This window comes from Amborella trichopoda, chromosome 11 (genome assembly GCF_054954075.1).
Source record: "Amborella trichopoda isolate Santa Cruz 75 chromosome 11, AtrichopodaSantaCruz75HAP2 v2.0, whole genome shotgun sequence".
Lineage (NCBI taxonomy): Eukaryota > Viridiplantae > Streptophyta > Magnoliopsida > Amborellales > Amborellaceae > Amborella > Amborella trichopoda.
The window spans coordinates 3,826,298-3,898,386 of record NC_142346.1 but is presented as its reverse complement, the minus strand read 5'-3'; the positions used below and the strand labels follow the sequence as shown (position 1 = coordinate 3,898,386).

The following is a 72,089-nucleotide window of genomic DNA, read 5'->3' as shown; positions in this document are numbered from 1 at the left end:
AGTAAGTGGGGTAGCTGTTGTGGGAGTCCAGTTAAGAATGTAACATGCCGTTAATACAACTTCTCCCCAATACTCCAATGAGAGATTTGCATGCCCCATCATAATCCTTACCATTTCCACTAAGATCATATTCGTTCTCTCAGTTATACCATTTTGTTCAGGAGTATAAGGCATGGTGTACTGATGGATGATCCCATTTTTAATGCACAATTCTTTAAAAAAGTTAGATGAATAAGCCCCCCCTTTTATTGATTCTAATGACTTTAATTTTCAAGTTGGTTTGATTCTCTACTTGGGCCTTATATTCTTTGAATTTTTCTAGGGCTTTTGATTTTGCATGAATAAGGTACACGTGGCCATATCGCGAGTGATCATCTATAAAAGAGATAAAATATCTTTTTTCACTTTTAGTGGTCACATTCATAGGTCCACATATGTCACTGTGAATGATTTCCAATATGCTAGTAGCTTTTTGTGCCCTGGTGGTATTTTTTCTTATTAGTTTTCCTTGTATACAAGACTCGCACACTTTCGATAAATCTCCCTTATAATTATGAAGAATCCCTTTCCTTTTTAATCTTTTTATTCATTTGATATTAATGTGTCTTAACCTCATATGCCATTGGATAGCATCTAATTCATTAGGGGACGAGACATAAGCAATGTTCTCTTTTATTTCAATAATAAATAGCCCGTCTACAAGTCATCCAGTCATGATCACATCTTTCCCCTTCTTGACCACCACTTTCTCCCCAATGAAAGTAATTATGAATCCAGCCATAAATATCTTAGGAACCGAAACCAAGCACTGCTTCATATCAAGAGCATGTTTTATGATCAAGGTGCTCCCACCCTTTAGTTTCGGCTCAAAATCTTCGACTCCAAATATATTAGTCTTCTGATTTCCTCCCATATAAATATGTTGCTATCTTGGCCCCATGGGAGTGAAAGAACGGTAACTTTCCTTGGTGTATGTGACATGGGTCGTAGTCCTCGAGTCAAGACACCAAGAAGCTTCCTTGGCGTCTGCTAACATGGACTCGAACACCATACATGTCAATTCCTTGTTAGTTCCACCAGATTTGTTGAACCGGCAACTATTGGCTACGTGGCCCACCTTCTTGCAAATAAAACAAGTTCGAGTTTCTCTCTTTGCTCCCTTATTTCCAAAATCTCTTCTTTTGAAATATCTTTTTTTCTCAAAAGTATTTCTTCTTTTTCCTTTCTTAAATTTAAAAGATGGTTGAGATTTTACCATGTGCACAATATCCCTTAGGGTTTGCCTTGAACTTCTCCTTTCTTCTTCAGATTTGATGGTTGTGATGAGTTCCTCCAATTTTGGTACTTTTATTCTAGCAGAGATGAAAGATATGAAAGTCTTACATGAATTAAGAAGATAATTCATTAAATGGATCACTTACATAGATTCATTGGGCTTCATGCTTGTATCTTTCAAATCTTTGACTAGCGCACGAAACACGTGCACATGATCTGTAAACTTGGTACCTTCTACCATTTTAAAATCATTCTACCTTCTCATAGATAAAGTTTGCTTCATGAGAGAGGGTTCAACATACTCTCTTTCAAGTTTATCAAACATCTCAAGTGCAGTATAGATTGACTCGTACTCAGAAGTATACGAGTCAGTCATGGCACATAAAAGAATGTGCTTGCATCTCAAGTTCCTCCTCTTCCAGTTGACGTGTTCATCTTTGATTATTTGAGATGAGTCGTCAATTGGACGATGAGGTCGGTCCTCAAAGAGTATCTCATACAAGTTTTCTTCATAGAGTACAAATTTGATTTTTCTTTTTCATGAAGCAAAGTTGGTCCCATCAAACCTTTCGGTTTTATGGATCTCAGATATGAAGGTACGAGCAGCATTATATTTCTATTCTTAAGCAAAAATAAGAAAAGACTCCTAATGGTAATCAAGTAAAACTAGCTCTGATGCCAATGAAAGAAAGACTTATGTAGTCTTTTGTCGAAGAAATACAATTCTTTTTTTTTTATAATAGTCACCCCTTGTAATTTTGGCAACATGATCACTCACAGATCGTCTTATTACAAACAATAGAAATTCCAAAAAATAAATAACACATCAATAAAATAAATCTCAACTAGTTGATGCCATTCATACAACATAATACTGTGCTTGAGAATATAAAATAAAAGAACAATCAATTAAAAGAAAAATATGCCAGAGATTACCTTAACCGGGCTTTTTACACCCCACACCTAACCACCACATCCAATGGCGTGGGATCAGCGGTCTAGCTTCAATCTCGAGCCGAGAAAGCTAATTTCAGCTAAATTAGGTAACCACTCTTAAATCTCTACAAAACCCTAACTACAAAATAATTAAGCTCAAACTCTAATTTTCCCAACCCTTAGATTAGATCATGAGAGAGAAAGAGTCTCTATGTTGGGGCGTTGCCCTAGGATCTTTTTAAGAGTGAGAGAGAAAAAATCAGAGAGTAGAGATAGAGGGGTATGGCCCCTAGGGAAGAGAGGTTTTTTTTTTTTTGAGAGAGAGATGTGTAGGTATAGGGGGGGGGGGGGGGGGGTGCGGGGGGGGGGGGATTTAGGTTTGTAGTTTCTTTAGGGTTTCTCATAGTTTGCCTCTTTTTGGAGATTTAATATGGACCGTTGATCAATGTGACTTATGGGGTGAGAGATCTGAGCCATCCATTCCATAGTTGGGCCATCAACATTATGGAAGGTGCATGAACCATTATCTCCCTTTCTTTAAACTATTTTCCCATCAATATATTTAAATAAATTAAATCCAATAAAGATATTGTGCATACCATAAATTGCATATTCCATCTCATATTTTTCATAAGAATATTTCAATAATATCAAGTCATGATATTCCTTCAATAATCAAGATAAGATACGATCAATATTTCCTGATCAATATTTGATCATATGCTACAAGATACAGTTTCCATATGTAATAAACTTGAAGACAAAGCAACAAGAGAAGGTATCTAAGGGTGGGGCGTGCCACCCATGTATGGTATGTGGGGCCCCACCTAATACCCACATGGTGGGCCCATGTGAACTATGGGCCCCTATGTATTTTTTTTAATAAATATTTTGAAATTAAACAAAATGAATTTTAAAATATTATAACTTTGTAAATTAATAACTTCATATTTATTAGTCAAAAAATAAAAAATAAAATATCAAATGACTTTTAAAAATTAAAATAATAAATATAAAATAATTTAATAATAAAATGAACACAATTAAATTAATATGATGGGAAGTGGATCCATATGATTCAAGAATTTACGATCGCAGGGTACTCCACTTTTTACTGTGGATTACAGACCACACTTGCTTTATCAAATCGTCCCAGTGTTTCTCATGACCCACAGTCCAAGCAAGGGCTCATTAGCGGGTCACCAAAGTCTGGTCGATAAGCCAATGAGTCGCAATTCCAGTCTATAGATTACAGGTCCTCCCCTAAAGACAAGTCAATATCATCACGACCTGATGCGACCACAGCTCTATGGAGCATAGAGGTATCTCTCGCATATGCATATGCTTCACCCAAAGATGGATATCTAACTTTTTCGAACGATCTATCTATATGCATGCCGTGTGATGGAACATAGATGAGGTTTTGGCCCCCGTCTCTGTACGCCAATCATCACACACAAGGGTCACACAGTCCCTCGGCTCACTCATCTAGGCATAAGCTCCGACCTCATCAAGAGCTAACCCAAAAACCCTTCTCGGTTTATTTTTTATGCCCAAGTACCTTGGGTTTTCCAACCGACTGACCTAGATCATCAATCAAAGTCTTGTATCCGCAAATATCATTTACTTAGTATGGTCTTCGAGGGACCACACTCCTACTGAGTTTATGTTCCACTATAATAAATGTTTTTCATTACACACTTATAAGACCTTTAAAGGCCACATAAATCCAATAATATGGTGTATGGGAAATGGTGGTCCTAGGGTGTATGGAAATAGTATGGTCCCTAGTTTAGTTTAGGTCAAACGATGGGTTCTCGACGGAACAAATTTCAAGGTTTTGGTTAGGGGTTCGTGTAGGAAAAATTTAGGCTTATACTCCAAGTTTTTCGAGGTCTTGGCTTCCTGAAACTCCTTTAGCAGAGAATGGGGTATCTACAACAAGATTTTGAATCCCAAAAATATTGCATCATGTATACATTATCTAAACCATCTATTTGTAAAAATTTTAATTGTTTATAGATCTAGTCGATCTAAATTATTTTTAGACCTTTAAATTTGACAATTACATGTGAGAATAGATTTTTAGGTTACCGTATGGGTTTCCAATACCATAAATGCATCTTGTAATAAGATTTGGATGTGTGCCTTAATTTTATTGTTTAAAATTAACACTTTATACAAATTGCAACCTTTTTTAAACCCCATTACCTACATTATCCGATAGCTATTCAAGTGAAGGCCCTAACGGGCATCCAAATGGGGCCCAAAACGGTACCCGAGGCCCTGGAGGAACCAAATGAGATTCCTCTTTTTTACATACAAGTATGCATCACCAGTTTCTTTTCTTCTTTTTAATTTTTATTTTTTGGGTGAGTAAGTGGGAAGAGGGTCCTACCCCAGGTAGGAATTGAGCCTAAGAAGCAATCGTCAAGTACTAACAAATTAAGCCCGGATTCTTTTCACAAGTATAAACAACAGCCATACATGAGTTCATAGGCAAAAGTTGGGGTGTTTGTTTTGGATCTCGTCTTAATCAACAACAGAGAGAGAGAGAGAGAGAGGCTTATGGCGATAAGGGTGGAAACATGCAGGACCTAGGCTGGGCCAAAAAATAAATGAAGACAGTAAAAGAAAAAACAGAGAAAAAGAGTCTCAGGCCAAACGAGCTGGCACTAATCCTAGCTCGGCCCTCTGCCCACAAATTGTGACCCAAGCCCTACTTTTTGAGTGCCGGCCTTACCGACACTTGGCCCATTGCCAGAGCTGTATAGCGATCATACGTCACCCTCGCTTGAATCGAGATTCACTTAGCAAGAGACAGTGGTGGATAGGTGAAAAGAGACGTTGAATCGTTTCACAGTTTGATTTTGCAAACCTCTTTTCTGATTGGCTCTTCCATGCCCCAACCCATCTCAATATCAGGAATCCAACACCATCAACGTCTTAAACACTTTATAATTGAAAGTTTTCGGGTGATATTTAGAAGCCAAGCTAACAAAACAAATGATTATGTGCACCTGCGGGTGCATAATATGCATTCACTCCCTCCAGTAAAATCCCAGTATTTTTAGGGCCCTAACTTTTGGTGATCTACCCTTCTCGACATATCCATCAATCTAAAAAAAAGACAAAAATAAAAACTAAATTTAAGCACTCTATGTGCCCGAAAAAAATCAAATTAAATGGAGGAAATTTTGGACAACCAGACATTAGAAACCCATATCAATTTTTTTTCTTAGAAATACTTATTTGGTGACTATGAAGTAGATCCCAAAATTTTTGGTAAAAAAATGCTCTTAAATACGATTTTTGACCAAGTGTAACAGTGCAATGTGATCAAATGAGCTATGGTTAATTGAATTTCTCATGGAACAGAGTAGCGGGATCCTCGAAGGAGATTCAAACTTTCACAAAAAGACAAATGTGTGGGAGAGTGAGGGAGATTTGCCTATATTAAGACAAACCCATTCCCGAGGCCCTGCTTAGGTGGAATCAGCACTGGTTACGGCCTTCTTATTATTATTATTTTTAAAGACAAACCCATCTTATTTAAGGCTTTCATATTTCTTCTGTGGAAAACGGACAGGGGACGATATCCACAGTTACACTTCAATTATGTTTCATACTTGTAATCTTTTGCCTCATACTAATCGTAGACCTTGATTTCTTCGAAAATAAATTCATCAAAAACAAGAGAGAATATACACCCCTCTTCGCTGCAGACAAACACTGAATCCATTATTTAAAAGACTTTACTGAACAAATTCTCTCTCTCTCTAAGAACTATGCAATTCCGGCGGACCCAGCTGCCAGTGAAACGAACCGAATAAATATGCACTGAGGTTCGGTGTACACTTTGAGATTCCAATGATCATTTTTTATACGTGACATGCAATTGTTAGTCATGACCAAATCTGTGTGAACTTTGAAGTTTGCTTCGTTTGAAGTTTGTTTGGTTGAGCTCTGACGAGATGGAGGATGGAGAAGGTTACGACGCGATTGTGGTGGGCTCGGGCTATGGGGGTTCGGTGGCTGCATGTAGGCTTGCGCAGGCGGGCATTAGGGTTTGTTTGATGGAGAAAGGAAGGAGATGGGAAGCTCAAAACTTTCCAACCAACACTTTCCAGGTGCTATCTGAATCAAGGTTGGAAGCAAAGGATTATTTTTGTTTTGGCAAGAAGGATGCACTTTTTCAGGTACTTGGTTCTCCTTGTGTAAGGGTGGCAATGGGCTAGGGCTAGCCTTGTTCCTGGCCCGGCCTTTGTCTAGTTAGCGCCGAACCAAAAACAAATGAAAAATAAATAAAAGAAGAAAACTAGAGCAAGGCTGGGCCGAACCGGGACGGTGCTGGCCTTGGCCCTCACACCATAGTTTGGGCCCAGGCCCTACTTTTTTTTGGGCCAGGCTAGCCGGGTGGGCCCATCGCTAGCCCTGCTTGTCTGTTATGGAAATGACATTGGCAAGTTGTAAATTAGTGAAAGCTCATCATAAGTACTAACGAGTATAGACCAAAGACCATGGGAAAAGGCAAGGATATATGAATATATTGGCAATTTGGTCTTCAAAAATCAATTTTACAAGTACTAAAAATCTTGCATTGGAGTGATCAACAGTATCTATACTTACAAATATTAGTCATGTTGAAGCATGCGAAAATTTATCTCCCTTACTACTTGATGGCTCCATTAACTAGCTTTTATACTTTTAACCAGCGTTTTAAAAATCGCCGAGTCGAACCGGACTCGCCCGGTTCGACTCGGAATTCACGAAAAAGGGACCGGATCGGTTCAAAAACCGGGAATCGTCCGGTTCTAGAGAGAACCGGACGATTCCGCACAGTGACTCGCCGATTCACTGTGCGGAATCGGCGAGTCCGTGAAGAACACGGGTTGCACAGTGTTCTTCACGGATTTTTTTCAAATTTGTCATTTTTTGATCACTTTTTTTGTTTTTTTCGGCACGTGATCTGTTTTTCAGGCTGTAAACAGCTTTATTCAGCTTTTTTAACGATTTAATGGTGGAAAAATTGGTTGTTTTTGGATCAAGAAAAATTCGGGGTTTAGGGTTTCCGCCATTTTTGAAATTTCATGCCAAATAGGGCATGAATCTTTCAAAATTTGTTGGCATATTGATCTTAAAGCTGTGAATCAAAAGATTTTGTTACTAATTTGTGAAAATCGTTGAGAAAAACAGACTTTTTTGGAGATTGAAGGCTTCGGTTCACAAAAACAGGTAAGAACTTTGGGTTTTTTTGTTTTTCCGCCATTTGATTTATTTCATGGCATATTTTGAACAAAATGAGTTCAATAATTAGGGTTTTTAATCTTTATTGTGTCTAGTATGATTTAAAATTTTTAATTTTACGTAATCTGGTCAATTACAGCAAGAAATTTGATATGAACAGTGAGATGTCAGGGGAAAAAAATTCCGCTGTTTTTTTTTTTTTTTTTCCGCCTTTTGATTTTGTTTTCATGATATATTAGAAATAATGTGTTAAAAATTTAGGTTTTTGATTCCTTATATTGTTGTTTATCAGAAAATATAGTCAATTGGATGTAATTTATTCACTTGGAGGTGAATTTTTGAGTTAAAATCGCTTATGTAAAACGACTCTGTGAAGAACAAATTTTTTTTTTTTTTTTTTTTTTTTTTTTTTTTGTAGCCCATGATAGAATTTTTTGTAATCTATGATCGAATTTTTTGTAATCCATGATCAAAATGTTTGTTTTTTTTTCTTGTAATCCATGATCGAATTTTATTTTTTATTTTTTATTTTTGTAACCCATGATAGAATTTTTTGTAATCCATGATCGAATGTTTTGTAATCCATGATCGAAATGTTTGTTTTTTTTTGTAATCCATGATCGAATTTTTTGTTTTTTGTTTTTTATGTAACCCATGATAGAGTTTTTTGTAATCTATGATTGAATTTTTTGTTATCCATGATGTAATTGTTTTTTTCTTTTTTAGTAATCCACGATCGAATTTTTTGTTTTTTTTTGTTTTTTTTTTTTGTAATGCATGATCGAATTTTATGTAATCCATGAACGAATTTCTTGTAATCCATGATAGAATTTTCTGTAATCCATGATCGACTTTTTTGTAATCCATGATCGAATTTTATGTAATCCATGATCGAATTTTTTGTAATCCATGATCGAATTTTCTGTAATCCATGATCAACTTTTTTGTAATCCATGATCAAAATGTTTGTTTTTTTTACTTGTAATCCTTGATCGAATTTTTTGTGTTTTTTTTTTTTTTGTAACCCATGATTGAATTTTTTGTAATCCATGATGGAATTGTTTTTTTTTGTTCTTGTAATCCACGATCGAATTTTTTGTTTTTTTATGTTTTTTTTTTTTTTTGTAATCCATGATCGAATTTTATGTAATCCATGATCGAATTTTATGTAATCCATGATCGAATTTTTTGTAATCCATTATCGAATTTTTAGAAAATTTATGAATTTTTTTTTTAATCCATGATCGAACTTTTTGAAAATTTGTTAATTTTTTTTTTAATCCATGATCGAATTTTTTGAAAATTTGCTGTACTTTTTTTTTTTATTTCTTTTTATCCATGATCGAATTTTTTGAAAAATGATGATTTTTCGAAAAGATGTGAAAATCGTGATAAAGTTTTGATTATCATGATGTATTAAACATTTAAACCTAATTTTTAATTTTTATTGTTTGAGTTTGCTGTAATTTTTTTTTTTTTTTTTTTCATGATCGAATTTTTTGAAAATTGATGATTTTCCGAAAAGATGTGAAAATCGTGACAAGGTTTTAATTATCATGAGGTATTAAACCATATTTTAAATTTTTATTGTTAAAGTTTTTGTTGAAAAAATTGTATGTTGATGGATTATTTATGCAAAAAAATGCATGTTATTATATTTTCAATACAAAACTGTATTTTTTTTATTTGTTGTTCATGGATTTTTAAGTTGGAATGAATGATGTTAGCCGGCTCTTTGAAGAATTGTTTTTATTATTAATTTTTTAATGCAAAAAATGTATGTTCTTGATAATTGAGTTGTAGCCATGCTTGGAGCTTGCATTTTGTATTATTCTAAATGTTTGTAATTGATATGTACGAAATATTATTGTCAAAAAAGGTATTTTGCAATAACAAATAACAACGAATATGACTACATGAACTACCGCAACATATTATCACTACATATTGTGATTATTTTTCTTTTTGAACTGTCAGGTTAATTTAAACTTTTTACATCTTAAAACAGTTGAATCATGTCAAGATCTATAGAAGACCCTGCATGGCAACATGGGGTCAGACTTGATCTCAACAAGAAAGACAAAATTATTTGTAATTACTGTCAAAGAGTGATAAGTAGTGGGGTACATAGGTTCAAGCAACACTTGGCAGGGGTTAAGGGAGAAGTTTCTGCATGCACTAGTGTCCCTAGTAATGTAAAAAAACAGATGGTGGCAATTCTTAATGCTAGCAAAGGTAAAAAAATTGCCAAACATAGGACATATCAATATTCGCATATTCATCCAAAAACATGAAAATTCTTAATGGAGTACCCTCATTTTTTATTGAATTCCTAAAAAACAATATTTATAATGAATTTTAATAATTTTTTCGGATTTTTTTGAAGATTTATTCTGACCGATTCACCCGATTCCGATCCGGACCGCCGATTCGCCGATCCGGATCGCCGATTCGCCGATCCGGATCGGTTTTTGAAAAGCCCGATCCGGGTCACCGATCCGGTTTTTAAACCATTGCTTTTAACGATTTATATGTAGTGATAATGGTCCATAATGTTGACTTTAGGGTCTTTTAAAGCCTTAAATGACCCCACTTTTTTTGCTGTTCGATTCAAAATCGACGGCTAAGATTGTTCATGCCACAATGTCATTCCAAACACTTTTTTTTTTTTCCTACAAAATATTTTTGGATGAAATTTTGAGTGTCCCATCATAAAATTGGAGCGAATCCGAAAAACACATTTTTGTAAAAATAAATGACCAAAATACCCCTGTAATTTTCGAGGGTACTATGATAATTTTTGTCATGAAAAATATTTGTTATTATTTTTATCGTGTGCACCCCTGTCAGTCTATGCATACCCCAAAATTTGCTTCAAAACTATTTGTAAAATAAAAAGAAAAAAATATGAGTCATTCGATCAAAATCTGATGATTAAGAGCTAACTTGTGACATTGTGACTCAAGCTATCTCAGCCATCTGCTTATATAAATCAGGGGTCACATATAAAAGATATATGTGGGTGGGTTTACATAGAAAGATCTATACCCAGCCGAGTTACTCGGGCTAGGACCCTTGTCAAATCCCAGTTGGGTGTCCAACTCAAGGATATTAAAAAAATTTCAAAACAGATCATAAAAAATTCTAAGAAATAAGGAACTTATTTGAGATATGTTGTTTTATGTTTCTTATCATTTTAGCAAAGATTAGAAAGTGCTTTGACCATAATTACTTATTTCTATCCTTTTCCATCTTTCTTGAATTATTTTGGAAATACCTTTAGTCACAAGTTGATTTTTTTAAATCTATTTTTTACTACTTTTTTATTGATTTTTTAAAATCTATTTTTTACTACTTTTTTACCATCATTTGAAGTGTTTTGCTTAATCTTACTTTACAGTTTAAACACACATTTTCTCTTTTTTTGGGTTCTTTTTATATTTTTTATAATATTTTTATTTTTTTTGTTGCGGCATTGCTCGGCACGAATTGTTCAAGTTACTGGGACTCAACTCGAGTAATCAGCTCGAGCCAGGATTGATTACTCGGTCTGAGTCGCACTTTCTAACACTGATATAACCTCTACCATGGTGAATCGTTTTTTAACCCCTTAACCAGTGTTGGAAAAGTTGAATCGGTAGACTACTTGGCCATGCCCCAGCCAAGTACTATAGCACCTGAAAATTATTAAAATAAAAATAAAAAAATACCAAAAATAAGAAAAATATATTCAGAGCAAAATCTAACAAAACACAACTAATTATGGTTAAAAAGTAGAAAAAAATAGATTTTAAAAAATGAGTTTGTGATCATAGGTATTTTTGAAATTTTCTAAAAAATGAAAAAATGTATCCATGGCCAAAATACTTTCGAATCCATGGCCAAAATACTTTCGAATCTTTGCCAAAATACTTTCGAATCTTTGCCAAAAATAAGTATCCATGGCCAAAATACTTTCGAATCTTTGCCAAAATTTTAGAAAACATAAATAAACATGTTACAAATATATTTCTTACTTTTTAAGATTTTTTATAATTTTTTTAAAATTATTTTACGATCCCAAGTTGGGGGATTACTCGGCTGAGGCCGACTTTTCAAATGCTGCCCTTAACCATGGCGAATCTTCATCTTTGTGTGTTAACCACAGAGAAGCTTTGTTCTTCACATTGTTCGCGGTAAATCTTTGTCCCACAAACTAGGAATGAGATTTCAGCCATGGGCCAAGCAAATTGACAATTCGAATAAGTGGATGGATTCGGGTGTTCTCAATTAACTGTGGCCAATAGTCACTAGTGGCCTTTGTACTTCAAAAACTCTTCTGAATGCTTGCACCCTATGGGAATGATGCTCAATGAACTTCTGACAAAATGAAAACTAGTTCACAGTCTAGTAGCTGGGTTCTAGCCCTTCACCAAGGTCAAAACAAAGTTTCTGAACCTTGTTTTAAAGACAAATTCCATATTAGAGGTGCAATTCCAACCATGTTAAAATCTCTGAAAGGAAACATTTGTTTTGAACCTTGTTATAAAGACAACTTACATATTAGAGGTGGACTTCCAACCATGTTAAAATCCCTGAAAGGCAACATCATTTGTAACCGAAGTCACTCAAACAGTGTCCGCCATAGTCGGACCTGGATCCGTCGCTGTAAAGAACAACAAACTCATAGTTAAGAAGATAAATTTCAACCTCTTTTTGGTTATGCTTAATTGGGCCCCGAGTCATGGGATGCTCTCATTGTCTTTAAATATTAGATGCCCTTCATAAATTATCTCTTTGTGATGCAATCAAGTCGTGGCCAAATATATGAACCGATTTGGAGAAGAAAGAATCACGCATTCCAACCCATACTACTCGGATTTTCTCGTAGCCCTAAAAGAAAGCGAAAAAAAAAAAGAAGCAAAATCGAAGAATGAAAGTACTTATTCCTCCATTACCTTCTCTTCAATATCTATCCCCGGCAACTTTACTTGGGGTGATATTTAGTACAATAGTAATTATTAATTGAGTAATAATCCTATGGGACCCTCTCCCTCCTATGTGTATAGGACCTCAAAAAATCACCATTAAAGTTGGTACGGATCTCTAGATAAATTATCACTTGGGTACGAAACTTGATTTTTCTAAAGATTTGTACTAACTTTAATGGTGATCTTTTGGAGGTCCTACACACATGGGTGGGAGAGGGTCCTGTAGGATCATTTCTCTTATTAATTATAGTAAATTCACTAGAAAGTACAATTCATATTCTAAATTACAATTATATCAAAACTCTCTCTTGCAGCTTCTACAAAATCCCTGCAGAAAAAGAGTTATTCCTGATCAAAGTTTGTACAAATAGGAAGTTTTACTTTGACTCTGACTTCAAGGGGCCAATGATGCCGAATTGCCACAGAGTTTTAGCTTGCTAAAGGCATGCCTAGACTTTCCCTGTATATACTACTCAAGATCGTTCTGTCAACACAAGAATCACGACTACCGGAGTTCATATTAAAAAATTCTGGTCGTTTTTCTTGTGGGCATTCCTTATGACATAGCTCTACATTAGTATCTGGGCAATAAGCTCCTAGGATGAAACCGGGCCCAAGGTAATACTAATTAAAGAATTCTCTAAGTTTCACTCTCTTGGGAACTGGTTGAAACTAAAATGATATTGGTTGATGATCACAAAGATACAAGTCACATTAAATACAGTAAAGAAATCGCTAAGAAATGTTGGGTGATGATCACAAAGATACAAGTCTCATTAAATAAAGCAAAGAAATCGCTGAAAAATGTTGGTTTATCAATTAACCCAGGCAAAAACCCATTCCGCAAAGTTTTACCTCAGATTAGAATTTCTTCCAATTTTTCAATGAAAAATGGGTTAGTTGTCAACATTTTAGAGAATTATAGGATAAAATGTGAATTTAAACAAGTCAAACTTTCCACAGCATACTAAACTTAGAAAATATCCAAAAACTCATATATTTGAATGAGACATGTTAATTCAAGGAACTTCATGACCCTAAGCCAATTGCCATTTGGTTTTTAAGGGTATAAAAGGTAAATAGCTTGTCCTCTAATTTGTGGTGCAATTCTAGATGTTTATGCAGCATGACTCATTTGCGACAGTATGTTGTGGGCTTGGAGGCGGCTCACTTGTGAATGCCGCCGTTCTCATGCCCACACCTGTGCGTGCAACGAGAGACCCGCGATGGCCTGATGAATGGCGCAAAGAATGGGAGATATCAGAGGCCTCGGCCTCCTCCATGTTAAGGCCACAAAAAGTTCCAATGGCATTTGGAAATGGTAGAGTGATGGAAGAGATTGCAGACGAGATTGAAGATAGCAGTCCTAGTATGGTGAGGTTGGCCGTGAAGTTCAGCAATGAGCCAGGCTTGCCAAGGCTGGAGAAGTGTTTGGCATGTGGGAATTGTCTTGCAGGGTGTCCTTACAATGCAAAGAACTCCATGGATAAGAATTATCTAGCTTTGGCAATTGAGGCAAGTCTTTCATATTATTCTATTTCTTGTTTCTCATGAGAGAGTGGGAGAGATGCACATATACTAAGAGACTAGACACTATACTTCGTATAACATTTATGTACTCATACTCAACACCCAATCTTCATAACTCTGTGCTTACTTATGCCCAGTGTTGAGTAACTATTCTTACTAAAAAAGGAGGCATGCATCTAAGGACAACGAATATTGGTATGAATATTCTATTCATAATTGTGCAAGTTATGGAATATTTTCTAGTACTAAAGTTTATGATTGGGATTCAAGAATCTTAGTTTACTTGCGTAACACAAAGAATAGAATTAGTGTGGGATTATACTATAAAGCATGTCTACTTTTGGTACAAGAAGGTCAAGATTGCTCTTAGCTATAACATGTAAAACCGGGTGGCTTGGATGCATTACAATGTTCATGAAGAACTTTATGGAATTTGAGTGTGTTTAATAGAACATGTCCAACCATCCAATTTTACATCTAATGGAGAAGATTATGAACTTTCTATACCAAAGGTAAACTATCACGCTGTATATTTGTTTACCGGTAGGGGCTGGGACTATAAGTATGAATACTGGTAGGTTGCTCTCTTTCTCTCCCTCTCATTTTGGTATGGAGGAGTGGATAATTACTTAATGGTCTAACAACTTAATATTAGAATGATTACTTTTGATGTTTCATTTCACTTAGGCTCCACCTCAAAAAAATTATTAAAAATGCCCTTGTTTAGTTTTTGGGAGCCTGAACTAGTAGAGGTATTTCAATATTTTCGCTCTATTTAAGTGCCCTTTGTTTAAAATTAGCAATTCAGAACTCAAGATTTTTCATTGAAAATCCTTGTCTCATGTTCGTATGTCTGAACAAAGAGGAGTATTATCATTATTGCCTTTTAATTAACAGGGAAATGATAGTTTTACTCTCTTTGTTTAGTGCTAGCAACACAAAACTCAATTTTTCACTGAAAGTCTATGTTCCCTAATTGTAAGTCTAAACAAAGAGGGGTATTATCATTGTTGCACTTTAATTAATGGGATCTAGCAAAATGATAATTTTATCTCTCTATGGTTAAGGTTAGCAACACAAAAATCACGTTTTTCAATTGAAACCCTTATCATGAGTTCCTATGTCTAAACAAAGAGGGATGTTTACATCATTTGGCTTGTGCCTCTTAGGTGGAGCTAATTTACCAAAATGCCCTACTTATTTAAAGTTCCAAAAATTGAACAGAGGCAATTTTGATATTTTTAAATAGAATTTTTGAAAAAGTATCTAGGTGAAATAAAACTTCTAAACTGGCCATTTAAATGGGATGACCACCTTAATAATTTTATAAGATGGCTTGACCAAGTGATATTTTCACTTTGTTGGGTTTTTAAGCTTACATTAATGACAACGAAGGAAACTTTACTCAAAAATATAAAAGTTGTACCGATGAGAATCTCGAACGTTGCAATGTCAAAGATGGCCCATGAAACAAAATTAAATAGCAGAATGGCGAACTAGGATTCGTTAAGCCGACCCCCCAAATATTTAGAAAAAGGTTCTAATGATGATGATGAAATTGATAACACCAGCTGCTAGGTATGAGCAGCTCGAATAATTTCACAAGATTTTCTCACTTGGAATAGTACAAGGAGAATTCCAATGAAATAACCCATTTATTCAATGTAGATGATTTTTAAATTTGAAGCATGCGAACAACTATCACTCATTCCTAGGATTAGAACTTAGGTATCATCTTTAACCTTAGTAACCAATTTGGAACTCCTAGTTGGACAGTTCAAGCAAAGGTTCAACCTAAACTTCCGGGCCATAATTGAGCAATGTGCTCTTGGTTTTTATATTAAAATCCAAAACATAAGTGCGATTAAATTCTTACAGTATATAATTCACAAATTCGCCCCCCCCCCCCCCCCCCCCCCCCCCCCCCCCTTCCCCCTGCTGCCTGCTGTTTTAAATGTAAGGGCTCCAAAACTGATGAAATTTTGTCTTAAGGGATAATAAAGACATTTTTAAAAAAAATTGGCGATTTTCAATCCGAATCGTAGATCTGGATAGGAATTAGTTGGAATAGAACCGGTTCCATGATGGCACAGGTGCCAGCCAAGTCTCCCCCTAAAACCCCTCTACATACTTTTTCTTTTCAGCTTATGTTTTCTTAAGTCCCCTCTTAATCCCCACCCCATAAATGCTTATTTTAAACTTTATTTTATTTTATTTTATTTATTTTTAATATTTTTTTGGATCACTTATTTGGACGAATCTAGACTCGATCTGAATCATTGGATCATCGATCCACCACGAATCTATGGGTAAATAATCTGCCCACCAATCCGAGTATTGGAACATTGATTATGACCATTGATTTGATTTCGTTTGCCTTGTTGCCAACAGGCTGGATGTGAGGTGAGGACACAATGCCAAGTCCAGTACGTACTGAAGAACCCGCTGAAAGATGGAGTGCTTGGAAGTAAGCAACGTCGATGGAGGGTTTACTTGGATGATATAAACTTCGTATTATCAGATTTCGTTATTCTATCAGGTAAGATATCCATCCATTTCAAGTTTTCACAAATCCGCTAGATCTACACTACTTTGGAGCTGTAAATTCTGTATTTAGAGGATGACATAGATTTTTGCATATCATTACAGTACATGTTTCTCTTTCATACTTTTCAGATTTAAATAAACAACATAACCCTTAACTAAAAAGAAGGTAACTAACTCCATCAATCCATGCTTTATATCAATTCACTCAAACTTCGACACCAATTAAATAAAGTAACTTTGTTTTTATAGTAATTTGATGAGATTTTAACTTTATTCTCATAATAATTTGATGAGATTTTTTGCAGCTGGAGTTTTTGGTACCACTAAAATCTTGTTCCAATCCCAAAGGAGAGGACTAAGAGCATCAGAGAAGCTTGGTTGTGGGTTCAGTGGAAATGGAAACAATGTGGCTTATGTAGCAGGAAGCAGAGCTCCTTTGAATGCATATGGCCTCAGAAAGAACCAACTTCCAAATATCTCTCTCCAAGATAGACCAGGACCAGCCATTAGCTCTTCCTACACTTCTTCTCTAGGGTTTACAGTTCAGGTTTGTACCCTTATTCTACATGTAAGAAGAATTCGATTCTACCGATATAGAAATTTGAAAAATTGTAGCATGTTTTCGGACCAGATGGCATGTGAACCCCAAAAGAGAGACTTCTTGGATTGATCGATAGTTTTATCATGTTTATAGTTGTGTTAAGTAGTAGCCTGTCGGACTTGGGACTTGCCAGAGTCAGACTGGAAAGGAAGCCTAGCAATTCTGGCCTGAAAAATCTTGAAATTGCCTGAGGTTCTTCAAATTCCCCGTGCTACTTGGGATGCACCTGAGTTAGATCATGGGAACTCCGATCATTGGGTGCCCGAGCCAGCACCCGATCATCGGGTGCCTGAGCCAACACCCGATTCCATTATTTGACACCCTATTTTGTAGTAATGACATACTCATCATGAGTAATATATTGTATACTATGTTGTGTATGTTGTGTGATCCATAACAACTAAAAAAAGCTGTGATCATTCATGTCATCTCCTTCCTTTCAACGGAGTGAGTAAGACATACCATTTTAACTCAATTCAGGCTTTGGTAGTTCTCACCCTCTCCTATCCCATAGCTGGATAGTAGTAATAATTGTGACCACAGCTTTGCTTTTTCATGATCACAAGGATCATGGTATTATTTTACAAAACAACGAGCCCTTTCGAGAATCATCGATCTAGATTGTGTTAGGCAGGGAACTGACCTGTTCTTTCACGAATCTGTGAATCAGTTCGATAGGTTGAAATTGCCTAATTCTGTTAAAAAACCTGCACAATTCTGTTAAAAAACCTGCATAATTCTGTAAAAAGAATTATCGATGTTAAAGATTCAAACAAAACCCACATAATTTAGCTTTTTTGCACAATTCTGTAAAAAGAATTGTCAATGTTAGAGATTCAAACGAAACCCACATAATTTACCTTTTTTTTTTTTTTTTTTTCTTTTGGTTTTTTTTTTTTTTTTGCAGACAGGGGTTTTACCAACTGCTTACTCCTACCTAATTTTTAAGGGCATAGTATCTTATGGCTGGCCCCCTGGTTATTGGTTATTACACGGATTAATAGACAAGGTTAACCACTTAATCAGCCTTAAAGCAAACCAAGCAGTAATCTTAAACACCATGGGTTTCGACTTAAGCAATGGAAAAATAACACTAGACGAAAAGACAGGCGAAATTTCGTTCACCCCACCTGAGGACCCGCTTCTTTCCCGAAAGATTCAAACTTTTCAGAGACTGGCCGAAAGATTGGGAGGCGTTTTGTTCATGTCCCGGTTCCGGAGCACGTCCGTCCATTTGCTGGGAGGGTGCATTGCAGCCGTTGATTCTTCTTCCGGGGTGTGCAACCCATCGGGCCAAGTTTTCGACACCAAAATTCCGGGGGACAAAATTTCGTCCACTGAAACTCATCCTGGGCTCTATGTGTGTGATGGGTCTTTGGTCCCTTGCTCAGTGGGCATAAACCCTTCTCTCACAATAGCCATTATAGCAGAGCACGTCAGTAGAAGCTTAGTGAGAGAAACTCTTCAATACAAGGCCGAAAACCCAAGAATTGAAAGCAGTTTTTTTGAGAAATCAGCAAAAAAGGCAGTGAATTTCGGCAAAGTTTCGGTGGGTATCAGTGAAACCATGACAGGCTTTGTGGGTGGAATGAAATGCATTGCTCACTTGAAAATGGAGATGGGTGTTGCAGAGGATATGGGTTTTGGAGGAGGAGAGAGGAAGTGTGGAGAAACCCATTCTCTTTTGAAGGGAAAGGTTGGTGGATACATTGTGATAAGGGCCTTAGAGAGAGAAAATCTGTATATACTGGATGGGAAAGTGGACATGTGCAGTGTAGACTGTAGAAGTCCTTATACACAGTATATGCACTACAATTTGCTTTTAGTTTCAGCCTCTGGTTCCAGGTATTTATCTGCTCTTTCTGATCATATCTACTCTTTCTCTGCAGTGATATTATTCTATTTCATACTTTATACTAGAGTAAGAAATTAAGAATCTTCTGATATAACGGTTCTTGTTATCAGAGAGAGAGAGAGACTTTCATCTGTTTTCTAAGCATACACTGCACCCTTGTGCTTCTACATGAAACTCCAATATTCTCAGATACATTTATATTCCTTGATGTGGCAAACATGAACTTTTGCAGATACATACTTGAAGGGAAGAAGATAATGAATCCATATTTATTAGGTTTGTATGCATGGAAGGAGCTCACAAACTTGCACATAACACTTCAAAAGATCGCTCAAAATGAACCCAAGTTTAGGAATGGCAACAATTTCGAAAATGAAAAAGTAGAGCTCAGTGGTGAGCTTCATGTTTCGGCGTTGGAGCTCCTCAAAAGCTTGGTAACAATGAAAGGGAACCAGAGAGGAAGGTTTATTTTCCTTTTGTTGCGGAGCATTTGCAGAACTTATATATTACAGAGACCAAGAGGATGCTTAATGGAACACATACAGTCTCCTAATGTGAAACAGAAACCTTACCCACCCAGTTTGCATCATGATGTAATAACAGGTGAGTGAAGATATGAAGGTACATTGTAAAAATCATGGATTAAAAATTTTAGGAATTTGGTTTTATTTTGTTCTTATACCAAACTGCTATTTTGTTGAAATGGATGGCCTAAATTCAGTACATGGAATTCAAATTAACTGAAACAAGGACATAAGACTTTGAAAGTTTTGCCCAATTTTAAATAAGAATGTTAAAAAACTGCATTGATATATTGACTTTTTAGACATTTAATCATGATAAACGTAATGGAATCCATCTTGCGCGTGAGCATGTAAAAGAAAAACAGTTTCTTTATCATGATCTATGTAAGTACTCTTTGTAATATAAACAGAAAATGGGAGAGCAAATTAAGTCCTATAGCAAATTGTTAGTTAAAACAAAAAGAGTTTTAGTTAATCTAATTTCTATAGGTAATAAGCTCTTTTTAACATATAAGCAAGAATAGAAATGATTCATTTAGTCGTATATCAATATGTAATAAGCTCATAGGCCTTTTTCTTTTTTCCTACTGCACAGAGGACAGGGTCACCATAAGTTGCAGGCAATGGAGACCCGATGAAAATATTTGGAGGTGGGATGGAGAGAGGAAACCATATCCAGTTCTATTAATCAATGGCCACTCTACTGAGAGTTTCTGGCTTCCAACTGAACAAAGGGATCTAGTTAGGACTTTACTAGAAAATGGACATGAGACCTGGTTACTGCAAACTAGGCTGCATCCTCTCCACCCCTCAAACAACTTCACGATCGAAGATATCGCCAAATATGATATACCAGCAGGTAAACTTCAAAAAACCACCTCTCCCTCTCTCTCTTAGGTTCCATTCTAAATATGAATGATAATTCTCGGATTCCATTCTAAACATGAATGACAATTCCATGTGATTTATGTTTTGATCTTTTCATTTTTGGGAATTGCAGCTATTGACAAAATATGTGAGATCCATGGACAAGCGCAAAAGCTGCATGCAATTGCACATTGTGTGGGAGGCCTAGCCCTGCATATGTCACTCCTGGGAGGCCATGTTTCTGCAGCTCATTTTGCTTCTCTCTCGTGCACCAACACTTCGATGTTCTTCAAGATCATAACCTCCTCACTGGTGAAGATGTGGCTTCCTCTCATCCCTGTAAGTTCTTTTGCACTATTTATCACAATTTCCTTCTCTCAAGATGATACCGATTTCTCTTATTCCACAACAATCATAAAACCTGTGCCCTTACCTCTTTGTCCACCAAAAGTTTTAAAAATTTCACAATTTAGATGCAGCTGAAGTTCTATCTAAATTCCACAAATTTTTCCTTGTTTTCATTTTCTTTGTTAAATTTGGTTTTTTATTTTGGTTAATCTGCTGAAAAAGGATTGTATTTCTTCAAAAATAGGCAAAAAAATAAAAATATCCCAATTTTTAAGATTCCATTATCTTCTGAACCAAATTTCATCGAGAACCCAAACATAAAATTTCCACCTCCTACTGAAGGAATTAGAAAATCTGAACTCCCAAATGTCAAAGAAGAACCCACTTACTAATCCAAACCCCTTTTCAGATGTCAATGGCAATCCTCGGCTCTTACCGAACCATATCCATGTTTGAGACCTCAAAGCAAGGGTGGCGCCACTCTCTCTTAAAATCTATAGCATGCATGGTCCCGCGCTATGAGCGATGTAACTCCAACGAGTGTTCGGCATTTTCAGGCTTCTTTGGCAACACATATTGGCATGAAAATATCACACCCACCATGCACCATTTCCTTAACAAAGAGAGCTTGCCTCGATTACCAATGGCTGCTTTTCCCCACCTTAGAAAAATTTGTATTAATGGTTTCATTGTCAACTCAAAAGGCCAAAATGTATATTTGGCTCACCCTGAGAGAATGGGCCTTCACACTCTGTATATTTCTGGGGGTCGAACTCTTCTAGTAACTCCTGAAACTTCAAATCTTGCGAATAAGTATATGAGGCTGCATCAACCTGGGTTTGTTCATAAGAGGGTGGTGGTTGAAGGGTTTGGGCACTCTGATTTGCTCATTGGAGAGGAGTCTTATAAGAGAGTATTTCCTCATTTTCTCTCTCATCTGAAGACGGCTGAAGGAGAAGAAGGGAAGGATGGAGGGGTGAGAAGTATAGGGAAGATTGGGTCATGGGAGTGTTTGGGTGCAAGGGATCTGGGTTTTGAAGTTCGGGTTATTTGTGGTGTATTATTTTTGTTTGTTTTGCTTTGCTACTTCTTATGCTGTTAATGTATTATATTCTTCATTTCATCAATGTACATTGAAATTTCAGGGTGATGATTGATGCCCATTTCCTCCAAAAGAGTGAAGTTTTCCATTGATGATTGTTATGTATTGGTTGGAAGTGGTGTAATATATTTGTTGGAGGTGAAACTAATTTCCGAGAGATGGTTGTTTCCCTCCCCTATCTCTGTTGTGAAGTCTGGAGTGAGAGTTGTTTTGTGGTATATTGTTGAAGGTGAAGCCATGTGGAGTTAAAGAGATTACTGTTTCCCTTGAGTTAAAGAGATGACCATTTCCCTTTCTTTTCTAAATAATGTTAGATGTTGGAGTAAAGCAACAACTGCTCCTGTAAATGAAGCAGCATGCTGTCTAACTTGTAGGACATTTTATAAACATAATGGCTCAAAATCCCAATATATTTTCTATTATAAGTAAATTGAATTCTTCTTAACAAGAGAGAGAGAGAGAGAGTAAATGCAAGCCATGCAAAAAACAGCAAAGCTAAAATAATAATGGAAACTCACCATATGAATTTCATGAGCACATAAATGCATTTATAACAAACAAATTAAAAGTCAGATCTTTGCGATTTCGATCGATTTTTTAAGGGCCCCCATTAGACTCCTCATGATCCTTGGCTCACCAGGTGGAGCCTGGTCTTTTAAGGGCCCATTTCTGAGTGCCCGGAAAATGGGGCCTGAGTTTTCCTCAGTAGCTGGAAAAATGAGGCAGTCAATATATGCATAATCCTCTGTTGATCCATCTCCTTTCATTTTCACAAAACCCAATCGAACTCCTCCTTTTATCTTATCCACCTGCAAATGGAGGCCTTTAAAATTTTGAATTCTTGCACCGGATTTTAACCTTGCAGGATTCACCATAGTATGACACGCGCAAAACCTTAATCCAAGATGTCATCTCTTCTAATAATTCGTTCTAGATTTCTGGAAAATGAAATGTGGATAAAAACTATTAATCTTAACGAAATTAGGACCAGAACTTCTGTAAGAATCCCAACTGAGGTTGGCCTTATTTCAAAGAAATCAATGCAATCAACGTTCAAAGATGCACATTTTGTTCTATAAGTGAATTTGAAGTTTCAACCAACTGTGGCCTAACACTGCCTGCAGTCCCAGTTGGTTCAAGCATATCAAATACCTACAATTTGCTAGAAACTAGACGAAGATTGGCTAGAATCGAGTATTTTGGTAGCCAATATACACACATAGATTATTTCTTCTTTTAAATTGAGCAAATAAATTTCTGCAATTTCCCAAATGAAGTTGGTTTCAGTTATTTTGTAGTAGTGTATAACATCTAGCATCCTCCAATGAGCTAAATTACAAAAAAGAAAATTTAAGTAAAACATTATGCTCATCCAAAATGAGGTAAAATTTCTTCTGTCTTTCTGTGAAAGATAACAACTCCCAACATTCAAGCCTTGTGGGCTGTTCATGGAGTTATATATATAAATCCTTTAAGATTGCCGAGTTGTCTCACAATAGCCGGAGTTGGCTTGGTTAAGGAGCTTGGAGGTTCTCGTCAAAAAACTCCAAAATCATATGATTATCCCATATTTTAGCATTTATTTATTTATTTATTTATTTATTTGTTAAACATAACATGATTTGACACAGGAATTGCGCGAGCTGGAATCAGACACCTAGCAAGATGGGGCATGGTTCCAGTTTTTGAAATGCTGTTAAATACCATCAACCCATTTTACATTACCGTTTTATTATGAATTAGTATTATGCAGAGAGATCAAAATATAAATAAAGGTCTTTACATTTGTAGGCATACATGAATAGAGTATTTCTGACCTTTAAAGGCACTGGAAGGGGCAGATTGGCTCCTTGGCATAGGCTGTTTGCCCACTGTCAAAACAAATTTAAAGAAAAAACGTAAGAAAGAAATAAAAAAGAGGAACCAAAACAACCCTCCATTATTTACATATCCATTTGAACCACCCACTCTTAACAAAATAATCAAATAAACCACCCCAGTCTCATAAAATGCTCACCCAACACACACAAATTACTAAATCATACTCAAACTTACTTACATTTTAGTATAGAACATCAAGGACTAAAGGCACCATATCCATATCAGTAAAGTTGTGATTTTAATCGGGCCATTTCTATAAGACTAACACCAAAAGAAATATATACAATGAGAGCATTTATTTATTTTGTAAAGGAGGTCACAAACATTAATGACCATAGGATGTGAAATCGGGTGGTTAAGGAGGTCTCATTGAATGTCGCACACTCCAGTCAATTGGAATTCACATCTAAAGGGTAAAATTGATTGTACTAATAATAAATAGTCTTATAGTATACAATCCCAACATAAAAAAATGTAAAGCTCACAAAGTCCTTGGAAATAAATAAATAAAAGCACAAAACTAAAGTTCAAATTTCGAAATTTTCATTTTTATTCACCTGGAAAAGCAAGGTTTCGAATCTTGCAATGTCGATATTTGGTGGCAATTTCATGGTTCCCAAAGAAATTGCATCCTCAGTGCTTTCGGATCCGCCAACACTGCCAGATTCCGGAGAAGCCTTCGCAATTGTGGCAGGAATCCTGCCAAAAATGGCCGGAATTGGGCATCTGTAAAATTTATCAGAATTTAGAGTCCTGTTGATTGCATTGATCCTCAATGGAAGGGAGGGTGGAGATTCTAGAGAACATGAGGCAGGTGTTGGCACATGTGAGGCTATGCATGAGTGGCCAAACAGCTTGGTAGCCATGGCCATGAAAGCAAGGGAGTGAGATAGAATGTAGGTTAAAGTCTCGACCGCTTATTGAAAAGAATATGAACAGGATGGGATTTATATACATTTGGTTTGTTAGAGCCCATAAATTTTGTGGTCCGGCACTTAGTAAAGGTTGGAGCATCAAATGCAACTAAATATTAATTGAAACTAAAGCTTGAGAGTACGACGATATTACTAAATAAATAGTTTTTTTTCTTATGTACTTATCACGAGCAAAAGTATAATTCATGGAATCGCTGGGTTAGACATAGGAATTGGTCGCCTCATTACAAATCTACGAGTATATAGGAAAACAACCAAATTTAGAAGGGAACTGGTTCCATATAGTAAAATGATGATTCTCTACATTAAAATGGCAATCCAAACTGTCGATTCACCGATCCGGAGCGGTTTTTAGCTAGTTTGCTATTTTTTCGTTGGTTTATTGTTTTTTGCACATAGTAAAATGCTGATCTGGATTGCCGATTCACCAATTCGAACCGATTTTTGGGGTGCTTAATCAGTGTCACCAATAATTTACTATTTTAATATAATTATTTTTCATAATAAATTTTATATTGTTCTTTTTTAAGATAATAAACTTATAGACAGTTTTACATGTAAGTTCATATTATTTAAGAACTTTTTTTTATGTTATTCAAAGTGATTTGCTAAAAATCAGGCAAAAGTCTAAGAATAAATGAAAATCACTAAAAAAAGTTAAAAACTAAATAATATGACGCATAATATAAGGTGTATATGAACAACAAACACAATAATTTTACGTATCTTAATTTCAGTTAAGATATTCTATTCTTGATTACTTGTCATCCAAACGGGCTTAAGGGTTTACTGAAATAAATATAATCCTTTTAAGTAGGAAAAAAATTATTGTATATCAACTGGCACATGTGTCCACCCTGGGTTTCCACATATATGGGACATGCATGCGACTAATTAAATTGAATAATCAGTAAGAAAAAGTTCAGAATAAATGATTTGTAAGGCTTAAAATTAATTATTGTTTTAGATTCACAATCATGGTGGTGGAGAGATTATTGACCTATCAAATTTTGGATCCATGATCCATATTTAATTAGATTTATAATCATAGGTGGAGATTATTCATCCGGAATCTTTTCGATCCACAATCCATCTTTAAGATGGATTTTGTAAGGCGGGGGGTATAAGTACTGGTGGTGAAAGAAGAATCAAACTTCAGAGTTCAAAGTTGAAACCAAGAATTTTATGTGAAGTGTGTAAATTGTTTGGGAATTTACACATTGTCCAAAAACATTGGATGCATAGAACACATTGTCCAAAAACATCCGAAAATTTTCGGATCGGAGTCCACCCATGATCAATTCCATGCGAATGAAAACTAGATTTGAGAAGTGCTTCAAATGTACTCTTGCAAAGATTGATGGATGATTATCCATTTTGGAGACAAATCGATCTACAACTTTGAGAGGTCAAAAGCATTTTTTTTTTCTCTCAAACTGTTCTCAGGGTGCATCAAATATCATTTAAAGATTTTTGGATGAATTAGTCACCGAATTATGTATTCGGGGGAGTTAGACCACTTTTAATGGTCATCGGATCACATAATCTTTTCTTGTATTCATTTATTTATTTATTTTTATTTGTAGTCTCTTGAGGACATGTTTAATTACAAAGAGATTTTGGAAGTTGGAGTGGAACATCCCACTTTCTTTGACATTTGATGACAGGGAGATTTTGGAAGGGCTGCATTCCACACCTTTCCGCATGCCTCTTTTTTAATAGTAAAATAAACTCATATTTGGAAGGCCACCGTTCCATAAAAACATGATGGTAGGGCGGTCTTCCATAATAAATGGGAGGCTCCCTTCCTCTCCCCTAAATTACATGTGTTAATTAAATAAAGAGATAAAGCCAATCTCGAGAAATGGTCTTCGATTTTTTTTTGTTAGTGGTTGTGGAAATACACTATGATTACAATTATATGGTAATAAGCTATGGAAATGTATATAATGAGGCCATTCACTTTTGATACGAAAGAAATCACAATCGTTATTGATTGGTAGATTTGAAATTACGTGATTGATGACGCCTTATTATTTGGACACAATCCCAAATAAATTTTTTCAAATATTGTGATATGTTTTTGAATTTCACATCTGATGACCAAAAGTAATTGTGAGCATAACCAACATTACTTTAGCCATTTTCCTTGGTGCTTTTAGCCAAAAGATAGGCTTCGTGGGAGACTCACTCTTTCAAGTAACACCTAACTACAAAAATTTCTAACACCCTAAACTTTCGGGACCCTAGGTTAACATTCGTGGAGAATTTTGGGGCCTAGTACCGAGTACTCTCTTATTTATTTATGAACAATGGTTTGATAAGGCTGCGGCCCCTCATAACTCGTCGAAAATTACAATTCAAACATTGGAAAATCTTTACATCAATTATCTTGGCTTGGATAATATGGTTGTAGAAAAAATTAGGATTTCAAGCTCTGAATGTAGTGTTTATTATAAGTTTATAAATTATCTAGATCCTTTATTTCGCTTTAAAATAAATGTTCATAGATATGCAAGATCTGTATTATTTTTTTAGTTTTATTTTTTATTGTGGGGGTTAGAAATTGATTTTAGAGTGTCATGGAGATTTTTATTGCATAAAGTGCTTTCAATACCCTTAAGAGATCCCCTGCCAAATTCTCCGACCTAGGTCCTCGATAGGTTGAAGAAGCTCCTGTTCATGAGCAAAGAGAAAAGGCTTCCTTTACAAATAATCGAATGTATGAGGTGGCATTTGGGTTTAAGGTTTTAGAGATAAATTCTAGTGGGGTTTTCTCTCTCTACGATATAGAAGATGGAAAACAAGGTCTAAGCTTGAATTGTGAAGCACTAGAGGTACCCATATCATTTATTCAGTAAAAAGCTATGAGAGAAAGGAGTTACAGAGAAGGTGGGCCGATTGCTTTCTCTCTCTACCCTCGAAAGAGCTTCGATTAAAGCAAAAAATCGAGGATTGGATCGAAGAATTGCAGAAGTTTCCCTATATATCTCCATACGAAGACTCCTCTGATTTGAATCCATACAGTGATATTTCAGAGAAGAGAGTTGTTGGGGTTTTGCATGAATTGCTAGGCCTGTTTGTGGAAAATTTAGGAGAGAGAAAGAAATGCTTTGTCTGAGGAAGCATTTGGGCTTGCCCCAAAAGTTTCACAAGGCATTTGAACGCCATCCTCATATATTTTATTCCTCTCTGAGGAACAAGACTTGCCATGTGATTTTGAAGGAGGCATACAGTTAAGGATTCTATGATAGAAAAACACCCAGTTTTAGGAGTGAGAAAGAAGTTTATGAAGTTGATGGACAAGTCTAAGGCTGTGATAGTATGCAAGCGGCACATAAACCAATGATGAGAAAGATGAGAAGTGTAATGGAGATTTAGCAGCTGAGTAGGAGAGAAAATGTCATCTGATTGTTGTTGCCAATTTATATTACCTAGCTATTTATACTTTTGACAAAAAAAAAATTGTGACTACTTGGTGTTTGTGTGTATGAGAGAAAAACAAATATCCTCGAATGTTTGGTGACTAGAATGCAGGTTGTTAAGACATTGATCCCACCTGTCATACCAACACTTTACTATAGTTTTGACTAATTAAATATGTATTGACTAAGGAAGACTAAATAAAAAACCTAAGGATTTCTACCAATTTTGTTTTTACCTCAGGCCAGATGGGCTAAGATACTTATGACCGAAATCAAAAAAAATTTTGATCAATTTTCGACCAACTTTGTTTTTTTACCAAAGACCAGATGGGCTGAAATACTTATCGCCGATCCATCCAATCAGAGCTCTAGTGCACTACAGTTTTAACTCATTAAATATGGATATACTTGGAAGACAAAATAAACAGCCCTTTTGATTTCACAAGCAAATAATGTCGCACCCACTAGCAACTTAACATGGCAGAGAAAAGTCATTTCTGACACAGTTGGACTCAATTTATACTCTTCAAGGGGTCTGATGCCAAAATATGTTCTTTTAGTATAAAAAATCTATATAATGCACTGAGTTTGTTTTCATATTTAATTATATAATTTAAAGATTCATAAATAGTATAAATCGAACATCTATGAACACTTGAAAATTTTAAAAATTGACAATCTCAATAGTTATTACAATTACAAGATGCACTATTTCTAATAATTAAAATCTATTTTTCCTCATGGCCATACATCTTGAAGTCGAGATGCTCGAATTTAGAGTTTTTTAGCATTTAAACAACCTCTTCTAGTTAATTTTTGAAGTGCGCCTAAATTTGATTGTTCAAGGCATCACCCTTGGATAAACTTTTCTTTACGGGTTGGTTTGAGGAAGAATCACCAAGTCCTAGTTTTTTATATATTTATTTTAATTTCCTTGTTGACTGTAGCCTGATCCAACTGAGGAATCGACCGGACTGGTTGAATTGAAATCCGACACTTGGTGCTCACGGCCCAATTCCAATTTTCAAATCACCAGGTTCAGAGCAATGTTACAAGTAGAAAAAACCAACAAGGGCTACTCCGAAAATCAACAATGTGAACGAATCTTACACTGGAAAAGCCTCAATAGAACACTAATGTTTGATGATGTAAATATGCATAGAATCAGCATATTACAAAGAGTGATAAAAATAAAAAGTCCACATTCTAGTTGGGGAACCCAACAATGATATTATTATGATCTTCAACTAAGGAATCGTATAATTTATATAAAAAATAGCACTATTCTTCCAATGTTAAATAATGGACACAGAATCCTCCATATACTTTTGGAATATTGCCAAGCACGCCTTCGTAAGACGCCCAGGTCATCCCTTTCTCCATAGGGCTGAAATTATACAGTTCAATCATACTTTGAACTTTCTTGGATCTGAAAAACACCATTTAAGGTGAACAAGCCTCGAGCTTAGGGAGAAGACTTCGCCAAGCATTCGCAATGTCATTTGCAAGTTGCGCCTGCCCTTTGGCAAAGTCATGGAAGGTAACACCCATATCAATCGTTTTTTGTTCTTGGAACCTCACCAGCTCTTCATTCATCAATCTCACAATAACCTCAAATCTTCTTGTTGCCTCCTCGCTCTCCGCTTTCAACTATATCACATATAAAATCACATCATGCTGTATTGCTCAACAATACATTGACAAATGATAGACATGCAGAAATAAATTAGTACTCATCTGTGTGTGTGTGTGTGAATCCGTACTGTGCTGTGTAAATCCAAACTCATACAGCATGAGATTGGAAAGATTGGGTGCCCCACTGATAGCCTTAGATTCTCAGGGACAATAATGTTGTATAAGAACATGAAAGAGAGTATAAAGAAAAAGCAGGCTTTTGTACGAGTTAAGAAGCATAAAGAGTTACCTCTTTACATTCAATCTCAACTTCAGGCACTTTATCAGAGCGCATCACAATAAGCTTCTCTCTGCAAACAACAACCATGAATATGTAACCAAGAAATTTAAAAATAAAAAGTGAAGGATATGCCATACAAGTGGAATGCAGTTAATTAATGCAGAGGTATAGGCAAAGCTAACTCATCCTAGTTACCCATACAAAAAAGAAAAGACAAAATACATATAGAAATGAATGATTATCAACCGTAAAATACCAGGGATTTGGAGAATCCACTAACCTTTTGGTCAGCATTATTTTTGGGTATTTTCCTTGTCTAAAAAAATTTGTTGCATCTTAGGGTATTTCAATCTCAATTTATTGGAGTTTCTTTGTACTTTTATCTGAATTTGAAAAACAACGAACTTTTTATGAATTGGACACAATGCCAAGAGTTATTTAGAAGTCAAAGAACTAAGTGTGTTTTCTTTCTTTTTTCTTGTGGATCCTTGAGAAAGGCTTTAAATGTGGACAAGAATTGAAAGGGCATTCAGTTCGAAAAACAACTTGTCTCGGAACATACAAGTTGATCTCCCTCAGCTTAGCTGTCTCTGCCAATTCACATTGCTGCCTGAAGGCATTTGCTCTGTCTGTCATAGTGGCCTGTTTCCCAATGAATAGAAGCCATAAGCATTTACATGTCAAGCCAACTGCAAAAATTAAGTGGATACTAAGGCAGCATAGTGGGAATCACTACATATCCCACCATATAATGAAATGTTAAATTTCACTTGAACAAAGAAAAACAAAATACCTTAATAGACTGCACAGCACGCACATAGTCCTTCAATGGTTCTTCAAAATTCATTAACAAGTCTTGAGCCTATACCAATAACAAACAGAAGCTATTTACATTGAGAATTTTGTGGTGAAATACCCACTATCAATTTGTTTGAACAGTTTCAAGCAACAGAATAAACTATTAGATATTAACATTATCTGTGGTTCCCCCAAGTGATCCAAAAAGACAGTGAAATAGGTTCTCCAAATAAACAAACCTCCTTTTGCAATTTAAAGGACAACATCTCTGATTGTGATCCAAAATCAGAAAATGCCTTTCCAAGTTGGTTTCCTTCAGAGTCACCTAGGAGCTTAACTGCTTTTCCAAAATCAGACAGTGCTTGCCCTAATTCTGAAGGCATAAAAACCCAGCAATAAGGTCCAAACATTCAGTTAATGTTGAACACAGATAAATCAGAGTGTACAACCAAAACAAGAAGATAAAATTCGGATAAACACAAAATCAAAACCAATTTACCTCTGTGTCGCTTTACAAGACGAAACGCCTGTTTCTGTGCCTCTGCAAGGTGGTCCTCAAGCTCAAAGACGTAACGCTTCATTTTTTCATACTCTGGATCAGCTTCTTCCAATGGTTTTTCCTTCCCAAGCACAACATCACTTACCTTTGATTGCACATCCTGTTGAAAAGAAACCAATAATTTTAGTAATTAGTAGTTGGTAATAATATCACAGAGTTCTTGAATAAGGAATAGTGGGACAGGTTCTTAGGGTATTTAATATAGGAAAAAGCTGGGATTAGTGCACTAGCTCATATGAACATACCGATCTGACGATCACGGATGTCCGGTAGTGCTTGAATTTTAATTTTTTTCTACAAATATAAATCACTTGAAATTTTAAGAGTGTGTTCATAAAAAATAATTGAATCTTCGAAAAATATCAAAAAAATATTTTACATAAAATAAATTGACCAAAATACCCCCGAAAAGTTTCGGAGCTATTTTGGTCTTTTTTTCAAATAATTTTTTTTTATATTTTTATTAGGTGTGCCTTGATGAGAAGAACACACACCTAAAATTTCAAGTAATTTGGATTTGTAGAAAAAAAATTAAAATTCAAACACGAAATGAGGTCGTGACCATCAGATCGGCTCAGATTCAATCTGGGCCATTGGGCTCATATGTTCATATAAAGCAGTGGCCTAATCCCAGCTTTTTCCTTTAATATATACTGCTGTTCATGCATACCAAATATTTATATACCTTGAAGATTTGCATCAAATCAGCTGGTTTCTTTTTGAAAATGCCACCATCCTGGGACCTTGCTCTCTCCATGGTCTGCAAGAAAATTTGCAGCAGCAGATCTTAATAACCGCATCTTAAGCATCTTGCTTGCAGTAAGAAGATATCATGATACTAAAAACATAATCAACATAACAGGTAGGGAAAGCAGATCAAGGACGGTTGTTTCACTAATACAAGTCTCCCTTTCTTAGCTAAAGCAACTATGTGCGATATCATATGCAATAGGTGAGATTTTTCTGACCATCAAAAAGTAATAAGTGAACACTTAATTCCCATTAATAAACTATAATTATCCACAAAACAAATAATAAACAACTATAAATATTGAGCAGAGGCCCACAAAAACTATGCATCTTTTGTTGCATCAGAGAGAAAAGTTTCAGACAAACTCACTTGTCCTATCCAACTAAAGGGATTTGTAATAATACGATGATCCAAGGGAAAATTTAAACCAAACTATGACCCAAGGGAAAATCTAAACCATTATTTTAGCAATGTTATACAAAACTTTTGGTCAAGGATCTCTATGATACTACTTGATATAAAGAACTACCTCGCACCCATGTATTCCTTAAGATCAAAACCAATTTCAATTAAAATGCCAGGTGTCAAACAATTGGCTCAAATAGCAATGTTGCAACTCTTGCATCAGCAAAATAATGTGTTTGAATTCCCATCCTAGTTGTCCCATGCTCAACCCAATAAATACAGCATTTGATGTATATAGTCAGAAGAATGTGAGTATTTCTAAGAGAATAGACATGAATTCATTATTCTGGTAAAAAATCCACAGATGTCATACCTCTTCATCGTCCTGTAAAAAGCTCCTCAAATCCTCACTTTGCTGTAGTTGAGGATGTGAAGCTACACGATTTACATATGTATCCAATGCCTGGCGCCTTAACTCAATAAACTCAGCACTGAAGCGAAATTTCTCTGCATAAGATCCAAACAAGATAGCAATCAAGAAACTAGACAATAACAAAAAGCATGCTAGGTTCATTGAACATAATTTATACCAGGACCAAAAACCCAATAACCAGCAGGAATAGGCTAGAAATAGAAAAATTGCGAGTCTTGCAAAATAGGCTCATGCAAGGAACAGTTTAAGATGAATAGATGATCAACACAAAACTTAATCAATTTCGTCTAAATCGGGATCATTTCCAAAGAGTTCTGCCCAGCATATTGCTAGAATGACAGTTTTCTAGTCCTATAATAGAACCTCACAGATCCCCAGTTGACCCAACTCAGACTAATCAACTTGAGTAGAGTCTGTATTGAGACTCCCTGGGTATGTAAGCTGCCAGTGACAGGTGATGCACCTCTTTATTTAAGTTAGAAAAATGAAGGGAAGATTTTTAGTGAATCTATGGCCATTAAAGTCCTCTAAAATGTTCTTAATATAATTTAAGACTTTTTCCAACTATATTATACCCCTATAGAATAAGCCAAACTAGCATGCACTCTCTCTCTCTCTCTCTCTCTCTCTCTCTCTCACACACACACACACATGTATTTTTTATATTTGAAATCAGAACCTAAGAGTGAAAACCTTTCGAAAGGAATATGACTGAGACTGTATTATATAAACAGCCCCACCAATGAGATGACATTGAGCAAGAAACACACTATGAGAACAACTGATTTCCATTTTACTAGGAAACGTTCCTCTAAGTTGGTAGAGCATAATACTCCCCTAACCTTTGGCAACTTAAATTGATTATCCTAGCCCCTACCAGATATGGTAAATCACTCCTTGTTCAGTGTGGAATAGTGTAACTCCCGATTGAAACACTCTTTTCAGACACAGTATTTGGTTAGTTATGATGCTAATATTAAAAATTATTTATACATTTGAAAACTCCCTTTTTCCATTTTGTGCCCCTCAATAATGAGAAGTACAAATGGAAAATGGTTTGATAGGGCTGCAGCCCAATCAAAATAAGTAAAGCCTCACCTCATAACTCATTGAAATTTGCAAGTCAAGTACTGGAAAAACTTTTCGTCAATCATCTCGGCTTGAGCATTATGGCTATGAAAAAAAATTAGGATTTCAACTTCTAAAAATAGTGTATTTTGTAACAAATTATCTAGACCATCCATTTCACCCTAAAGTACTATTTTCCGAGTTTCGTTGTTTCGAGTTTCGTTGGAAAATTGATTTTAGAGCCATCATGCAGATTTCCGTTGCCAAAAGTGCGTTCTGGAAGAGGATTTTAAGTCAGGCTTTATTTTGTTTATATATATATATATATATATGAAAATGCTAAGATTAGCCCACTAGCTCATATGAACATATGAGCTCATATGAACATATGAGCTCATATGACCCCAATAGCCCAGATTGAATTTGGGCCGATCTGACAGTCACAACCTCATTTCGTATTTTAATTTTAATTTTTTTTCTACAAATCCAAATAACTTGAAATTTATGACGCGTGTTCTTCAAAAATAGGATAATCTAATAAAAATATCAAAAAAATAATTTACAAAAAATAAATTGATCAAAATACCCTTGAAAAGTTTCGGAAGTATTTTGGATCAATTTATTTATTGCGAATTATTTTTAAAATATTTTTATTAGGTGCGCCTTGATGAGAAGAATGGACATCTAAAATTTCAAGTCATTTGGATTTGTATAAAAAACATTAAAATTCAAACACGAAATGAGGTCGTGACCGTCAGATCGAATCAGATTCAATCTGGGCCGTTGGGCACATATGTTCATATGAGCTAGTTGGCTAATCTCAGCATATATATATATATATATATATATATATATATATATATATATATATATAAAGCTTTTACTGATGACAATTATAATAAGGGAAAAGTTTATATAGAGTCGAGGCTCTAAACAATCAAATTTGAGCCTACCTCAAAAATTTCACTAGAAGAGGTTGTTTTGATGCCCAAAAAGATCTTCAAATTGATCATCTCGACATCAAGTTGCATGGACATGAGAAAAAAATGGATTTCAAGTTATGGAAATTGTGTATTTTGTAATGCATTTTTGGACCTTCAATTTTCAAGTTTCATAGATCTGTCGATCTACACTATTTTTGAAGCTTTAAACTTTATACATAAGTATGAAAATATATTTTAACGCTATCACAAAGATTTCCAGTATTGAAACCTATTTGAAGGTAGGCTCTAATTTGATTGTTTAGGAGGTTCTATTTAAACCATACCCTTATAATAATATTCAAAATAATTAAGAGACATCAAGGATACAACCTTCTTAAAATTAGATTGTGAAAGTCAAAAAAGCAGCAAATAATGTATTTCCAAATTACAGCTAAGAAACATTAGTATCTGTCACCACATTGCAACCTGTGTTACACAGACATTTAGTTTTCCCTCTGTATTACAGTCGACACGTGTCAACATGGAATACACACCTCTGGCACTCCAACTGCACGTGATGGACTATATAATATTTTTTCTTAGTACGTGTCACACTTGCATGAGATGTGTTGCCATCAAGGACATAGGCTTTTAAAATATATGAAAAAACACACGAACCCATGCGAGTTGAACTTGTGACCTCTTGAGAGGGTGAAGATCACTCTACCAAGGGGACCTTGTAAGCATGGTGATATCATAAAAAAGATTAATTTACATGTATATCAACAAGAAAAAACGAACAAGAAAAAATGAAGCAATAATTAAGAACGCTGAGCCCCATTCAAACTTGAACCAAGGATCACTTGTTTAGATGCAGTCAACTCTGCCAAGTAGAGCCTGCAGCACTTATGATTTACAAAGGAATATTTATATATGTTGTTAATACAGAAAATAGAAAAATAAGCAATATATCAGACATAAGGGCACCATGAGTGGGGTTTGAACCTGCAATCTTGTGCTTCTCAAAACTAAGTGTGTTCTACCACAGAAGCCACATGGTTTTATGTTAAAAATATGAAAATTTTAATAACTAACTAAAAACTTAGGGGGTAAAGGTACTGTACAGACATGTCGGGAAGTCTCGGCTTTTTAGCCTCACATACTAGATACCATGACATGTACTAGATATGAACGCGTATTCAGTATCGATGTAAAAATGGTTGTGACACATTTTCCTCCTTTTGACAAATAACTTAGATATCCTATGAAAAGAAGTTGAAAAAGTATTTCCTTATCTCCATCATGTTAAGAAGCCAATAGAATAATGCACAATAAACTACTTGCTATTTGTTGGCTGCAACATTTCTTCCTCTATATGACTGTCAAAAGGTTCAGTATTAAAGAACAAAAAAAGGTTCCAGTAAATTGCATTTATATAATGCATAAGGAAAAAGTTCAAAAAATCACATCTATATACAGTTCTTACCAACAGCACTCTTCTCTGGAAGAGGAGGAATAAATATCCCCTTAAACTTTTCAGCAAGGCGATCCCGCAACCATACAAAATCACTGTAACGGCGTATAACAATCTTCTCTTGCCCACGATATTCGGGCAAGTTTGTCTACACAAATTTGTAGTTCACAACAAATATATTAGAAGGTCAAATTGATAATGAGCTCCAAGATTTTCAATAGTTAACATCTGAAATTTCTATTTCTAACAGAAGAGGAAATAAAAATTTTTAAGATAAATAACTGAACATGGATACCAGACAACAAAAACAAGTGCAAATTTCTTCTAAAACAATAGGACTTTATATGTGTTCATGACATTTGAGAATTAGTAGCTATAATTTAGTCAAGAACACCAACCATACAGATTGTTAAAATAGACTTGTCCCCATTCTGTAACAGACTATTCCAGGCTACGGACAATAGAGATCTTTCCAATCAAAATGTATGGTCCAGGGCAAGATGCAAATTACTGTGTCCTCAGCTCTAGGATTGCATGTTATGTCAAAAGCTTAATATTAGAATCCAAAGAAAGCTATAAGAAAAAATGTAGAAATTTTAATGGCATATAGGGATGGAGTGATAATAAATGTTCCTTAATTCATAGAAAGGCAACCCTTAGGTATACACTTCAATAGTACATAATCACTAGGAAAAAGAACTTGCCACCAAATCCACTACTAAAATAGTCAATAGCCACTGTGACCCCACATCAGCTAAGTTTGAGCATGAATATGCCCCATTTTTACCCCAATTCAAGTGACTACAGACAGTTATTGCTAGATGGATATCTATTGGGTTATATTTTCAATCAAAATCCCATTATTCTGGTTTCTAAAAGATAAAAAGTTTGATTAGGTCATATGTCCCTTGGCTGTGTCTCCATTAGATTGATGTACACTTCTACTAAGTAATTATTCTTTATTTTTTGGAGAGAAAAAGCTATTATACTTGTCAAATAGGTGAAAATGGAAGAGCCCCAATCTGGCTCAATTCTTTCATAGCTCACTCCATACAAATTAGACAAAATTTGAAGTATGTCTAATATTAGCAAGCTTTTCCTTTGTCGGAGAAGCTGGATTGATCTCAAGAACGTTGTTTTTTTTTTTTTTTTTGAGAGTTCAATTAATCCCAAGACTATTGGCAGATGAACCTTCACTCGAAAAATATGATTATATGAAGACAGCAAACCTACTCTCTTTCCTAATTAAGAGCACAATTCAAGCTCGGCTAATTAAATGCCAGATTGAGTATCCCTCAAAACATATAAATCTCCAAAGCAAACATTGCTTACATTGCATGCATGTTGTCACACTAAACATGCATTAAGTCCGTAAGAAAATTTAAATATTCACCAAATTATTATAAAAAGCCTCAATGATATTGAACAAAAACAATAAGAACACGGTCTAGGCTTAAAGAACAGGTAAACACCTCAAAATTTAAGACCTATTTCAACAGAAAAAAAACACTGAAAACAGAATCTAGGTTTCAATTACAGCATGTCACACACGCAGAACGGAATTAATCAGCAATACTTCACCGTTTTATAGGAAAATATGCTCCAATATAGTATTAGCAGACAAAAAAGAGTTTCCGCTCTTTCAATAAACAAAAGGAATTTACCTTTGTGATCACGCGGTAAGAGATGTAAGCTTGGACGCCATTACCTAATTTTACAGGATCTGTGACAGAGACGGATAAGAAAGGCTGTGAGGAAGAAGGAGACCTAGGGCTTAGCCCCGAACCAGACAAGCTCCTCTGCTGCAATAAAGCACATATGTATAGCCATTAATTCAAAGTTTTCATAGTTTTCGCAATTAAAATGGAAGATTTATTCAGCAACTGGTTTCACCTTTGCAAGCATGATCTGGAATCGGAGTGACGCACAGAGAGAGAGGAGAGAGAGATATTGATAAGAGGAAAGAGAAATAAAGATCTGATCAGTAGAGAGAGAGAACTGAAGAATGTTGATTATTATGCAATATCAATTTTTTTCAAGGAAAAAGTTGACGTTGGGATAATTTTTTGGGAAGGCTGCTGGTTAGTTCGACTTCCAAATTTGCTCTGTAAATCCGGTTTTTCTCTATTCTCACCCAATTGAGGAGTGGCATAATTGAAAATGCTCCAAAGGTACAATTTATCTGGAAAAGTTTATATAAGTGCGAGGCTCTAAACAATCAAATTAGAGCGCACCTCATAAATTTCACCAGAAGAGGTTGATTCGATGCTCAAATATCCTCAAATTGATCATCTCGACATCAAGATGGATCGACATGAGAAAAATATGGATTTCAAGTTCTAAGAATGATACACCTTGTAATGCATTTTTGAACTGTCAATTTTTAAGATTTCAAGTTTTTATAGATCTAATTGATCTACACTATTTTTTAAGTTTTAAATTTTTATAATTAGATATGAAAATAAATTTTTAAAGCTATCACAAAGATTTCCAATATTGAAACCACATTTCTCAACCCTATTTGAAGTTGCGATGTACTTTGATTGTTTAGAGCCCCGGCTCTATACAAACCTGTCACACCCCATGAATTTACAATACTATTATTCCTGAGATGTGATGGACAAAACATATATACATCTATTGATAGGACAAATTTATAGTGGCGAGGTCTTACATAGTAAATAAAGAAAGCTAGCACAACAACAGTATCTTCCGAGGTTGATCTTGACTAGCACTCAAAATGAATCCGTAGTTATCCTGAAAAAATGTTTACCATAGTTTGATGAGTTTGGCTACTCAGTAAGTGATCATCATAATCCTAAAAATAATCATGATTGAAAGATATCAATATTTTCCAAAATGAGATCTATTAACAGAAATGCATCAACAGTTTTACTTTCAATAAATGCATAATTTAAGTATAATCCGAGTAATTGAAATGCTTATAACACTTTTAACGGCAGTACAAAATTCAAAGGATTTCACAAAATACCCTACTGGCATCCCAAGTTGGTCACCTATATACCCCATCAGCGTCCTGATGGGTCCACTTAATCCCTATCGGCGTCCCAGATAGGTCCACTTAATCCCTGCAGGTCCACTTATACCTCACTGGCGTACCGGATGAGTCCACTTAATCCCTTCCGGAGTCCCAGATAGGTCCACTTATACCTCACCGGCGAACCGGATGAGTCCACTTGCATACTTAAATTATTTTTAAATCTCTTTAAACATTCGAAAGCAGCAATATCATGTACTCAACATATCACTTAAACCATTAATATGAATTTCACTTAAACCATTAATAACAGTCACTCTCTATAATATTTCAAAAATAACCAATCAAATATTTTGGGCTCAAATTTAAAAAGGTAGCAGTTTGTAAAGGCATTCTAGCATAATTGCCAATTTAATATGTATAGAAAAACTCTTATAAAAATTCAAGAATACGGAATTATCACAATTTATGGAATATCAATTCACAAATAAACATTTCACAACAATACTATAATCAATTGCAAAAATGTTAATTTTTAAATAATAAGGCAGTCATTTGCACATGAATTTTACAATGTCTAAATATTCAAAACAGTAGAAAGAAATATCACAATTTTACTAAAAGCAGAAATATCACATTTATTTCTACCAATAGACAAGAAAAATAAATAAATTTATTTTTTCAATTTACAGCATTCAAAATTTCTAACATAGATAAAATATCACAATTTTTATTAAAAAGATTATTTTTCAAGATAATGGGGTCATGTGCGCATAAAATTTATCGCCCCTAAAATTCATGATAATAAGCAGAAATAATTATTTCATTTCATTTTTAAAAAGAATGGATTATTTTTTGAGACAATGGGGTCACTTACACATAAAACTTATAAAATAAAGATCCTGGACGGAAATATCACTATTTATTAAAAACAGACTATTTTTCAAGAAGACGATGTCACTTACCCACAATTATTTGAGAGGGAGCTTCCGATAAAAAATTCGGTTCGAGAGAGAAGTTCACTGTGTTTCGACCAGAGAGAGAGATCTCAAAATTTTTGTTTTAGGGTGGGAGTGCTCACATCCCTTATTTAAATTCTTATAACGTATTATTATATTATTTTATTACGCTCTACCTCATACCTGAAGTGTCTCTATTTTTATCGTACGAAAACCACGTCCTTTAGCCAGCTGCAAGCAGCAGGAGGCAAAAGCGGGCAAAGCAAAAGTTAAACCAAAGTAAAAGTTTTGAAAACAGTGATGGTCCCCAAGGACCATCATACTCAATCAGACCATCACCTATTAAAAGCACCATTTCCCCCTTTTTTTTTTTTTTTTTTTTTTTTTTTGAAATTTTAGGATTGTTACAAAACCACACAAAAGTGCTTTTGCGAATGAAAACATGCACTTAATTTTAGATAAATTTATGCTCATACTCATATTTTTCGAAATTTTTAATCCTCTGAAATTTTTGTTTGCTTTAATAACTCCAAAATTTTCCATCATTACCATTATACACAATTTATTTACCTTTTTTTAAAATAACCAAATTGCCGCTGTTTCAGACCTCAAACTCAAGGTCCAAAGTTTAATTTTTTGTATTATATTTAACAACAAATTTCGGACCTTGGTAAGTTTTATTTTATTAATTTAGAAAAAACACTTCAAAAAGGTTAAAAGTTTAAGTTTTCTTTATAGTTAGAAGTAGTTTGCAAAAGTTTGCATGGGAGGTATAGCATGATGATATCTTTTCAGTAAAGTAAGCCTATTCGTTGACGTTTTATGATCATTTGACATGGAATCAGCAGGAGTTGTGGGATATATGGAAATGGAAGATGCCTCACAAGGTGCAGTCTTTCATTTGGGGGATGCTACAGGGTAAATTCCAACTACAGATAATTTTAGAAAGAAAGGAAAACTTTTAGTCAATGTATGTCTCTTTTGCAAGAAAGATGAAGAAAATGTTTCTCATTTATTCTTCGTCTTTTATCTCACCACATTTGGTGGTAGGTGATGCAAAAAGTTGGTGTTATGTTGATGATTCCAGATTTTTAAATGAATATTTTAAATTATCTCAAGCTCAGTGGTTTTCCCCAAGTCGGTGGGATGATTTGGGACATTTTGAGAGGTACTACAATTTGGGAATTGTGGTTGGAAAGCAATATAAGAACTTTTGATGAAATATCATTGGAAACACAAGGGATTGTGGTTGGAAAGCAATATAAGAACTTTTGATGAAATATCATTGGAAACACAAGGGATTAAAGATAGGATTTTGCATAAAGTATGGAGTTTGGTTTAGGATTTTGCATAAAGTATGGAGTTGGTTTATTGTCACTAAAGAAGGTTATGGGACATCAAAAATTGCCAGTTATTAATTTGGCAAATCCAAGTGTTAATTTGGCAAATCTGATCTCACTTCGGATCATAAATGTTAGACCAAGAAGTATATGACAGTCGCCTAGAATAGGATGTTTCAAATTAAATTTTGATGGATCTTCTCTAGATAACCCAAGTATGGCAAGGGTGGGAGGAGTTTGTAGAGATAGTGTGGGGTCAATTGTCTTATGTTATGCTGGTCCGTGTGGCATTGCATCGGCAAATCATGCAGAAATGGTTGCTCTTGTGCAAGGGGTTTTAATTTGGAAGGAAAGATGCCTCGGTGAGTTGCTGGAAATGGCTGCTCTTGTGCAAGGGGTTTTAATTTGGAAGGAAAGATGCCTTGGTGATTTGCTCGTGATTGAATGTGATTCTCTCAAGATAATTAACTGGTGTAATAAGATATCGAGATGATTGTGGCTGCAAGTTATGGAGCTAACATCGTCTTCTCAGTAAGCTTTCATCATGCATAGAGAGAAGCGACTGAAGTGCCAGATGTTTGGGGAAGAAATGAGTTGTTTTGGATTCGTTGATTGTGTCATATGTACTATTTTGAGATATGAGTTGTAACTCCTATTTAGTTAATAAAACGTAAGTACTTTTGTTAAAAAATAAAAATAAAAAAAAATTACACATCATACCTTTGAGTTTCGAAACTTGTTTTTAACTATTTTCAGCATCGAAATAACCTGAATATCTGAGGCATTCCTTAATTTGATTTTTTAGAGCCTTGCCTTATATAAAATTTTTCCCAAACAAAGAAAAACACAATTTTTAATATAATTAATACTATTATTAAAAAAATTAAATCGATTCAAGCGATCGTCAAACCAAAGCTAAAGCACAACTTTAACCAATTTGATGGTTGGTCCAATTTGGATTACCTTGCTCATTGCAACCTCTCATTAATGCCAAATATTAAGTCTCTAGTCCCACCCATTAGGATCTTGATTAAGCCCACGCCGAATTGACAAATGTTAAATTGGCTTTTGATGGTAAATTTTATTAATTAAAAAAAACAAAGATCTATAAGTACTCATCATCCAAACCTTATCTCAACTAATTGAGGTTGACTAACTGTGACAACACTCATGATCTAAATTGTTTTATATGAAATAATATAATACCACCACAATTACGTTTACCAAGCCTATGTTAAAATTGCCCATTTCCATCTAAGAAGGTTTAAGATTCTGGAACCACCGAAATGGATTACGATTATAAAAAATGCAAAATGCAAAAAGAACGATATATTTATTATTAACGAAAAAAAACCACATTTACATATAGCTCTTAATAGAGCAAAATGACCCTTAATAGAACATAAGGTCAGATCAAGATTCATATTGCCGATCCCAATTAATTTAAAAAAAAAACTTTCATAAAAAAACACCACATTTATTGACATTGGCTAGCAAAATATTCGTCTCGTTCCCATGCCTAGGGCAAAGAGAACTTTCTCGCTTGGGAACTTTTTTCCCATGTCTGTTTAGCGTGACACGGTGGACATAGCAGCAACTACGAACGTGCCGATGTGTCAAAGACACCAATATATTTTTGTGATAAAGCCCTTTCATATATATATATATATATATGAAAATGAACAATATTTTTTTCTGCCGGATTTTATATATATATATATATGAAAATGAACAATATTTTCTCTTGTCGGATTTTTTTGAACGACGTGGATTAAAGACCGTAACAGACTTAACATGTCCATGACGGGATTTTTTTCATGCAAATTTGACACAAAAAATATGGCAGGAATACGGAAGTGTCCCTACAAAGCTTTCATATTAGGAAGCTTCCCAATGAAACAAAGGTGCCACAAATACTTCGAAGATCTAGAAAAATAATTTCATCAAACCACAATGCAAATTTTAATACACCTATCCATGATTGTTTTGGTAAATCAAAATCAAATAAAGTATGACCCAGTTCAAATCAACAAGTGAAATTGACCGAGTCCACAACATCAGGACAGAACACAGTCAACAACTCCAGAATTCATTGTACATTACTAAAAAGCTTCAAAACTCTATTGTCAGCTCATCTACCATGTCCTGCACAATACAAAATAGCCACCCTTGCCATTCATGTCGATGTACATAACGATTTGCCGAACATAAATGTCTACGAGAGAGTAAGCCACAATCCGGTGGACGATGGGAAACCACACCATTAGGATTGTCATTGTCCACTGAAATGATGGATCGTGATAGAGAGATGCATGTATGAGCATGTTGTTTGCTGCACAAGTTTGTCTGCATGCGCAAAGATACGGCTCTATCTCGAAGAAAGGCAAGTCAGACTATCATAATGACTCCAAGCTCTTGCCAGATATATAAAGTCGGTTTATAATGATGCCACTGCTAAATAAAAAAAAAACACGAACCAAAAAACACGAGGCACAAAGTATAAAAAGTATGACAAGTACCTTATTAGCAACGCTTTTTTTCCTCTTCTTTCTAAAAATGCTAAACTTTTTCATATTTATACCCTTCTAGTCCAAAACCTGAAAGCATAAAACACCCCTATTACCTTCTCTCATCTGTTCCAGTGAACTCTCTCTCTCTCCCATGAACCATCGGGTAGAAGGAGAGAAAGAGAGAGAGAGGGGGAGGGGGACGGGAGGTTGGTTCATGGGAACAAATGAGAGAGAGAGGGTACAAATTCAAGGAGGGGGGTATACATCTTTTTTTCAGTATATTGGACCATATAATATGGTATTCCAACGGTCAACTATCTGCTCACCCTAATGTATTAGACTATGGTGTATTCTACAAAAGCAGACCTTTTACGCACCCATGAAACTAAATAAAATAAAATTTTCATAATATATAAAGACATCAGAAGACTAGGGAAAATAGTGTCCCCCACTTTTTTGTATGTCAACTTACAACACTAGTACAGCACGTGCAGTCAAATCTACGATTTACATAACATATAGAACTATGCAAAACCATGTTTAAAACAGAATTGGTGGTCCGAACCAGTCACTGGCCCAAAATAAGCCAGTTTGGCTGGTTCTCTGGTGTTTTTGAGTATAGAAAAACAACTAAGAAACCAGCAGGAAACGGGCAACTCCAGTGATCTTTCAAACTGGACCACCCACCCACCCATGGGTCCAAGCGAGCTCCAGTTATTACGACTCGGTATGCCGCTTTTTAAAACCACATCTAAAGGCCAGGAAAACCCTCCAAAAACACTAATAACCTCTAAATATTTTCAATGAATGCAGCAAATACCATTACCATGAAAAACATCAAGCACCTCACATAAATCTACAAAAAAGGTAAGACACAAAAAGCTAACAGACAAAAAAGGGAAAACCAAATACAAAACACATAAAGACCCACTATTTCCGGGTGGACTGTATGCATTCAAAAGAAAAAATCAATATTGAAATTTATATCTTAGGATATAAATCAGTGTACAGAATTGCTGTATTTCAGTCCTTATAGTCTGGAAAGAGACTCTTCTAGTTGCCTCCTCGATATGTATTTTGAAGTCATTTTTCTTGCTATAGAGTCCCTTGTTTGATACATGAGTCAATTAACCAAAATCAAACTCAAGGTATGAGTTTTGTGACAAATTAGAGTCTTTAGTTTGATACATGAGTCAATTAATCGATTTTCAATAGTTTTCAGATGCTCCTCAGTGGCATGAGCCTAAATTGCCAACCAATTTCAAAATAATATTTTCAGCAGGGTACCAAAAAAGGGTTAATCAAAGCCAATAAGGTACCAACATATATATTAGTATTTCACATTTCATATTTCAGTGTATAAACATGTTTCATCCGCTGACAAAGGCATAATAGGAATTAACCATAGTTACCAAGACCGGGATGGACCGCCGATGAATGCCCTAACCGGTTTAATCCAAATAAAAACAAGACCTAGACGAAAACCAGTCAAAACCAATGTTTGCCCTATGCAATTGTGACTAGTTTTGACCACTTAAACTGCCTACAAATAGTTGGGCAATTTTCTTAAAGAAATTTCATATTTTTTAGTGTTATTGATTTTTTTTTTTACAAATTTTAAAATTTTGGTCCAATAGATTCGACTGGTCGGACTGGTTTCGACTACATCAGACCCTTGAGTGGTTCAGTCGTCAGTTCGATCATATGATTAGACTGGCATTAACTTCCATTCAGAACCAGGTACTGTTGTTACTGATACAGTGATTTACCCCTAGGGCTGCAGAGGATTACTATTTACCGAAAATTTCCTTCAATATCGCACATGTAACTTGAACTATTTAAAAGTTTCACTTCCATCATTTACCAACTTCACCCCTTGAATATTTAGTTGTCTTATTTATTTCTGGCCACAAGTGTGTAATGCATCCTTTGTATTATTTTTAATAGTGTAATGCACCTTCATCCTTTAAACGATGTACATACTTTTGAATGTACACAAAAATCTACCAGGAAGGACTAATTATCCAACAAATGCAAAATACATAACATATACATCATCTTTCTATCATATCTTCAAAAGCATAAGAAAGTTCCAAACTACAACTTAGTTACAAGACAGTATTGGATAAGACTCTGATTTATCCCTCCAAATACAATGGGTAAAAGTACTCATACTCCCCAAGCCAAGAAAATATGAACTCATGCAGCATAAAGAATTAGTAATAGAATATACAAAATAATACTTTACAGTGACATAGGAGCCAACTATTTAAAATGTAGTGAATGACCTCAGAAAAACCTATAAAAATGTCAATAAAAAAGAGCTGCATAAAGAGAGTCAAGAAATAAGAAAAACAACCTTTAGAAAGGCGACAAATGTCAATGTAACAGGAAGAACCAAATCAGCAGAGGATCAGGAGAACTTACATGTCAAAGCATGCTCTCATTACAGGCAAAGGAAGTAGCAAGTAAGAATACCATATTGCCTCAAAAATTAAGTTCATGAAACACAAACTCCTTTTACACATCCAATTGTTTAATCACTCTTGCTACATTCTAGAGTTAAATGAAAATCGTCTCATGACTTCCAAAACCTATTTTTTAGAAACTAAACTTTACAAAACGAGTAGAACACAAAATTCAAGAAAATTTCATGTTAGAGCATTATGAAACAGGATGGAATACAAACATCCTTGCTTTCATAAAAACACTAATCTAGGCATTCTCATACAACAAACACTCCAAGTTCAAAAAGCATATGCAGTGAAATAGGGACTTTCAGAACAACCAACTGTCCAAGCAAAGCTATTGCAATAATGATGCAAGGGGAAGAAAGGCCTTCACGACAACACCAAGTCATTCATAGCCGCATGATAGAAGCAACAATTGGAAAAGACACCTTAGTATGGCCATTTCAGGCGCAAAACACCAATAGCAAACAGTTTCTTGAGAAAGAACAGAAAATGGCAGGAACATAGATGGAAAGAATGACTACCAACGAGAACATAGTAACAGAGGACTACATGAATCTTTAAAATACAAACAGAATTAAGTATCAATATTCCAAGTAAGCTTGTAAACGTGTTTCGTCAGGGTCGGATCCAGATTCGACCTGGATCTAACATGATCTCAACCCAATCTGTCGGGTCGGGTCGGGTCGCAGATCGGATCGGGTATATAAAAAAAGATATTATAAATATACATAATAATTATGGAAAAAGTTTATCTACGGTTGACACCTTAAATTATAGAGTTAAAGTACACCTCAAAAATCCATTGGTGATGTTGGAAAACCATCCAATTGATCATCTCAACATCAAGATGAATGGAAATAGGAAAAAAAAAAAGATTTCAAGTCCCAAAAATAGTACATCTTGCAACACATTATCTAGACCATTTAATTTCAAGATTTTCATACGTTTATAGATTTGCTTGGTTGACCCATTTTTGGAGTATAAAATTTTAGAGTTAGAGATGAAAATAGATTCTCGAGCCATCCTAAAAATTTCGACAAAGTTGCATCTTATAACATAGTTTGGAGGTGCACCTTACTTTGATTGTTTAAGGTTGCAACCATATGCAAACCTCACCCAATAATTATAGGTATTTTTAGAAGAAATTTACGCTAACAGCCTCTAATATAAGCATTATAAAAACCCCCTCCAATTTTTCTATTTTACATGCATATCGTTTTTCTTCTCTTTTTTTTTTTTTCTCTCAAATTGCCACCACTTTAAATCTTCAAGATTCGACGTGACAAAGCCATTTTTTATGACTTCAGATCTTGAAAATCCAAAGTCAGGCCTCCATATACAAAGTCAAACATGATTTAGGATCTTCAATATCCGAAGTCACATTTGACTTCAGGCCTTATAGATCTGAAGTTACAACTGACTTCTTATATAATGACCTGAGTTCGGATATTCAAGATTTAAAGTCAAATTGTGACTTTAGAGTTTGAAAATTCTAATTCACATTTAACTTTGTATATGAAACCCTAGCTTTAGATCTTCAAGATCTGAAGTCATAAAATAACTTCATCACTTCGAATCTTAAAGATCCAAAATGGTGGCAATTTAAGAATTAAAATAAAAAAAAGAGGTATAGACGTATAATGAAAAAATTAAGGAGGTAATTCTTTAATAACGCTAATTTGGGGGATATTAGCGCAAATTTCTCTATTTTTCATATATGCCAAGTTGGTGGAGTCAACCCGCAAGGTCAACACGTCGACCTGACCCATTTGCCAACCCTACTCCCAAGTTGTTCAAATTCGAAGAAATAAAGTTCAAATGATGGGTAAAATACTGTAGAAGAACACAAACGAAGCAATAGTAAAGAACCATGAACAAAGCATACGCAAAAGATAGATGTTGCTAAGGCATAAGGGTGTCAACAAGTCAGTTATGGGTTGAGTCAACTAACTGGGACCCAACCCAAATATACATGGGCAGGACCTAGATGGGTCCAAAGCCCCCAGCAACGGCAGAGCCCAGAGAACCGTTACATCGACTTGTGTCAAGTTATATTATAATAAAAAAAAATACACACATGCACACACATATTGAAAAAGTTCAAATAAGGTGTCAACCTTACATTACAAAAGTAAGGCACACCTCGAAACCCTACTAAAAAGGTTGTTCCAGTGCTAGAAAACCTTCCTATTAATCATCTCGACCTAGAGGCGTGATATGAAAAAAAAAAAAAAAAGGATTTCATATCCTAAAAGTGGCCCATTCCATAATGCACTATCTTGAATGTCCATTTTCAAAATTTCAAGAGCTTAGAAATCTGCAAGATTTGCACCATTTTTGGAGTTTTAAATTTCATATTTAGGAGTGGAATACATTTTAAGGCCATCATAGGGTTTTGGGTACCAGAATTACATCTTCCAACAAGATTTGAAGGCGCACCTTACTTTGAATAACCGAAGTTCCAAAGTGGAGGCTACCATGGGGAGGCATGGAATCTGCGGATTCCCACTTTTACAATATTAGCTCTTCATGAAATCACTGGCAGTGCCACATTTCTGGGAAGATGACTTCTAATAGTCGCGGCTTTTCGGAATCAAATGTGTCCTAAAAGTAAATTTCAGAGAGGGGTGTTCACCTTGCATTTTACTCAAAATTCCAATGCTTTTCTTTAGGCATCGTCTTTTTAACTGGTACTCTTTGTCATTTTAAAAGGTAGACTTGATATTTTGACTAATAGGCATTGGTATTTCTGGATTAAATTCTAGGCACTTAATAATTACAAATGCCTTTTGTCTTCTCTAAAAATTTCCTCGTAACAATAAACACTTTTTATCTATAAATAAAATGAAAAAGTTTATATAGCCAAGGCTCTAAACAATCAATTAGAGCCCACCTCAAAAATTTCACTAGAAAAGGTTGTTTTGATGCCCATATATCCTCAAATTGATCATCTCGACATCAAGATGCATGACATGAGAGAAAATATGGATTTTGAGTTTTGGAAATAGTTCATCTTGTAGCGCATTTTTTTACCGTCACTTTTCAAGATTTTCAACTTTTCATAGATCTGCTCGATCTACACTATTTTTTAAGCTTTAAATTTTAAAATTAAAGGTAAAAAATATATTTTAAGGCTATCACAAAATTTCTAGTGTTGAAACCACATTTCTCAACACTATTTCAAGGTGCGCTTTACTTTGATTGTCGAGGCTCTAAACAAACCGTACCCTTAATAAAATTATCAACAATATTATTTTAAATAAAGGAGAATGCACTTTTACCCCTCTAAATAAAGGCATAATCAATTCACAGCCCTTCGAAATGCAAAGGTTAACACTAGAATGAGTTGTAAAAGGTGGATTTACTAACTACGATGTTTTTTATTACCCAAAGTTGCCTTTATGGTATCTTGCTAATCAAGTAAGGGTATATATGTAAATATCACTAAAAGATAAAAGGTACTTTTTATCAACTTCATAAAGGATTAAGTTGAAATTTTTTTTGAAGGACAAGAGTATAAGTTGCAATATACTAACTTCCAAAATATCATTGTACTTTATTAAAGTTTCAAATCTACCCTTACTTAATGATTAAATGACCTATTAATTTTTTTTTAAATCAAAAAGTGATATTTTATGTAAATACACCCATCATAACCCATTTTAACATTAAGCTTTGTATTTTGAGGGGTAGTTAACGACCCTTCAAAATGTTAACGACCCTTCAAAATATAAAAGATAATGTTATAAGTTGTGATGGGTGTATTTATCACAAAGATCATTACTTTTTGTTTAAAAATTATTTTACTAGGTAACTTAACCATTAAGCAAGGGTAAATTTGAAATTTTTATAAAATTACAATGGCATTTTGGATATTAATGTCCTGAAACTTTATTTGTAAAGTGCCCTTGTCCTTTAGTAATAATTTGAACTTTACCTTTTATAGAGATGACAAAAATACCCCTTGTCTTGTAGTGATATTTACAAAAATACATTTCCTTAATGAGCAAGATATCACAAAAGTAACTTTTTTAAAAAAGTAAACTACAAAGTTAGTAAATCCACCCTTCACAGTTCATTCTATCATTAGCCTTTGTAATTTGAAGGGTTGTGAAGTTTAGATTATCCCACATATATATATATATATATATATATCATTGTTTTAAAATGCGGGATGCGGTCCCGATGCGCTTGAGGGGCTGATGCGGCTCGATGCATGTGTGTCACCCCGATGCGGTCAATAAACATTAAAAAATTCTATAAAATATCAAAAATAGGTTAATACATGAAAAAAATATGGAGATGATTTATGTGATAGTAGGTATTTAATTTATTCATTAACTCCAAAAGTACCAATTGTCAAAGATTTTGTATCAACTATGCTTTGATAGATCATAGAAGACATTAGAAAGTAAAAAATAGAAATTTGAAGCGAACTTTAAAGTAGACAATAGAACTTAGAAGTAATATCGATATCTTCTCGACCCTTAAAACCCTCAATATGTTGTCAAAACCTCGCTTAAACTTCCTTAAATCAACACTCCAACTAATCCTAATCAACAAGCAAAGATCCACCAAGAGAAAATCGCTCACAAAAAAATTTCCGCCATTCTTTTCTTTTTTTGATTGATTAGATGAAAAAAAAGGTATGAAAGTGGTTGTTTTTGCTGTTTTGGGGGGTTTAATACCCCCAAAACCTTTTCCCCCCCTTTTGGGGGGCAAAAATACCTAAAGACCCCTTTTTGAGGGGGGTTTTTTCATCACATTGCTCGGGCACATATGTGGTGCGAGGCACTTTGCGGCTGCATATGCAGTGGGATGCAGAGCATATGCACGCGCATCCACCAAAGTGCATACGTGTTGTTCTGTGATGCACCTCCTAGAGCATACCTCATGAAGAGGGGCATTTTAAAACAAACATATATAAACATATATATATATATATATAAACAAGCCCTCAAACGCTACTTCGCTCATGGCTCATCACCATCCAAAGTCCATCAGATGGTGACGACTATACAATAGTATTTGAATTTTAATGTTTTTGAATTTATCTGAAATTCAGGGCATATGTACATATAACCATCTCGCACAAAAATAAAATGACCAAAATATACATAAATCCTCACAGGGGTAATTTGGTCTCTTTTTTTTTAAATTATTCTTTATATTTTATTACGTGCACCTCTGAGATGCACATACTATCCAAATTTGAGGCTATCATATGTTTAAAAAATTATTCAAATTCAAATGTTGTCATACAATCGTGGCCATCTAATGGACTTTGGATAGTGATGAGCCATGAGCGAAACACTATAGAATGTTTCCCACTGCGTATGTGTGTCTACACCTTGCTTATTATTTTGACAAGTGTTTTAGATTTGACCTTTAGGGTCTTTCTCTTTTTCTCACTATTTTCATGCACTCTTATTTATAATCTCTCTCCCACTCCCAGCCCCAGCCCCCCTCTCTCTCTCTCTCTCATTAAATCCCTAAAAAATTTTGTATCTTATAAATATGTTATAACAATTATGAATGACTATATTAATATTTATGAATAAATAATACCCATTATTAAGTTTCATCCATCATATCTATTATTATTAAATTTTTAACCAATTTTATAATGTATTTTTATAACAATGTAATGAGAATTATATAAGTTGGTATATAATAATCTATTTATATATTAAAACTCATCAATAATAGTTTGAATTACTATAAGAACTTAATAATTGTTAGCTATCCAAATTAATACAATAATTAAAATCATAATAGATATAAATAGTATTAACTATTAATAATATATAATTGAGATATTGCAATGAATATTATGACACTTAAAAAATAATTTGTATATTAATCAAATATTATGAATATTTTATACTCATATATGAGTAATATTATTACAATATATAATTTATTATTATAATAATCACTATTTTGTATAGATATTATAATAATATCAATCATGTAGTTCAATTAATTTGTTTTTGAGTTCCAAATACAATTACAATCAAATTAATTGCAATTAGAATAATATCCTCTATATGTTACTTTATTTTCCAAATCAAATCTTCATGTATTATTTTAAAATAGCACATAAACAATTTACTCATTTCTAAATAAATGTATAATATACAAACACACAGCCTAATGGAAGAGAGAGCCAAATGGAAGATATATAATCATAATTTCTCATTTAAAATATTTCTCTTACTATTATGTATAGGACGTTTTTTAAAACATCCAAAGCAAGTGCATCTTTTAGACTTATATTTAATAAGAATTATTGTCTAGCATAAATATAATTAAAATAAGTGAAATAAATAATAAAATATTAACAAACATATCATTCTATTAATAGTTATATAATTAAAAATACAGTACATTATCAAAAAATTATTTTTGGATGAATAACTAACTAAAAATGCAAATTACATATAGTAAGTGCAAAAAGAAAAAATAAAATAAAATAAACTTTTTTGTTGGCTCCTTTTTTTACACTTTCTCTTTTTTTTTGAGGAATGTTTACTTTTCAGTGAAAATGATTTTATTATATATTAAATAATACAATTGAAAAGGAAAAAAAGGAAACGAAGAAAAATTAACCAAAAAAAAAAAAGACCTATTTTATAGGAATTATTTAATAAATTATTTTTCTGTTTGAATTTTCTCCTATTTGAAAAAGTTATTTCAAATTTGAATATGCTTGAACAATTATTATCTAATAAAATCTCATGTGTGAAGATTTTCACAGCATGTTCTGTCTCTCTCTCTCTCTCTATAACTAACTGTGTCTTTTAGAATGTTATTTCAAGGTTAAAATTTTATTTTAATGATTAATATTTAATATCACGTGCCATGCATGTGCAGATCACTAATGTGTGTGTATTGATAGAAGGTGTGGCAAAACGTGGATTCAACATTGAAGGAGGCCAGGTGTCCAGGCCACCTGGGCAGGCGCCTAGTTCTTTATGTGGCCCGTCCAGGAAGGCAGGGGTTCTAGGCCGCAAGAATAGTGTTCGACGAGTCCGGTTAGAAAACAAACCCCGCAAATTGATCTTAGAAACTACTTTTTTAAAAAATACAAATAAAAAAAACTAGCTAAGTCTTTGATCCATTGAAATTGAACTACTAGAAGTTTAAAACTATAAAGATTAAAAGCTGGACATGCCCTAGATGCAATAGATCTTGGCTCGAAACGAATAATATTGGTTGCCAAAAGTAGTATTTCACAATAACTTCATGCCACAAAAAATAGAGCCTATATAGGGTTGAAAGCTTTTCGATTTTGCTAATCGAAAAGGTCAATAAAAAAAACAATCTTAAAAAATCCCAAAACTATTGAATTTTTTTTCTCACTCAAAAAAAACTGACAAAAAGATTTTGGTGCTTGAATGACCCCAAAACCCTTCCCCTGGTAAAAAGGGAAAAAATTACATAAATTGACCTTGGCAGGGGGCCTATTGTGCCTTCAGTCCAAGGGGCATGAGGCACCACCTAGGCAGCCCAAGGAGGCCTTCAAGCGCCTAGGCACCTCAATGCCTTCACTTCTCGGAGGCCTTCTAGCTGCACATATGTGTGTCTGTGTGTGTGTGGGCGCGCGTACCAATGATATGCATATGCGTTGCATGTGATATTAGATATTAATCAGTGAAATATATTTTCAACCTTAAAATGAAATATTCAAAAGACATTCAATTATAGAGTGAAAGAGAGAATTTGATACATTCATATTCACACATGGGCTTCTATTAGATCATAATTGTCTAAACATATTCAAACTTGAAACAACTTTTGCAAAGAGTCACAATCAATTAGAGGGAGGAAGAGAGGAGGCATGCTAGAATGCCATAGTCGAATATATTTTGTGGTTAAAAAAATCTAATGATATTAATTAGGGTTTTCTTAGGCTACTTCCCTTGGAAAGTATTCCTTTAACCAACACAAAATTCATTGATGACTCAATATCCTTGCCTTCCAATACAAAACTTTTTGAGAAAGGATAAATTTTCCTCCCTCAATAAGCGATTTAATAAAGAAGAATGCAATTCCAGAAATAAATATTTTTTGAGAAGGACAATGACATTTTATTAAATGTTGAACAGCAAACAATACTCCATTTAAGTTCTGTCACACTTCCTATAAGAGGACGAGACATCCAATGTGAGTGATGTCATCCCTATAATAATTACTAAAATTTCTAGTTTAACAATGAATAATAAGAAAGTTTTCTGTCTGCCCACACATATATTAATTATGACGTATCTAGGAACAAATGTCCGACCCTAATTGAATGCCGCCCTTGAGCAACCCCAATAATAAATTAGTGCATTGTAATGGCAAGGCACTTTTTTATGGGGCCACTATTATTTCATGACCACAGAAATTGTTAGGCAGCCTTTTGTCGTTTCATCTTTAATTGGACGGCCTACCATAGGCACATATTAAATATGTTTTAGGGAGGCATGGAAAGTTTTCCCTTGATTAGTCATATAAAATACACCTAAAAAAAAAAAAAAAAATTTTGAGAAATAAGATATCAAGTGTCAAAAATGTTGAATGCTAAGTTTTGGTCCTACATTATCATATTGTGAATTTGTAATATACAGTAAAAGGCAAACACAGTTATGCATTATTTTTTGTCAAGGATGTTAATCACCTATAGTGCACGGAACCAAAAACTAAAAGAAAAAATTATGCATTTTTTATCTGCCTTTTACCCAAGATAAGAAATTCATCATATGATAGTGTAGGAGCACGCTTAAAACTTTCATGCAAACTATGTGAGGTCTCCTTGGTGTTGCCATGTAAACCCTTTGTCATAATATTAAAAGAGAATCTAATGAGTTTTGAAAGAGTGTACAGATAATAACAAAAAGAAAGAGAGAGAGTGCATGAGGAAATCTGTTTTGAAAGTTATTAAGAGAGAAAGAGTGCATCTTGAAAATAGAGTGCATGGTGCCACCACATGAACCCTTTGTCATCAATGACATTAAAAGAGAGTTTAATGAGTTTTAAAAGAGTGTACGGGTAATATTAGAAACATTAAAAACAGAGTGAGACTGAGTGCGCGGAGGAAACCATTCTGAAAGATATTAAAAGAGAGAGAGAGAGAGAGATAGAATGAATGGGGAAAATGAAAGCAAATTTTGGGGCAAGGATGAGCACCAAGCCTAGATCTGAGAGGGGGGGGTACCGTGAGACAATATCGCAGAGCACGAATTTTGATTCAGAAACCTCTTTTTTGTTTTTAGAGAGAGAGAGTCTGTTTTCTTAAAACATAGGAGCTCCGAGCTCTACAGTTTTCACCGTGTTCTTTTTCTCAACAGATCTATGAAAAACAACCTCTCATACATCAGGGATGCTTATCCACATCTCATCTAACAGTTTAAAAAAATAAAACCTTTCTCATAAAATAGTTAGTAATATATATATTATATTTAAGAAATTGTTATAAAAAATGATTAAGCATAAAAGAAAATAAATCAAAGGGATTCCTCCGATGAAAATAGCTAAACAGTGTGTGGCCCATGGCTATACGCGTCAACATCTCCCACTTGATCACAAGGGCCGATCGCACTAATTTGTCATATGTACACTCCCACTTTTGAGTATGACCATTGTGAAAATATTTTTTCATGAGGTTTTTCTCACGCTTTCGCGGATATGCTTCTCATAACAAATATCTATGATTTCCAATTCGAATAAGTTAAGAATAGAATCAAGATGTCTCTTTTGGCTCAAACATAACATTCTAGATTTTCTATCTCTAGCTCTTTTTACACCTAGGACATAAGATGCTTCTCCCATATCTTTCATCTCAAGTCAAGAAGAAAGCCATGACTTAGTTTTATCAATCATTTCTAAGTCATTTCTAGCTAATACGTTATCATCAACATATAATGAGAGTATTGTGAATTTTATCACACTCTTCAAGACATACAAGCAATGATCTAATCTATTTACTTCATATCCAATTTGAAGGATCGCATTATGAAATATCAAGTACCATTAAACCATATAAGAACTTTTTAAGTTATAAACTTTTTAAAAAAATACAATCTTTACATCCATTTGGTAAAGTTCTAGGTCATAATGAGCAATGATTGCCAAAATTATTCTAATGGATATAAAGGTTGCAACAAGGAAACAAGTGTCAACATATTCGACTCCCACTCTTTGGATAAAGCCCTTTGCTACTAACCTAGCATTAAATTTACCAATGGGTCCATTCGATTTAGCTTATTTTTAAGTACCCATTTGCAACCTATAGGTTTCTTATCTGAAGGTAAATCACACAAATCCAAACTTAATGTTTTCTCAATTGAATTGGTTTCTTTTCTCATGGGGTTAAGCCATTTTTTATATTCTGGTGACTTCATTGCTTCATTGAAGTCAAAGGGATCATCAATTTCATTTACGTCAATACAGTTGTTTATCTCCTCACTCATGTAGATGTAGAAATCGTCAAGATATGATGGAGGAGCTCTAGGCCCCTTATGACCACTAGGCAAAGGATGTGTGGGTACTTCAACATCATCATGTTGAACATGGTCATCAATATCCACTGAAGGTGATGGTTCCAAATCACCTATTGTCTTAAGTGGATTATCATTATCTTCTAGAGGTGGGATTTTAAAGTTAAGGTCTTATAGGAACTCAGCATCTCTACTTTCAATGAGTCCCTTATCCTTATGATAAAATCTATAGCTCTTTGAACCCTCAGGGTGTCCTATAAAATTACAAACTAGAGTTTTAGTTTTTAATTTATCTCTTTGTTAATTGGGATTAGAAGATGTGTTATTGACCCCCATTTCTTTAAGTTGCTTAGATAAGGTCTTCTATTAGTCGACAATTCATAAGGGTTAGACTTTATAGCCTTAGTTGGAAGCCTATTAAGTATGTAAATGGTTGTGCTCAGTACTTCTCCCCAAAAGGTCTTGGGTAGACTAGTATGAGCCATCATGGATCTAGTCATCTCTAAGACGGTTCTATTACGCCTTTCAGGCTATACCACGTTGCGGTGTATAAGACACAGTGGTATGTCTTTTAATACCATTCTCTTTGCAAAAGGTGTCGAAGGCTTCTAATGTGTACTCACCTCCCCTAGAGTTCTAACAGCTATGGTGTTCCTATTCAATTGGTTTTCTACTTCCTTTTTATATAATTGAAAATTTATAAAGCTCCTAACCTATGGTGCATTAAGTAGACATTTCCAAATCTCAAAAAATCGTCAATGAAAATGATAAAGTATGAAATCCCTCTATGAGTTTTAACATTGAGAGACCTACAAATGTCCGAGTGGACCAGATTCAATAACTCACTGGCTCTCTCCCTTTTCTTGAATAGTTTCCCAGTCATTTTTCTGGCAAGCAGTACTGACATGTTGGAATTCTACATTAATTAAAATTGGAATGAGACCTTTCTTTATGAATTATTTATTTTGTCTTTCCTATGTGATTTAACCTAATATGTCAAGTGTATGCATCAACAACCATTGCACAATCAAGATAATCAAATGAGAGGAAACTTTATTATCAATATTCTCATTTAGAGGGAGAAGGAATAGGTTGTGCTCATCAACCAAGTGACCCCAAGCATAAATTTGTCCACACTTTCTAATTGACACTCTCAATGATCTAAAAGACTTCAAAGCCCTTTCGAATAAGTAGAGGACATACATAATATTTCACCTCATACTAGGCACAACATATACATCAGTTAGAACAAATTCCTCATGATGGAAATTATAGATATTTGTCATGAGTGGCATATCCACGAAAGCGTGAGAAAAACCTCATGACAAAATATTGTTATAATATTATACTTAAAATTGAAGTGTACCTATCAAAAATAATTGCACTCAGCCCTCATGGTCAAGTGGGAGATGTTGTGTACCTATGAAAAATAATTGTGCTTAGCCCTCATGGCCAAATGGGAGATGTTGGCGCATGTGTCCATCGGGCCTCACGCTGCCTAAGCTATTTTCATGGGAGGAATCTCATGCGTGTATTTTCTTTTATGTTTATCCTTCGTTAAAACAAGTTCTTAAATTATAATATGTATATAACTAATTGTTTTCCAAAGTATTTTTTTAAATGGTCATATGAGATGAGGATAAGTATCCCTAATATTTAGGAGGTTGTTTCTCAGAGACTCGTTAAGAAAATAAAAGTCACGACGAAAATCACATAACTCTTGTGTTTTCAACAAACTTTCTCTCTCCAAACAAAAAGAAAAGGGTTCCTAAATTAAATATGGGCTTTGTAATCACCAGCCTCACGGGACACCCCCTCCCAAATCTGGGCTTCGCGCTCATCCTTGCTTCAGCAACACCTATTCTGATGTAGAAAACCAAACCGATATACCACGCCTTTGAACCTAAGCTGAGATGACACATGTAACCGAACTAACTCTTCTTTAATATCTAGTGTAGATATGTGTGTGTGTGTGTGTTACTTTTATGGTGACACTTGGTATCCTTAATCACTATAATTGATTTTTTATCTAATGCCACTCAAAGTAACTACTAAAGTTAAAGCAAAATATTCTTAAGAGAGATAAAAGCATTTATTAACTAATGTAGGAAATGACATCAAACCCATAAGATGTGACATCATCCACCATAGAATGTGACATCACTCACATGAAGCATTAATTGTAAACAATCTAATAAAATATTATTGTCCTCGTCTAATAATATCCATTCCGCCCATCAATAAGAAATATTATTGTCCTCTTATAAAAAAAGGGCCATAACCTGGTGCTGATCCCACCTAAGAAGGGTCCCAGGAGGGGTGAGCTGGAAACAGTCCTAACGTTTGGCTTATGCACAAAGTAGCCTCTCTCAGGGCTCGAACTCGTGCTCTTGCTCTGGCTACCCGAGCCTTTTACCATCACACCAAGTGATGGCCCCTTATAATAATATCTATTCTATCCCTCATTAATAAGTAAAAAATGTCCATAATTGAGTGCCTAATGAATTTTACATAAGTTAAAAGATATTTCATAATGAGAATAGCTCAACAAAACCCTAAACTAATAATAATCGTAGTAGTAATAAAAATCATGTGTAACATGGAAAATAAAAGCAAGTCAATTTCCATAAAAATTGACAGAAGATGGGATCATAGTGTCCTCCACCTACCATATGGAGACGTTCGGACAATATATCCTATGGAAAAACCTAACTAAAAGCATAGAATGCCAAGTTTAGATTTTTCATGAGAATAAATCAAAAGCTAGAACCAATGCACAGAGGACTAAAGAGAAATGACTAAGGATAAAATAGTAAATAGCAAAAGAATTTGATGCTTAACTATGAAAGAAGTTTATATAACTAAATGGATTAAAATTACAATAAATATAAGTCAAACTAAGCAGACGGTAGCACAACATTGCATAAAAGCCTTCAGTAACAATAAGAACTTATATAGAATAAAAACTAAGGAATAAGGATAACAAAAATGTCAAAAAAAGAACTATAGAAATCATACTTTGGTAAAACAACTAAAATGTCACATTTTACAAAAGATGCATGACAAATCGATCATTTGACATGAATCACCATGACCAACTTACATTAGGGTAGGAATAAATCTCTGCCTTTACATCAAAAGCAATTACACAAAAGGATGGAACATAACCATACATGACAAAGGTCTTATTATAGCAAAATGAGATCAAGCTTCTATATCTACTTGAAAACTAAATTCAATACAAGCTTTCTCCTCTATCGAGTGATAGAGAAATGGAGGAAAGTGAAAATATCAAACAACTTGAGACAAAATCCGAAACCTTAAACCTCAAAAGCTCTATATAAATATCCTAGCACCCATACATCAAAACTTTAAGAATTATAAGAATGAAAAACAATAATGTTAGGAAACCATTGCTATAATTTGGGGATTTGCTAGGTTAGTTAGATACTTGCCTAATTTGAAGAAATTTGAATAAATGGGTTAGTCAAATTAGGTAGTTTTTTATTTGAATAAGTTTGCTATCCATTTGAAATGGGAATGAGCTGTTGGTACGGTTTTTAGGGATGGGTTTATGGGAAAGTGCATGATATATAAACATGAGTGTCAATAATGAAAGAACCGAGAACCATTTCCTTTAGTTTTGTGAGTGTTGCACAAGGAGGAAGATCCCCCTTGACGAGGATAAAACTTTGTCACTTTCGAGATCTTTTGGTTGTTGAGTATGGTCTTGCCTAGCAACATCGTATGGTATTAAAACCTTAATGGAAAAGCTTGAGGGAGAAGTGCAGTAACCTTAATGGAAAAGCGTGAGGGAGAAGTGCAGCAACCGTCAGGGCTGCAGCTGAGATACGTGAGAACCTCGCCGCCATGAGTCTTCAATATGAGCGGCTAGCCTCTTCAATGCTTAAATATGCAAAATGCAATCAATCGATCAATCAATAGAGGGAGGACCGAGATGGAGGCATCAAATGGAGAGGGATACCTCGAACTACAAATGGTCGAACCCCAATACACCTATTAAGATTTTCCAAAATTTTGCAATGATGATCCAACCGGGTGGATCTGTCGCGTGAAGCTATTCGTCAAGTTCCATAATACGCCAAAGGAACAAAAGGTTCTCTTGGCATCCTTCCACAATGAAGGAGAAGCTGGCATCAGTAGTGTGAAAAGATGTAGACAACACTGACATGGGGATGTGGACAACACTGATATGAGCTGATCTAGTTAAAGCTAAATGTGTCCATTTGGGCCCCAAAGACTGTGAAGATTTTCAATGCAATCCTCTCTAAATTAAGACAGACGGGAATAGTTCGGGAATATCAAACTAAATTTGGAGCGGTTGGCAAATCGGGTGACAGAAAAGGCTTTGATTGAGTGCTTTATCAAGGCTTAAAATATAAAATCAGGATCAAAGTACAGATGTTGGGGCCAACAACACTGACGCCACAATTGGCCCCACACATATGCAAGAAGAGAACTACAACGCCTAACCTCAACAGAAAAAAATCAATTCAACATGCAGGAAGCTACCGTACCCTCGGAACCCCTAGGATTAAGAAATTGACCTGGGCTGAGATGAAGGAGAGTAGAGATACGGGCCTCTGCTATAATTGTGATGAAAATTTCATACTGAGCCACATGTGTAAGTCTGGACAACTGTTTATGCTGGACGGTGATGCCTATTGGGGAGGATGATCAGGAAGGGTAAATTTCCATCCTTGAGAACAAGGTAGATTTGATAAAGAAGGTGGAATGTTAGGAAATTGTAAATATAATTTGGGGATTGGCTATGGTAGTTAGATAGTTGTCTCGTGTGAATAAATTTGAATATCTAAAATATTTCAAATTAGATCCAGAGGTTATTCAAATTGGGTAGTTTCTTATTTGAATAAGTTTGTTATCCATTTGAAATGGGAATGAGTGGTTAGTATGGGATTTAGGGATGGTTTATTGAACAGTGTTTAATGTATAAACATGGGTGTAAATAATGAAAGAACAGAGAACCATTTAGAGAGATGGAAGAAACTAAAAATGAACAAACCCATTCTGAGATTACCCTAGAAGACCATGATCTATTTCCTCAAGACCTAAGATCATGCGTTTCATACAAACTATATTGAATGATGTAGAAGGAAAGACGGAAAATACCTGAGCTGAGAGGAAAACAGAGCAGCCCATTTGGAGAGAGAGAAAGAGTACCTCTTCAGCTGAGAGACGAATCAATGCCTCTGTTCCCGCCGCCCTAGGGCCGAAGGATGAAAAGCTCTTGAACAGCAAAACACTACATTGTTAGGCGTAAGAAAGTAAAGAGACTACACGCTGACATACGGGGAAAGTTCTCCATGCTTCCCCTACTGCATATAAGTTTTATCCTCCCACACCTTTTTAACCATTGATTTAAAATATGGATGGTTGAGATTCGTTCACTCAAATTGTCGCGCGAAACCCGGACCAAAAGCCCGTAGCAGGGAGAGAGTTTATTGGATGAGAGAGAAGACACGCACAGCGGATAAACCAGTGGGAGATAAAGAGAGTACGCACAGGTAAAAGTGGGGGAGAGGGCTTCTTGGAGGAGAGAGAGAGCACGCTTTTTTTTTTCCCACTTTTACCTGTGCGTACCCTCTTTATCTCTCATTGGTTTATCCGTTGTGGGTACCTTCTTTTTCATCCAAAAAACTCTCTTTAGTACGGGCTATTGTTTTATTGGTTTACCAGAGGAGCCCGTGCGAAGTTTTGTACGATAATTTGAGTGAACAAATCTCAACCATCCATTTTAAATAAATGATTAAAAAGGTAGAAGAAGATAAAACTTTTATGTCGTTAGGTAGCATAAAAAGCTTTTTCCGCTGATATCATATAGCTTTCGGTAAGAAAAAGGAGATTAACATACGGGTCCCTTTTTTGCAATTGAAAAGGGTCCCGTCTCTATGCGGCCAAGCCCGCATAGGTAGAAATACAAGCTTATTAATAAATGTATTTTTGAGATGGATTTTTGCACTTAAATTTTAAGGATTTGTAATCTCTAACATGGATACCATGAATAAAAATAAATAAATAAATTTTAAAAACTATAAATAATAATTCTAGCAAGAAAACATTTGGACCATCAGTTTCCATTATTAGATGGAACACCTACTTGCATCCATCTTTAAAATGGATGCTTTATATTTTATGGACCGCATATGTAGTCATGCGGTCCAGTGCGCATGCAATAATAATAGAATTGAAAAACACCCTAAATTTTTCAAATTTACAGGGAGGATCGGACTCAACCTGGGTCAGGGTATGGGTCCAAGAATTAGATCCTACAGGTCAAATCCAGGTTCAAATATTTAGGTTCGGGTCCCAGTCCATGTGGACCTGACTCAGGTCCGACCCCGAATAGTGTTATATTTCACATAACATTATATATTTTTTAATTTTTTGGGTTGGGTTCGGGTCATGGTCTGATAACTTCGAGTCCGGGCATTGGTCTGGATCCCAATTCTCCATGGTCCCCATCTTTGGACCAATTGAGTAATGCCCTGAACCTTAGGGCACAACTAGGGGTGGCAACAGGTCTGGTCCGACTACACAGGTTTTGGACCCATACCCATATCTATACCTGTTGGGTCCCAAGTCTATCCCATCAGTTCCTGGGTTTGGTCCAATCCATTATCACCCTCACTTTGAGCTTTTTCTTCTTCTTTTTTTGATCATGTGCTACTATCATATGTCTATATTATTGGCAACAAGGTCATAATCACCCCCCATTAAATTTCAAGCAATCTGATTTGTCGTTTAATAACTAAAGATGACTATGTGTTCTTATTGTATATGATCCTTAATACATCCAAATGAATAGGGCTTGAAATATTTTATCTCAAATAGTTTATGAATACGGGTAGGGTCCAATTGAATATGGACTTGGACCAAAGTAGTGTTTAGGTTCAGGTTTTGGACCTGAAACTGACCTGTCGGGTCCAAATATTGGACCCATACCCGGACTTGTGTCGGGTATACCCATCAGGTCCCAGATTGGGTCCAGGTCCATTGCCATCCCTATGTACAACCCTACTATAAAAAGCGATCCATTCTCGGACTGAAGGGCAATATGGAAAAATAAGTAAGAAACCACGCCAAGTAATACCCCGCATAATTTTCTACTCAATTAGACCCATTTTGTATTTTAATTACCTTTTTTGTGTTCGTACATAAATTATTCCTTTTATTTTACGAAGTTCAAAATAAAAAGGGCATTCAATTGGCCATTTTGTATGTCGCATCACTCTTTGTTTTCTCTTCTTTCTTGGTTTTTAGTTAAGCCTGTTTAGCACAACAAAAATCAATCCGGCCCAACTAAGATACAGACGCCCTCTCCTTCTCTTGGATTTTCTCAAAGGGGTGCGTGAACAAGCTAACCCCATACTTTTCTTATATATATATATATATATATATGTGTATGTCTGTGTGGGGGGTGCGTGAGCAAGCTAACCCCATACTTTCTATATATATATATATATATATATATATATATATATATATATATATATATATATATATATATATATATATATATATATATATATATATATATATATATATATATATATATATATATATATATATATATATATATATATATGTATGTGTGTGTGTGTGGGGGGGGGGATAGGATTAGCCCACTAGCTCATCTGAACATATGAACTCAATAGTCCAGATTGAATCTGGGCCGATCTGACGATCATGATGTCTGGTAGTGTTTAAATTTTAGTTTTTTTTCTACAAATCCAAATCACTTGAAATTTTAGGCATACGTTCATTAAAAATAGGTATTTTAGTCATTTTATTTTTTACGAATAATTTTTTTTATATTTTTATTAGGTGTGCCTTGATGAAAAGAAAACACACCTTAAATTTCAAATAATTTGGATTTATAGAAAAAAAAAAATTCAAGCACTACCAAACATCTGTGATCTTCAGATTGGTCCATATTCAATCTGGGCTGTTGGGCTCATATGTTCATATGAGCTAGTGGGTTATATATATATATATATATATATATACGGGTTTTTCTAGAGTTAACAACCCCTCAAAACACAAAAGTTCAAGTTATAAGGGGTTGTGATGGGTGTATTTATCAAAATAATCATTACTTTTATATTAAACTTTTTGTTAAATAGGTAACTTTACCATTAAATAAGGGAAAATTTGAAATTTTCACAAAAGTACAATAGCATTTTGGAAGTTAGTGTCTTGGAATTTTATTTGTAAAGTGCCCTTGTCTTTTAGTTAAAATTTCACCCCTTATGGAGATGACAAAGTACCCTTTATCTTGTAGTAATATTTACAAATTACCATACAAAAGTAACTTTTTAAAAAATTAGACTACAAAATTAATAAATCCACCCTTCACAACTCTATCTATTTTGAACCTTTGTAATTTGAAGGGTTGTGAAGTTTAGCATATCCATATTTGAAGGTTATAAAGGAGAAGAAGTTGGGATAGAGAGATAACACCCAAATAGTAAGTAACTCTAGCTTCCTGTGGAGTTAAGCACAGAGAGAGAGGGAGAGAGAGAGTGTGAGAGAGAGAGATGGGCTAGTGTAGAGACCAGTGTTTAAAAAAACGTCGAGTCGAACCGGACTCGCTCGGTTCGACTCGGGAATCGCCATGGACGGATCGAATCGGCGAAAAAAACGGGAATCGTCTGGTTCTAGAGAGAACCGGACGATTCTGCACAGTGACTCGCCGATTCGCTGTACGGAATCGGCGAGTCCGTAAAGTGAATCGGCGAGTCCCGTACGGATTTTTTATTTTTTTATTTTTATTTTTTTATTTTTTTTTGTAACCCATGATAGAATTTTTTGTAATCCATGATCGAATTTTTGTAATCCATGATCGAAATGTTTGTTTTTTTTTCTTGTAATCCATGATCGAATTTTTTGTTTTTTTTTTTTTTTTTTGTAACCCATGATAGAATTTTTTGTAATCCATGATCGAATGTTTTGTAATCCATGATCAAAATGTTTGTTTTTTTTTTGTAATCCATGATCGAAATGTTTGTTTTTTTTTTTTGTAATCCATGATCGAATTTTTTGTTTTTTGTTTTTTTTGTAACCCATGATAGAGTTTTTTGTAATCCATGATTGAATTTTTTGTAATCCATGATCGAATTGTTTTTTTCTTTTTTTGTAATCCACGATTGAATTTTTTGTTTTTTTTTGTTTGTTTTTTTTTGGCAATCCATGATCGAATTTTATGTAATCCATGATCGATTTTTATGTAATCCATGATCGAATTTTTTGTAATCCATGATTGAATTTTTTGAAAATTTGTGATTTTTTTTTTTAATACATGATCGAATTTTTTTTTGTAATCCATGATAAAATTTTTTGAAAATTTGTGATTTTTTTTTTTTAATCCATGATCGAATTTTTTTTTGTAATCCGTGATAGAATTTTTTGAAAATCTGTGATTTTTTTTTTTTAATCCATGATTGTTTTTTTTGAAAATTTGTTTTTTTTTTTTTTTAATCCATATTATTCAAAGAGAAAATGAGAGAGATGATGATTTTGAAGCCACCCTATCCCAGCCATATTATTCACATATCGAGTCCCAACAGCAACAGTGTAGGGATGAGCACGACAGTGCAGGTGAGCATGAAGGATGGACAATCTTCGGGGATTTTAGATTAGGAACACAACAAAACACTAACATTCAGGGATTTGGGAATAGTCAGACGCCTGCTAATATCGATAATTCGTTTTTAGATCAAATCAATGAATTGTTAAACGAATTCAATCAATGGCACTAGCGTGACCAAGAAGAACAATAACGTCGTCTATCATTTTATTTTTAGATCATCTGTTACTAATTTTATGCTTTATTGTAGTCCATGTATGTTGATATACTTATTCCATGATAATTCTATGTTTATCCTTTTGTGTGATGTAAATTAAATGCTGAATGGCGGTTCATGTAGGGAAAGAACATATCAATATTCGCATATTCATTCAAAAACATGAAAATTCTTAATGGAGTACCCTCATTTCTTATTGAATTCCTAAAAAACAATATTTATAATGAATTTTAATAAGTTTTTCGGATTTTTTTTAAGCTTCATTTTGACCGATTCACCCGATTCCCGATTCGGATCGTCGATTCGTCGATCCGAATCGGTTTTTAGGGAGCCCGATCCGGGTCACCGATCCGTTTTTTAAACCATTGGTAGAGACAAAGGGGGGAGATTGGTGGGTGAGAAAAATAGAAGGGGGAAAGATCGACAGTAGGATGGAAGAAGGGACAAGAGCAAGAGAAAGATGGGTGGAGCAGTGGAGAGTGAGAGGGGCGAGGGTTCTCAAATTTCAAAATTTTCCTCTTTTTTTTAATTTGAATGGATAGGTCAAAAATACCCATGTAGCTGAGCTTTAGCATTTAAAAGAACAATGACAATAAAGGTAAAAAAGACCATCACAAGGCATTTTAACTTCAACATTTGTTATTTGGAGGGTTGTTAACTTTAGAAAATCCCATATCCATATATATATATATATATATATATAGTAATGATACTATGAGACCCTCCCACACCTATATGAGTATGACCCCAAAGGATCATCATTAAATTTTGACATAGATATCTAAAAAAGTTATCAATAAATCCATTCATCCAAATCCCACACCCGTGTCATAACTTTTCTAAATATATGTGTCAAAATTTAATGGTGATTCTTTGAAGTCTACTCACTTGGGTTTTGTTAGGCTACATCACTTGTGGTGTATACTCTTAAAGTGCTCAACATTTTTAGACATTTAGATACCCTTATCCTATCATATAGGAACTTTTTGTTTAGGGGTATTTTACATAATTAGTCAAGGGTAAATTAGAAATTTTTAATAAAAACAAAATATTTATTAACAATAGTGGACAGTGACATTACTGATATGGTGTATGACGTCACCCACAAGAGACATTAATTTTTTTTAACTACTAAAAGAATGCCACTATTTTTCTATAAAAATATTCATTCTACCATTCTAAATGACAAAAAATGCCCCTACTTGAAAATTTTGTATTACAATTCAAGCGTAGTTTAGTGTCTAAAATTGTTGAGCACTTTAAATGCCTAGCCTAACAAAATCATATATATATATCATTTTATCATCCTCCAACCCAACGCATGCTTGAAAACCTCTTTTCCTTTCCTTTTCTCTGTCCATACGTTCATACACCAAATTCTCTGTTGACAAAACCAGCAAAAGAAAAAAAGAAAAAGCGGCTTTTGTTTGAGCGGGGCGATCATTCATGAATTTCAGCACAATCTCTGTGTATCGTGTGCTGATCGCATTGGCCGACGCCCTCATGGTGGCCAATGCAGGTGACCCAAACATCCTCTCAGACTTCATCCTTCCTCAGGACAGCTACCTAGCTGATGCGAACTTCTTCACCTTCACTGGCATGCGAAGCCTTATGAATGCGCCAGCCCGCCACCATCTTTCAAGGTCACTAAGGCTAGTGAAGTAGAGTTCCTAGCTTTAGATGGGCAAAGTGTCTCATATGCTGCTCTGCAATACTCTGCTGAAGCATAAAACCACCACACACCCACCCTCGCTCGGCAGAGCTGCTATTCATGGTGCAGGGCTCTCTGGAAGTGGGGCTTGTTGATACCACAGATGAGCTATATTCACAAACTTTACAGACTGGAGACATGTTTGTGTTCCCTAAGGGTTTGGTTCATTATCAATATAACACTGATGCGAAGAACATGGTTGTTGCCATTTCTGCTTTCAGGAGCGCGAATGCAAGCAATGTGTCAGTTTTGAGCACACTTTTTACAACTGGTATTATGCTATTAGCGATGTTGTGTTGGCCAAGTCCTTCAAGACATATATAGTCGCAGTTTAGAAACTCAAGGCCAGGCTTGCGCCAAAGGCCTATGACTCATTCTTTAAATGTTATCAGCTGGTGCAAGAGAGAGAAGAAGATACTTTGCGAACTCAGTTGTTTTTTGCTAGAATCGTTGGATATAGCAAGACTATTACCGTTGTCCTTTGTTCACGTCTTTAGGGAGGCCAATGACATGGCTGATGCCCTTGCCAAACAGGACCCTTCGTTTGCTACTCTAGTGGTTTCTGATGTACTTATTTCTTAATCTTTTGTACTTTTTTTTATCTAACTAAAATTCCAGAAATTGCGTCAAAAAAAAGAAAAAATAAAAAGGCCTATGACTCATTCTTAGATTGATTTTGAAATAAGGAGTGTCAATGCTTGCCTCTTGTTTATGGCTGTGTGTTATTTGTAATCTTTATTGTGTGGGATTATTTCTTTCTATGATTACTTTGATTGCTGATAATAATGCTTTGATTCATAGTCAATGTTTCGAGACTCACCACGACCACAGAACTTGCCCCTTGGCAGAAGTTGAGTTACTCAGTCCTATGTAGGGATGAAAAGTCCTCAACAAATTTTAAAAATGAGAAAAATTCAAAAAAAAAAGAAGCATTAGAGGCAAAAGAAAAGAAAAAACAACTTAAGGAGTCCAAAGAAGCTTAAAAAAATATTGAATAAATGGATATAGAAAAAACATATTTATAGTTGAGGACTTTAAAAAAATTAAAAGAAGGAAAGCATAAAAATAAGGATTTATGGCAAAAAACACTTAGCAATATTTGCCAAGAACATATAAATCAAACACAATAAAATTTATAGATCAATTCCACATTTTTTTTTACCTTTTTTAGGATCTTTTTATTATCCCTGAATTGTACACATAACTTGAGGAAACTTACTCCGCCGAGTTGTTGGGGATTGATGTCTTATATTATGAAGAAATATATTTGCCAAGGTTTGGATATATTTGTACATGAGATTCGATATATCTGGGACTTGATATATATATCCATACAAGAGTATTTCGGTAATTTGTATCATCTATCTGGGACTCGATATATATCGTTGCGGTTGGGGGTTCATCAAAAGTTAAGGGTCAAGGGAAAAACACAGATCTCTTTGTAATTAGATTAAAAAAAATAATAATAATAATAGAGAGGCGTGAGAAGAGAGCGAATTGTAACCCTATTCTCCATTGCCAGTAAAGAAGCTCTAATCTCCCGTGGACGTAGGCATGTTGCCAAACCACGTATATCTTTGCGTTGTGATTTTTTGTCTATTTTTTTTGTGTTTGTTTCTTCTTTCTTGTTTTTCATGGATTGCTTTTTATTTTTACAAATTGGTATCAAAGCCTACAAGGTTATTCCGCGTTCTGGGGTTTGCTACCACGATAACAAGAAGGGGCTCAAGCGTCAAGTATGACATTGAGAGGTTCAATGGAAAGAACAATTTCACTTTTTGGGGATAAAAGATGAATGATATTTTGATACAGCAAGATCTGACTAAGACTTTGCTAGAGAAATCGAAGAAACCAGCAAAGATGGACAATGAAGAGTGGCAAGAGATGGAGAAAAATACGATAAGTGCGATTCGTCTGAATCTCTCAGATGATGCCTTGTGTTACGTGGTGGATCTTGAAACTGCTCCAGAGGTTTGGACAAAACTCGAGAGTATCTACATAACAAAATCTCTGACGAACAAGTTGTTCTCGAAGAAGCAGTTGCATTATCTTCAGATGAAAAAAGGTACAGATTTGCTCGAATATCTCAACGAGCTCAACCAGATCATAAGCCAGTTAGTAAGCCTTGAGCTCAAAATCGAAGATGAAGACAAGACCCTACTTCTGTTGGCTTCACTTCCAGGATCATACGATCACCTGGTTACGACTCTACTGTATGGGAAGGAGACTCTTGAAACGGACGAAGTCACTACTACTCTTATGTCAAACGAGACAAGGAAAAAGACTAGCAGTGTTAAATCTCAAGGAGAAGGTTTCTTTGGAAAACACAAAGAGAGTCATGAAAGGGGCAGATTAAATCAAATGAGGTCTGGAAGCAGAAGTCGGTCAAAATCGAAGGGGAATAACAAATTTATTTGCTATTACTGCAAAAAAGAAGGTCATATGAAGAGAGACTGCTCAAAAAGAAAGGAGGATATAAAGAGGATAGAAATAAAAAAAAACATATGCTGAAGCTAGCGTGGCTGATAGCTCTGACGGAGATGATGTAGATCTTCTCTCTATATCTTCAGGTGACAATCAATTTACTGATTCTTGGATTTTAGAATCTGGTTGTTCTTTTCATATGTATCCAAATAGAAACCGATTCCAAACCTACAAATCATATAGTAGTGGGTATGTTTTAATGGGGAACAATGCGGTAGGCAAGACCATTGGAATAGAAACTATCAAAATCAATATGTTTGATGGGATAGTACGAACTTTATCAGATGTGAATCATGTCTCACAATTAAAGAAAAAATTAATATCTCTAGGGGCTCTTGATTTGAATGGTTGCAAGTGTACAACAATAGGTGGAGTCCTTAAAGTTAATAAGGGATCTATGGTTGTTATGAAATGTCAGATGACTGGGAACCTATACAGGTTGATAGGGAATACAGTTGCAGGTGGAGCTTATGTAACCACATATGTTGAGTCCAACACAGATGACCCAAATCTATGGCATATGCGTTTAGGGCATATGAGTGAACGAGGCATGATGAAACTTCATAAAAAAAAATTGTTGAAGGGTATCAGAGCCTGTAAACTAGATTTCTATTAGTACTATGTTTTCGGTAAACAGTGCAAGATTATATTCAAAACTGCAATTCATACGAGCAAGGATATACTAGACTATGTACACACTGATGTATGGGGGCCTTCACCAATCAAATCCAAGGGTAGGACATAATACGTCATTACTTTCATTGACGATTACTTAAGAAAGGTCGGCGTCTACTTCATGAAACACAAAAGTGAAGCATTCACGATGTTTAAACAATGGAAAGAAGAGGTAGAAAGAAAGACAGGAAAGAAACTGGAATGCTTGAGATCAGATAATAGAGGGGAATACAAGTCTAG

General features: G+C 34.9%; 3 protein-coding genes, 1 long non-coding RNA gene, 1 other non-coding gene and 1 pseudogene across 7 annotated transcripts; 2 read left to right on the top strand and 4 right to left on the bottom strand.

Moving 5' to 3' along the window:
- The first annotated feature begins 16,325 nt into the window (after positions 1-16,325).
- LOC18441277 (uncharacterized) lies at positions 16,326-22,133 on the top strand. Its single transcript, XM_020671735.2, has 7 exons — positions 16,326-16,497; positions 16,811-17,052; positions 18,014-18,951; positions 19,194-19,564; positions 20,081-20,344; positions 20,486-20,691; positions 21,110-22,133. The coding sequence occupies exons 3-7, from the start codon at positions 18,167-18,169 to the stop codon at positions 21,800-21,802; spliced, it is 2,319 nt and encodes a 772-aa protein (XP_020527394.2). The 5' UTR covers positions 16,326-16,497; positions 16,811-17,052; positions 18,014-18,166; the 3' UTR covers positions 21,803-22,133.
- A 147-nt stretch (positions 22,134-22,280) lies between these two features.
- LOC18441278 (uncharacterized) lies at positions 22,281-24,553 on the bottom strand. The gene is made up of 3 exons (XM_006851396.4): positions 24,241-24,553; positions 23,620-23,673; positions 22,281-22,611 (listed from the first exon to the last, which is right to left on the bottom strand). Exons 1-3 carry the CDS (start codon positions 24,547-24,549, stop codon positions 22,372-22,374), a joined length of 603 nt encoding a protein of 200 aa, XP_006851459.3. The 5' UTR covers positions 24,550-24,553; the 3' UTR covers positions 22,281-22,371.
- Positions 24,554-29,130: 4,577 nt separating this feature from the next.
- On the bottom strand, positions 29,131-38,424 carry SNX1 (sorting nexin 1). 2 transcript variants are annotated; one of them, XM_006851397.4, is made up of 11 exons: positions 38,263-38,424; positions 38,034-38,171; positions 36,382-36,517; positions 32,845-32,978; positions 32,001-32,075; positions 31,256-31,415; positions 30,996-31,129; positions 30,752-30,820; positions 30,521-30,600; positions 29,968-30,028; positions 29,131-29,693 (listed from the first exon to the last, which is right to left on the bottom strand). In XM_006851397.4, the coding sequence occupies exons 1-11, from the start codon at positions 38,272-38,274 to the stop codon at positions 29,487-29,489; spliced, it is 1,206 nt and encodes a 401-aa protein (XP_006851460.1). In that variant the 5' UTR covers positions 38,275-38,424; the 3' UTR covers positions 29,131-29,486. The 2 variants fall into 2 exon arrangements, with proteins under 2 accessions (XP_006851460.1, XP_011625948.1); XM_011627646.3 differs by having other exon boundaries at positions 38,034-38,168.
- A 5,165-nt stretch (positions 38,425-43,589) lies between these two features.
- On the bottom strand, positions 43,590-62,409 carry LOC105421197 (uncharacterized). Of its 2 annotated transcripts, none has more exons than XR_016043616.1 (3): positions 62,286-62,409; positions 44,186-44,263; positions 43,590-44,034 (listed from the first exon to the last, which is right to left on the bottom strand). It is a non-coding gene; the product is annotated as an uncharacterized LOC105421197 (long non-coding RNA). The 2 variants fall into 2 exon arrangements; XR_966908.3 differs by having other exon boundaries at positions 62,337-62,409.
- On the bottom strand, positions 46,636-46,731 carry LOC148779678 (small nucleolar RNA Z266). The gene has a single exon (XR_016045121.1). It is a non-coding gene; the product is annotated as a small nucleolar RNA Z266 (small nucleolar RNA).
- A 6,016-nt stretch (positions 62,410-68,425) lies between the features above and the next one.
- On the top strand, positions 68,426-69,025 carry LOC18441280 (putative germin-like protein 9-2; annotated as a pseudogene).
- The last annotated feature ends 3,064 nt before the right edge of the window (positions 69,026-72,089 follow it).

Coding starts and splice junctions, on each gene's coding strand:
- LOC18441277 (XM_020671735.2), top strand. CDS start 18,167: ATGGGTTTCGACTTAAGCAATGGAAAAATAACACTAGACGAAAAGACA. Junction 18,952..19,193: donor GTTTCAGCCTCTGGTTCCAG/GTATTTATCTGC, acceptor GAACTTTTGCAG/ATACATACTTGAAGGGAAGA. Junction 19,565..20,080: donor GCATCATGATGTAATAACAG/GTGAGTGAAGAT, acceptor CCTACTGCACAG/AGGACAGGGTCACCATAAGT.
- LOC18441278 (XM_006851396.4), bottom strand. CDS start 24,549: ATGGCTACCAAGCTGTTTGGCCACTCATGCATAGCCTCACATGTGCCA. Junction 23,674..24,240: donor TCGAAACCTTGCTTTTCCAG/GTGAATAAAAAT, acceptor TTGTTTTGACAG/TGGGCAAACAGCCTATGCCA. Junction 22,612..23,619: donor CCCTTCCAGTGCCTTTAAAG/GTCAGAAATACT, acceptor CTCCATTTGCAG/GTGGATAAGATAAAAGGAGG.
- SNX1 (XM_006851397.4), bottom strand. Junction 30,029..30,520: donor AAGCTGAGGGAGATCAACTT/GTATGTTCCGAG, acceptor TGTTGTTTGCAG/AGAGAAGCTTATTGTGATGC. Junction 29,694..29,967: donor TTGAGATTGAATGTAAAGAG/GTAACTCTTTAT, acceptor TATGTGATATAG/TTGAAAGCGGAGAGCGAGGA.